The sequence below is a fragment of the Hemitrygon akajei genome, chromosome 7 (assembly GCF_048418815.1).
Source record: "Hemitrygon akajei chromosome 7, sHemAka1.3, whole genome shotgun sequence".
Classification (NCBI taxonomy): domain Eukaryota; kingdom Metazoa; phylum Chordata; class Chondrichthyes; order Myliobatiformes; family Dasyatidae; genus Hemitrygon; species Hemitrygon akajei.
Genome location: NC_133130.1, coordinates 43,160,333 through 43,232,421, shown reverse-complemented (window position 1 = coordinate 43,232,421; position 72,089 = coordinate 43,160,333). Strand labels below are relative to the sequence as shown.

General features: G+C 41.8%; 1 protein-coding gene and 1 pseudogene across 1 annotated transcript; both read right to left on the bottom strand.

The window, feature by feature from the left end:
• The window catches only part of LOC140730123 (3-hydroxyanthranilate 3,4-dioxygenase-like), a 39,967-nt pseudogene extending 13,423 nt beyond the window's left edge, over window positions 1-26,544 (bottom strand).
• A 7,834-nt stretch (window positions 26,545-34,378) lies between these two features.
• On the bottom strand, window positions 34,379-69,336 carry haao (3-hydroxyanthranilate 3,4-dioxygenase). The gene is made up of 10 exons (XM_073050705.1): window positions 69,123-69,336; window positions 68,556-68,634; window positions 62,705-62,788; window positions 56,183-56,289; window positions 53,462-53,551; window positions 52,553-52,596; window positions 52,143-52,291; window positions 51,956-52,021; window positions 41,896-41,978; window positions 34,379-35,742 (listed from the first exon to the last, which is right to left on the bottom strand). Exons 1-10 carry the CDS (start codon window positions 69,200-69,202, stop codon window positions 35,661-35,663), a joined length of 864 nt encoding a protein of 287 aa, XP_072906806.1. The 5' UTR covers window positions 69,203-69,336; the 3' UTR covers window positions 34,379-35,660.
• Between the last annotated feature and the right edge of the window lie 2,753 nt (window positions 69,337-72,089).

Genomic DNA, 72,089 nt, shown 5'->3' with positions numbered 1-72,089 from the left:
AAGAGCAACTTTCTCCACACAGATGTTGGCCATTGTATGGAAAGAAGTGATGGAGGCATTTAGAAGACTAGTTAGATGAGTACATGACAGAGGGATATGGGCCAAATGCAGGCAAGGAGGACTAGCTCATGCAGGCATCTTGGTTGGCATGGGTGAGATGGGCTGAACAGCCTGTTTCTGGACTATTTAATTCTATTGCTTCATACTTGTCAGGACCAGCTCCTTCTGCCATTTCCTGAGCCCTATTCCCAGCATATCTATATCCTCTCGGTTACAGAGATCTCTATCAAAACCATAATCTCCCCTCTTGCTTCCTTCAATAATCTGGGATCGCTTCCATTAGTCCCTGGGGACTTCTCAACCCCACTGTTATTCAAGAGACCCAAACTGTCGCTTCTTGATATCAAAATTCCTCAGTATATCAGCATACCGTTCCCTCACAATCCCTCGTGTCCTTTTCCTTTGTGAACATTGATGAATATGTGGGGTCGGGGTTGGGGACTGGCTACACGGGAAAAAGGAAAATGCATTGAAGATGTAACCATGATTAAACACTACATTGCTAGGCCATCCTTGTACACTTATGGAGAAAGAATGGGTGATGGGTAAGATAGCCGGATAGTTTTTACACAGAGTCAGTCGGAACTCACAGGGCACAGGGTCTCCTTTCACACTGTAATACACTTACTTCATCTTTACTGGCACAAGAAGGCTGTCTCCTGCTGTTAGGTTGGTAGTTTTGCCATCCATTACCACCACGGATGTACCCTCCTGAAAGAGAATGAAAGAGAAAAGAATAAAACAGAGGCCAGGATTATCGACAGTAGTAATCGCAACAAGACGCTGATTAACTCCAGCCAGTGTTTATAAATGCAACAGATTTTTTACTCATAAATAAACCTTAATAAATAAATTTTATCCTGAAAACAAGCAATTTGGAATTAATTGAAATCATGTCACTTGACAAATAAACTCTTCTCAAGCTTCCATCCGGGCACAGGTATCAATTTTAGCTGACGTTTTGATGACAAACTCTGCCATCTTCATCAGGGACGATGCATGGGCATGAACTGGAATTCAATTGTAAACTAGGTGGGACTACACAACCTGGTTGGATGAAGACTAACCAGTAAGGAGGGACAGATGATGGGAGTATAAATCACCTCTGCTGAGGTCAAAGATTGTCATTGGAATATTGGTTAAAATTGATACCTGTACCCTGAAGGAAGCCCAAGAGTTTATTTGTCATATACACAGGGAAAGCACTAGATCCTTTATCATGATATCTTGCTTTAGCAAATTCTACTAGAATTGCCCAATCTCTTTAGAAATTCTTGAGACTGTAAAACAGCGAGGGAGAGCCCCCATGTGGTCAAGTAAAGAATTACAGCCCAGTTATATTGGCTGGCTTTAACCAAAGAAATCCCATCCATCATTGGATGTCTTAGCTGCTGAGTCCAGTGATGGGCCCCAGTCTTGCTGGGATTCCTCATTTTCAAGTGCTGAGCCAGATCTAACCTGGTGGAAAATACAAAGGACCATTAATTTCAATAGAGTCCATGTGAGTAACCAGCTCGGACAAAGTCTGTCAGGGGGAGTGGATGGCATCTGGTAATGTGTTATGGGAGAATCGTAAAGTAGACACAGGCAGGTGGCAAGGGTGGTGGGAGAGGTGGCAGGGAGCTTTCAGGGATAGAAAGAGGTGAAGGCATTAACACTAACCAAACAGGTTAAAAAACAGAATCAGTCAAATTCTGTCTCATTAATAAAAATTAATTGATTGGCATTTCCTCATTGGTTTGTATCTCTATTGCATTAAGTGAAATATATTTACTGAATGATGGGTCAAAACAGACACTTTCCTCCTTCACAATGGCCTCTTGCAAGTCTAATCCAGCTCACTGTGAGCCTTACCCGATAGTCATGGAAATACTTCCATTTCTGGTCCTTAACCAACTCCCTGCTGAATGTGCATCTACCATAGGCTCCAGCAATGCATTCCAAACCACTGCTGAAGGAAAAAGAAAATGGTTTTCCTCTGGTCACTTTGGAGCTTTTGCTATTTATCATCAGTTGTTAATCCTCTGCCACTGGAAACAGTTCCTCTGTGGCTGTCAGATTTTCTCACACCACTTCTGTCAGGTGGGAGAACAACCTTCCTTTCACAAGTCTATCCACATAATGGAAGTCCTTGCAGAGTCACAGAACAGTACAGCAAAGAAACAGGCCCTTAGGCCCATCTAGTGCCCAATCCCATCAACCTGCACCTGGATGATAGCCCTCCAAAACCCACCTATTAATGCATTTATCCAAACATTTCTTTAACATTGAAATCAAACCCATATCCACTCTTTCCACTGGCAGCTCATTCCACACACTCACTACCCTCTGAGCGAATAAATACACCCTCACATTCCTCTTAAATATTTTACTTTCCACCCTTAACCTATTATCTTGGGTTCTAGGCTCACTAACACAATGGAAAATGCCTGATTATATCTGTCTACACCCATTAAATTTTTTATACCTCTATCAAATCTTCCCTCCTTCTCCTGCACTCCAGGGAATCAATTATTACTGCAGATCTACTTCCTCTCTTTTTTAAATTGGATAGGTATATGGACAGGAAAGGAATGGTAGGTTATGGGCTGAGTGCAGGTTGTGTGGGACTAGGTGAGAGTAAGTGTTCGGCACGGACTAGAAGGGCCGAGATGGCCTGTTTCCATGATGTAATTGTTATATGGTTATCTGGTTATAAATCATACCTCACCCTCACATTGTTCAATTTTCACCTCACGTTCTTTTCCATAGACCATAAGACTAAGACATAGGAGCAGAATTAGGCCATCTGGCCCATTAAGTCTGCTCTGCCATTCAATCATGGCTGATCCTTTATTTCTATCTCCTTCTCAACCCCAGTTCCTGGCCTTCTCCCCATAACCTTTGATGCCATGTCCAATCAAGAACCTATCAATCTCAGCCTTAAATACACCCAGTAACACAGCTGCAAATTCCACAACTTCATCACCCTGTGGCTAAAGAAATTTCTCCACATCTGTTTTGAAAGGGCACCCCTCTATCCTGAGGCTGTGCCCTCTTGTCCTAGACTCTCCCACCATGGGGAACATCCTTTCCACATCTACTGTCTTGGCCTTTCAATATTCAAAAGATTTCAATGAGATCCCCCCCACCCCCATCCTTCTGAATTCCAGCAAGTACAGACGCAGAGCCATTAAACGTTCCTCCTATGATAACCCTTTCATTCCTGGAATCATCCTTGTGAACGTCCTCTGGACCCTCTCCAAAGTCAGCGCATTTTTTCTATGATGAGGGGCTCATAATCATTCACAATACTCAAGGTGAGGCGTCACCAGTGCCTTATAAAGCCTCAGCATCACATCCTTGCTCTTGTTTTTTACACCTTTAGAAATGAATGCTAACATTGCATTTGCCTTCCTCATCACCAACTCAACCTGCAAGTTAACCTTCAGGGTGTTCTGCACAAGGACTCCCAAGTCCATACGTATCTCAGCCTTTTTGATTTTCTCCCCATTTAGAAAATAGTCTACACATTTATTTCTACTACCGAAGTGCATGACCATGTATTTTCCAAAATTGTATTTCATTTGCAACTTCCTTGCCCATTCTCCTAACTTTTCTAAGTCCTTCTGCAACCTACCTGTTTCCTCAACACTATCTGCCCCTCTAACAATCTTCATGTCATCTGCAAACTTGGCAACAAAACCATCTATTCCATCATCTAAATCATTGATATACAGCATATAAAAGTGGTCCCAACTCAACCCCTATGGAACACCACTAGTCACTGGCAGCCAACCAGAAAAGGATCCTTTTATTCCCACTCGCTGCCTCCTACCAATCAGCCAATGCTGTAAACCTGTTAGTAACTTCCCTGTAATACTATGGACTCTTAACTAGGTAAGCAGCATCATGTGGCTTTCTGAAAGTCTGAATATACATCTGCTGCATCCCCTTCATCTATCCTACTTGTATTCTCCACAAAAAATTCCAACAGGTTCATCAGGCAGGATGACTTTGTACTATCTTGTCCTGTGTCACCAAGTACTCCATCACCTCATACTTAACAATTGTCTCTAACATCTTCCCAGCCACTGAGGTCAGGCTAACTGGTCTATAACTTCCTTACTGCCACCTTCCTACTTCCTTAAAGAGTGGAGCAACATTTGTAATTTTCCAGTCCTCTGGCACCATGCCAGAGTCCAATGATTTCTGGAAGATCATTTCTAATGCTACCACAATCTCCAACACTACCTCTTTCAGAACTCTAGGTTGCAGTTCCTCTGGTCCGGATGATTGTACCATCCACTGGGTGATTTTCCCATTCCACTGAACTCCTGTCCAATTTTCCTTCCATATACATTCACCAAACTAGCTCTAGTCCTTCTCCATTCCCCATTCCATTCTTGTGATCCATTTGGATCTGTTTATAGTCCTTACACACACATTTCATTTAAGGACAGGATGATTTTTGTTGTTATGAAATAAACAAGTAAAACGCATCACTTGAGTTTCATTTCACTGCACTCAGTTAATGAGTCCAATGGGTAATGAATGGTGAACATATACACAAGAGATTGTGTAGATTCTGGAATAACACACACACAAAATGCTGGAGGAAAAAAAGCAGGTCAGGTAACATCTACGGAAGGAATAAAGAGTTGATATTGAATGCTGACCATCCAGCAAGCCTTCAAAATGATGAGAGACTGTGGGCACTGGAAACCCAACAAGAGCATACCTCAGGATTCCTCAGTCAGTTTTTCCATCCCTGTCTCAGAGGTGTTGAAGAGCAGAGACAGAATTTGACCTTGGCTTTAAAGAGAAAATGTTTTTACAGAATGGAAATGTTATTGTGTCTGGACCACCTGCTACCAGCAAACAGTTTATTCCATCAATATCTGCACAGTAGAGACAGGCCCTTTGGCCGATCTAGTCCACAATAAAATCATTAAAAATGCCTACTCTCATCAACCTGCACCAGAACCAAAGCCCTCCATACCTGACTATACATGTACCAATCCAAACTTCACTTAAACATCGAAATTGAACTCGTGCACAACTTGTGCTGGCTGCTCATTCCACACTCTCACGACCCTCTGAGCAAGGAAGTTTCCCCTTGTTCCCCTTAAACTCACAGGGAAACTTTGCTTTTGGTGCAGTCATTTTATCTGCCATAAACTGTACTTTAAGAATACAAAAATACTAAAATTTGATTAAGATTACATACATTGGCAAAACATTAGAGGTAACAGTAATTACTCACCAACTGCCATATTCAAGAGTCTGTAGTTCCCTTGTCTTCACTTTGTCCAGAACCAAATACCACTGTCTGTCAGAACAACACAAAAAGAAATTTGGTAAATTAACACATTTACATTTGTTATGAAGGTATGTACACTTCAAGAAATAAATACAGGCAGTCCCCGAGTTATGAATGAGTTCCGTTCCTGATTCCGTCTTTAAGTCGGAACAAGTACATCTGGTATTATTTAGCGTCAGGTAGTCAAATGTTTGTCTTAGTATATAGTATATATTTTACCTTTCTATGCATATAAAACACTTAAGAAACGTATGTATTCCAATAATTAAACCACAGCGTTGCTTAGTAATAATCGTAGCTTTCATCGGGGCAGGGCCTTTCGCATGCTCCATTATTTTCACTTTCTCCTTTAAAATTGTTCCCATCGTTGACTGACTGTAGCCTAGCGCTTTTCCAATGACTGATGGCATTTCACCTCTTTTCAAACACTTTATTATTTCCACTTTATTTTTAATCGCGATCGCTTCCCGTCAACGGAACAGAAACACTGCGGGCGGCAGGTCCCGAGCTCCACTGGGTCCTAAGGACCACAGCACTGAATTCCCCGGGTTCGAAAGTCCACCACACTGAGACAGGTTAAATGGGACAAGTGGGGGCTGTGCTGGGTTTGGGTATTTGATCCTCCACAATATTCCACGTGGGAATTTAAACTGGAGGTGGCAGTGTTTTTTTTTACGAAGTCAAGTTGCAAGCTCGAAATCAACCCGGCACAGATGGTACGGGAGTCACTTGATCAACATCAACCCAGCACAGGAGAGGTCTGTCACTGGATCGAACTCGGGAAACTCTGTTCTCGAGCCCGGTGCTGATCTCACTGCGCCACCAGCCGACTGAAACTGGTGCGGGGGGGGGGGGGGGGGTCAGGGTGCTAAGAAAAATTTAAGCCAAATACAAAGTTACACACTCAATACAGTGTCAACGGCAATGATTTAAAATGGTGGACGGTGTCGCGATACGACTTAAAATGGCAGACGGCGTTCTCCTTCCTCGGTTCGTAAGTACGAGTTGTTCATAAGTCAGACATTTGTAACTCGGGGACTACCTCTAGTAAAAAATGTTAATTAGAAACAAGTTCAATTCAATTCTTTCACCTGAGTTTCAAAGTAGTCACCAAACATGTCCACAACCTGCTTCATTTTAATATCCTGACGGTGGCTGCTGATCCAGTTATTTAACGAGAAGGGCTCCATCACAGTACTGACAGTATTTATACAAAAAGGAAGTTCTTTCCGTAAATTGTTTGAAATAAGTGAAACATGAACACAGGATAGATAACATTTATTCTATTGTCACGTATAACTGAACTATCATCTCAGAGTACGGGAAATTTGAGGCCAGTGTTAACACGCAGCACTTAGCAGCATTAACTAGGCAAAGTGTGTATAGATGTTTGGCTTCCTTTAATGACTGAATGCTAAGCATAATTTTTAACAAACTTCAAGTTATTAACAAACACAATGTCATTAGCAGCTTCAATTTGAATCATGCATGCTTTCCAAACCTGGATTTGGCCTTCCAGTTCTGTATTCTTCAGAGTTCAAAAATCTGAAATGGAAAAATCACTTTTAAGTTGTTTTGTAGCAAAATTAACCTTGCTAGTTAATACGACCCAGAACCTTTTGCTTTACACTGCAGAATAGCATGAAGCAATCAAAGGCTGGAGAACGTGTGTGGGACACTTCACCTATCGAGTCCCATCATTCAAGCTGATACATTCCAAGGTCAAGGACAACATGCCAAAGAGACACTAAAGCTTGAAGCAGACACTACAAAGGTTACAGGGAAAGATCGTATCACCACTAGACACACAAACTACAACCTGTCTTGGACTTACCACTCTTGGAATGTATGCAACAGAAAAATTAATCTCATGATGATTAGACAAACTGTGGAAAAAATGGAATAATATTTCTCATACTATGAATAGCCACATGAATTTATACTACTGTGTTTGTTAAATTGCTGAATAGTAATTGGAAAAATAAATACCAGCTAGGTATCCATTGGGTCTACTTGCCCATTCCTAAAATGCGTAAACAACAAAATGCATCATCTTAGAGAGAATTTGCTCCAATTTAAAAGAAAAATAGCCAACTGAATATGGGCAATGACAACAGATATGCTGCAGCTGAATTACTGCTGTTATCAGCAAACAAAAAAGTTCACAGTGGGAAGGGTCCACTTGAATAAGTTCACGCTCTCTCATTCAGTGATATCCGTAAAGTTGAGATAAATCAGTATTCACATTTTGAAGATTAAAAAAATCTGTTAAATGAAGTTTTAGGCTTTAAATAAAAGAGCAATAGTTACATGCTAACTCAGCAAACGTTTCATCGTTAAGAGTAGTAACAGAAAATACCAGCAGTACATTTCACTCCTAAATCCGAAAAACAAAAATCATAGAACTCTTACTCTCTTATTATCGGCGGCAGCTGGGTACCCAGATCCTTACAGTAGAACCATTTCTCAAACAGGACATCAGTAGAATTCTCTACATAATATCTGTCAAAAAGAAGTATCTTTATTAACCATAAGATATAGCAGCAGAATTAGGCCATTCAGCCCACTGAGTCTGCTCCACCATTCCATCATGGCTGATCCTGGATCCCACTCAACCCCATATACCTGCCTTCTCGTCATATCCACTTATGCCCTAACCAAGAAGGAAACTATCAACTTCCACCTTAAATGTGCCCACGGACAAGTCCTCCACCGCAGTCTGTGGTATAGTATTCAGGGATACACTACTCTTTGGCTAAAAAATGTTCTCCTTATCTCATTCTAACAGGTCACCCCTCAATTTTGATGCTCTGCGCTCTAGTCTGGATACCCCCTCCACAGGAAACATCCTTTCCACATCCACCCTATTTAGTCCTTTCAACAGTTGGTAGGTTTCAATGAGATCCCCTTATATTCTTCTAAATTACAGTGAATACAGGCCCAAAGCTACCAAACTCTCCTCATATGTTAACCCCTTCATTCCCAGAGTCATCCTCGTGAAACTTTACCACAGACTCAACATGAAAATTAACCTTCTGGGAATCTTACACGAGGGCTCCTAAGTCCCTCTGAACCTCTGATGTTTGAACTTTCTCCCCATTTAGATGATAGCCCACACTATTGTTCCTTTTACCAAAATGCACAATCATACATTTCCCAACACTGTATTCCATCTACTTTTTTTTTACTCATTCTTCCAATTTGTCTAAGTTCTGCTGCAATCACATTGTTCTCTCAGCACTACCTACCCCTCCTCGTATCATCCACAAACTTTGCCAAAAAGCCATCAATTCCTTTATCTAAATCACTGACAATGAAAAGCAGCTGAATCAATACTGACCCCTGAGGAACACCACTAGTCATCGGCAGCCAACCAAAAACGGCCTTTTAATCCCACTAGCCTTCTGAAAATCCAAATAAATGACATCCACTGCCTCTTGTTTGTCTATCCTGCTTGTTAAAGAACTCAAGCAACAGATTTGTCAAGCAAGTTTTCCCTTTACAGAAACCATGCTGACTTTGACTTATTTTATCATTAGCCTCCAAGTACCTTGAAACCTCATCCTTAATAATAGACTCCAACACTTTCCCCAATCACGGAAGTTATGCTAACTGGCCTATAAATTTCCTTTATAACCATATAACAATCACAGCACGGAAAACAGGCCATTCCGGCCCTCCTAGTCCGTGCCAAACTCTTAATCTCACCTAGTCCCACCTACCCGCACTCAGCCCATAACCCTCCACTCCTTTCCTGTCCATATACCTATCCAATTTTACCTTAAATGACACAACTGAACTGGCCTCTACTACTTCTACAGGAAGCTCATTCCACACAGCTATCACTCTCTGAGTAAAGAAATACCCCCTCGTGTTTCCCTTAAACTTTTGCCCCCTAACTCTCAAATCATGTCCTCTCATTTGAATCTCCCCTACTCTCAATGGAAACAGCCTATTCACGTCAACTCTATCTATCCCTCTCAACATTTTAAATACCTCGATCAAATCCCCCCTCAACCTTCTACGCTCCAATGAATAGAGACCTAACTTGTTCAACCTTTCTCTGTAACTTAAGTGCTGAAACCCAGGTAACATCCTAGTAAATCGGCTCTGCACTCTCTCTAATTTATTGATATCTTTCCTATAATTCGGTGACCAGAACTGTACACAATAATTTCTTTTGCCTTCCTCCCAGGAGTAACATTTGCAATCTTCCAGTCCTCCGGGACCATGCCAGAATCAAGTGATTCATAAATGGTCATGACCAATGCACCCATGATCTCTTCAGCAAACTCTCTCAGGACTCTGGGATGTAGTCCATCTGGCCCCAGTAACTTATCCACCACAAGACCTTTGAGTTTGCCCAGCACTTTTTTCATTTGTCACTCAATCCTGCTCCCTGACACTCATACACCTCTGGCACACTGCTAACGTCTTCCACAGTGAAGACAGCTGCAAAGTACCCATTAAGTTCATCTGCCATTTCTTTGTTTCTTCGTTTGTACTTTTCCACAAACAAATTAAAACTGCATCAGCATTGATGCCCTAAGCCCACCCACATCACAGCAGATGATTCTTAACCACTAGAATGGGGGATGAACCAGGAACACGACTTATCTCCAGACTGACTCAAAGCTGGCATACGTACAACTTCTCAATGCTACTGAGCTGCTAAATGCTGCTCAGAAGCAAATGATGACTTAGCTGTGGTGTGAACTGTTGGGAGTTTCTAATTATTAGAACCATGTCTTTCGTTGCCAGACATCAAAGATGAAAGTTCATCAGTGTCTGAGATTTATAAAGAGTAAAAACAAACATAGTTCTCACAATCGATCAAACTTACTGCATGGTAGCTTGCTCAATTTTCTTATATTGTGACTTGATTTCACAGGAAAAACTGAATAAAGTTGTAGTATTTCAACTCTATCTTGGCAAGAGGCTGGACAAGATACACCCTCCAGTCAAAGTTATTTATTTATTTAGCAACATAGCATGGAAGAGGCCATTCTGGCCCTTCAAGCCATGTCGCCCTGGAAACCCACAACCCTGATCAACTCTGATCTAATCATGGGAGAACGTACAATGACCAATTAACCTAACCGGCACATCTTTGGACCGTGATAAGATATGGGAGCACCCGGGAAAAACCCGTGCATTTCATGGGATGGATGTACAGAATTCCTTACAGAATGGTGCTGGGAACTGAATTCTGGAACGCCCGAGCTGTAATAGCGTTGCGCAAATCGCTACACTACCATGGCGCCCAAGTCACTTCCAACTATTTGACTAATTGGAAGCAGAATGGATTTGAAGATACAGGAGCAACACCTCCACCCTCTACTTGTGTATGGAATTAATGTTGAAAGCCCCACAACTGAATGTATATTCCACCATCACCCCCCATCCCTACCTGTCTCCTTTTTTGTTTCCTTTCACTTGCAGCTTTTTTTCTCCTTCCCACTCCCTAGTCTCTTTCAGTTTTCAGCTGATTAAAATCAGGAGATACACCTTGTCCATCTCCCTTGAACTTCAAACCCATGCTCTGCAAGGTTGAATGACTGTTGACTGCGTGGTACATAGAGGTTCTTTCAAGCTAGAAAAAGATGGAAAATTTATGGACATGTAACAGCTTTGATACTTTAGATACAACACCGAGTCATGTCACCTGCAGAAATTCTTTGATGACTCAGCAACAGTTGTGTGTATGAAGGGAGGATGAATACAGGGCCCTGGTGGAGGGCTTTGTCAAATGGTGCAAGCTGAATCATCTGCAGCTCAACATCAGTAAGACAAAGGAGATGGTGATGGGTTTTAGGAAGACTAAGCCTGCACTGCTCACTGTTCCTATTGATGGTGAGGGTGGGGATGTGGTGAGGACCTCCAAGTACCTGGGGGTGCACCAGGATGACAGATTTGAGTGGAGCACCAACACACAGGTTGTGTACAAGAAGGGCCAGAGTTGTCTTTACTTCCTGAGGGGACTGAGATCCTTTGGACTATGCAGGCCTCTCCTTCACATGTTCCACCAGTCTGCTGTCACCAGTACAACCTTCTATGTGGTGGTGTGCTGGAGCAATGGCATCAACATGGGTAATGCCAACAGGCTCAATAAACTGATTAGAAAGGCTGGCTCTATTACAGGAGTCAAACTGGACACAGAGGCTGACGTAGAACAAAGGACCCTACAGAAAATCTTGGTAACTTTGGACAATGTTTCTCACCCTCTGCATGCCAATGTGGCTGAACAGAGGAGCACTTCAAGTGATAGACTAAGACAACTGCACTGCTCCAAACAGCACTGTATGAGGTTATTCTCACCTTCAGCCACTCAGCTCTAGAATGAGTCAACCAGTAGCCAGGGAAGTGATGACTCCCTCCTGTTAGACTGTTTGAGGCAAGTTTTTTTAATTCTTTCTTACATCTCTTCTCATATTTGTATATCTGTGCACTTGTAATGCTACGGTGACACTGGGATCAATGAAGTATCTATCTATATTTTATTATCGCCAATTTAGTGGCCGGGAGTAATAACATTGAGCCGTGCTCAAATCTCAAGACAGTGGTTTAAAAACTAGAAATCATTTCAAATAAATTGAAATAAAACTGTTACCAGTATATGAAAAGATTTTGTGAAATTTAGTCAATTTTCATAACAGGCAATGTCTGTTATTTAGCATAACCTCTGCAGTCACTCTTACCTTAGGTTAGGGGTTCCCAACCATTTTTATGCCATGGGCCAATACCATTAAGTATGGGGTCTATGGACCTCAGTTTGGGGACACCCACCTTAGATAAGACAAAAAGCTGAGACACAAAGCATTTTGAATCTTGCAGTTCCTACTTTACCTGAGGGCATCCAGTTTTGTTTTCAGTCAAGTCCTTTCAAAAACCAGCCCAACGGTGTTTGCCTGACGCTGTGGAGAATGGGGAATTCTTGCTGGCAACAAAAACATCTGAATTGGATAATGGGTTTGGAGGGATAGGGAATAAAGAAAACTTATTTGACATTCTGGATTTAAGAGCTCAATGATCAAAGCATTTTTTCATTTAATCTCCTGGCCTCCCTTGGTCCTTCCATTGAGATATTTTACTGGATTGATAAAGTTCCAGCATATCTTTTACCATCCACCTCCCTCTAACCTTCTGCCTATGTAATACATATAAACTGCTGATGTATCATGTCATAAATTGGAAATGAGAACAACATTTTCCGCAAAGCAAATTATAAAATGTCAGTAACACACAAAATGTTGGAGGAACTCAGCAGGCCAGGCAGCATCTCTGGAAAAGAGTAAACAGTCGACGTTTTGGACCAAGACACTTCATCAAAATGTCATCTACAGATGAAAGATCTTTCTTTGAAGTTCATAATTATTCCAGAAACTTACAAAATAAAGAAACAAAACCATGCACGTAACATCTAGTGTGTTGCAACTTCCTTCACTGTCCAGCCTCATCAATTTGTCTTTAGTACCAGTAACTACGTTACTTCTTACACCCCGTCAGTCAGTTTCAATGAAATTGAATAAAAATTTTTGCACTCATTGGCAGATTATATCAATCTAATACCTTGATTCTACAATCCAATGCAGCCTCAGCTGAGTGCTGTATGTACCTTCAGCTCTTTTCCACAGATGTTTTCAGTACAAAAGCACAAGTAGTAAAAGTGTAGGCCATTTGGTTTTGTGCCTGTCATACTATTCTATCCCAATCATGTATCACACCATCACACTGTGCACAGGGGCCGATGACACGATCGTGGTGGGTCTCATCAGCAAGAACGATGAGTCAGCTTACAGGGAGGAGGTGCAGGGGCTAATGGACTGGTGCAGAGCCAACAACCTGTCTCTTAATGTGAACAAAACAAAAGAGATGGTTGTTGACTTCAGGAGGGCATGGAGCGACCACTCCCCGCTGAACATCGATGGCTCCTCGGTAGAGACCGTTAAGAGCACCAAATTTCTTGGTGTTCACCTGGCAGAGAATCTCACCTGGTCCCTCAGCACCAGCTCCATAGCAAAGAAAGCCCAGCAGCGTCTCTACTTTCTGCAAAGGCTAATGGAAGTCCATCTCCCACCCCCCATCCTCAGCACGTTCTACAGGGGTTGTACTGAGAGCGTCCTGTGCAGCTGCATCACTGCCTGGTTTGGAAATTGCACCATCTCGGATCGCAAGACCCTGCAGCGGATAGTGAGGTCAGCTGAGAAGATCATCAGGGTCTCTCTTCCCGCCATCACGGACATTTACACCACACGCTGCATCCACAAAGGAAACAGCATTATGAAGGACCCCATGCACCCCTCAAGCAATCTCTTCTCCCCCCTGCCATCTGGGAAAAGGGCTCTCACGACCAGACAATGTAAAAAGTTTCTTCCCCCAAGCTATCAGACTCCTCAATACCCAGAGCCTGGACTGACACCTTGCCCTATTGTCCTGTTTGTTATTTATTGTAATGCATGCACTGTTTTGTGCACTTTACGCAGTCCTGTGTAGGTCTGTAGTCTAGTGTAGCTTTCTCTGTGTTGTTTTTTTTACATAGTTCAGTCTAGTTTTTGTACTGTGTCATGTAACACCATGGTCCTGAAAAACGCTGTCTCATTTTTACTATGTACTGTACCAGCAGTTATGGTCGAAATGACAATAAAAGTGACTTGACTTGATAATCTTTCACCACAGCATAACTTCCTTATGTGAAATTGATATTCCTCAATTTTCTTTAATATATGAAAATACACTAAACTGGAGCTACTATGTGCACAATTTGGCTATAACAGCAGGGCAGTGAATAGGAATCCTGCAGTGAGTAATTCATCTCCAAATCCTGCCGATCATCTACAAGGCTCACGTCAGCAAGGTGAGGAGCAGATCTTCAGTAACACTCAGGAAGCTCAACATCATAGCAGCTCACTTGAGACATCATCCTCACAAGCATACACTTACTCCACTACCGATGCACAGCAATAGCTGTCTATACTACCTACAGGATGGACTGCAAGCACTCACCAAGAATGCTTATCAAACCTATTACCTCTACCAGCTAGAAGGGCAAGGGCAGCAAGAGCTGCCCTCCAGAAATCTATTGCTATCCTTCACCATTGCTGGGTAAATGCTGAACTCGGCCCTTTGCAACCCTTGAGCGGTGGGTTTACCAACAATGCTGTAACAGCTCATGAACATCACTCACCATCACCTTCTCAAGGGCAACTGTGGATGGGCAATTAAGTCATGGCTCAGCCTGCAAAGCCCACATCCCTTGAATAGAAAAATCTATTGATCATCATCTCAGGTGTACTCAGCAACTGAGGCCCCAGAGTATTGAGAATACAAGATTCGTTACCACCTAAATAAACAAAAAAACATCTGTCATAGTGGTCCCAAATGCACGATGCAATGTAATGAATACTTTGAGACTGCAATATCTGGTTCCTCGTTCCCCAAGCCAGAGGATATATCGACCCAAAATCTAATGGAGGGAGGAACAGAGTTATAATCAAGCTAGCTGACTTTTTAATTAGAAGAATTCAGGAAATGGGAATGTTTTAAGCTGCAGAAAGTAGGAAGGAGTTGGAGAGAATAAAGGTGGTGCCAAGAGAGATGGAATGACAGAAGGAGTGGTGGTGTTGGCTGGGAGTGGACAGTGCAAGTGTGTTCATTACAGTTAATCTGACTGCAGATAGGAACAGGGAGATTCCCACCCCAACCTTTGTTCTGAACAATGGAAACAGATATCAAATATAGATGTTACTGGAAGTGCCAAGTTTTTAAAAAATCTCTGCTGCAAATTTCATTAAATATACTTGAGAGTTTTGTTAACTCTGACATCTTTAAGACTCCACTGACCTCTCCTTCTCGAATGTGTACATCTTTATGCTTTCCTTTTTCTATAATCTTCAGGCACATGTCACCTTTCCACTGGTAAAACAACTAGAAAGCAAAGAAAAAAAAAGGATCATGACCTTGCAAGAGAAAAGAATTTTAGTTTCATGAAAGCCTACTTGTTTATCTCAATAGTGTAGATTCAAGATAAAAGTGGACAAACTAACTGTAAGAAAAAGTATTTTGAAGAGGAATTCATGTTTACTGAACAAAGTATTTGGAGGATTATCTTATGGGTCAGAATTGAGCCATGTCTTTCTTTTTTAGGCAACTAGTTTTGCCTCAAAAACTTTGCAGAACGAAATATTGGCAGAATGGAAGCTCAAAGAATGATAGAATAAGTTGCACAAATCAACAGCAGATGAAAAAATAATTACGGGTCAATATAAATTAATGGACATGGGAAAGGAATGGATAACACTTCTCTACAGGTGTATTGGAAAATATGAAATAACTCCAGAATATACAAAACTTACAAAGTTCCTCCATGCTCGTTATTTATTGCTACTTAGTTATATTTGCTTTTGTACAATTTGTTGTTATTGATCTTGTTTACAGTTACTGTTCTATATATTTGCTAAGTCTGCCCACAGGAAAAAGAATCTCAGGGTTGTATGTGGTGACAAGGATGGACTCTGATAATAAATTTTACCTTGGACTTTGAACTTTGGAATAGCAAGTCACATGTCTAACAGAACATTGAACTTCAAATAAAGGTAGAAACAGTAAAATTTGTGTAAAAATTGTCTAACATTCTGCAAAAAACACCTTTAATACGACATTCAAAAGTGGTCAACAAGGCACATAGGAAATATTTAAGCACTGAATGGTTTGGGAAAGAGCTGTTAATTTGATTGTGTCGAGATTTACATTATAAAACAAGTTTCTGAGATTATCTCTCATAACATTACAATCTTCATGGGAATTCACTACAGTATGTGCTTTCAGAAATGAAAATGTAAATGAAGACTTTTTTTTAGAAATGGCAAAAAAGGGTTCAAACTCAAATCTACCAAAAGCTTTAGACATGAATTAAAAAAAAGTTAAGAATAGTGAAAATTTGAAATAAAACAGGACGTCAAACACTCAGGGAGGCAAAATCTGATGAACTGATAAATCACTCTAAGAATATCTTTAAGACTGATATCAGAATGTACCATGTCTCCATACACATACTAACCAATATAATAGGAGAAAATCATGAAATTATTTAATAAATGGATGCCAAGAGTATTTTGGCACAGATAAAGATAGGCTGAACATATTTTCCTCAATGACTGGAATTCCTTTCATAATTTTATGTTGATCAGTAACTAGAATACCCTTTGGCAATAAGTACATTGTCCTTTGCACAGTAGAGGAAGGTTGGCAGTTTAATCATTAGTTTGTGTAAATGTTGATCTGAGCTCAGAAACTTCTTACATATAACACAGTGAATTATGTAAACAATAATGCTTAATCAAACAATATATTTACAATATTACTGAAATATTGAATACACACTACTCCCTACTTAGCTATAAACTTCAACTCAATATATAACATATCTCAACTCAAACTTAACATAGTGCTCTCAGGTTTCATATGCCTTACTCTTGTGGGGTGTCTTTCCTGATGGGTGTGGGGGTGCGCCAGAGTCATTCTGCTTGGCAGGTGAGACTAGTGGCTGTGAAACAATCTCAGATTCTGAGGCCTCCTCCAAGGTGCTTATAAGAGTTAACTCTGAGATTCCAAGAAGTGATTCTGGCAGCTCTGAGCACCTATCTTCCCCTTTCTTCTTCAAAATGCTCTTGATAGCTTCTGGACATGTTGACATCCCGAATAGTGCATGGTGAGTTGCACAATCAGCTGATCTGTCCCAGGCCTCAGACAAAGCTTCAAGCCAACACTTCCATTTTGACAACGCAAAGATGACCACCATGTAGCTGCTCTAGGACTTCAGCTCTTAGCTTGGATGGTACAACAACTCTCAATCCCACACAAGGCAAACCCCATCAAGGGCAAGTTCATCTCTGCACTGGAAAAGATGGGGGAACTGGAGATTCTACTTAACATTACAGCCATTTTGAGTGGCTGTGCAGACCAAGCCCAATTGATTCAAAGACTTTTATATCTGGTCCCTTAGAATACGCTCCAATAACTTACACTACTGATGTCAGGCTCACTGGTCTATAATTTCCTGGTTTATTCTTAGAGCCTTTGTTAAACAACGGAACATCAGCATAGCATCCTCCAATTCTCTGGGAACTCACCTGTAGCCAAGGATGTTTTAAATACCTCTGACCTCACTGCTGTTTTGCCTTAGTTCTCTATTCTCTGTCTGAGCCTCAGTAAATACAGATACATTAAATCCATTTAAGATCACACCCATTTCTTTTGGGTTCCATGCAAAAATAATCATGCAGACCTTTAATTGGTCCAATTTACACACACGTCTGTCACCTGCTCTGTCTTGTACCCTAATAGGAGATCCAGTATCACATTCCCTCCATTTGGGATCTCTATATACAGATTACGGAATCTTTTCTGAACACACTTGACAAACACTACCCCATCCAGCTTTTGACAGAATGGAAATCCTAATCAATACGTGGAAAGTTAAAATCACCTATCATAACCTTATTTTTCTATCTCAACAAATTTGTTTCTCTAAATCCCACTAACTTTTGGGTGGTCAAATATAGTCACATTAACATGCTCATCCCTTTCTTATTCCTCTATCAACCCTCAGTAGATAAGGCCTCCAGTCAGTCCCGTCTGAGTACCACTGTGACATTTTCTCTGACTAGTAATTCCACCTTTCCCCCTTTTAATCCCTCCTGATCTATCTTGTCTAAGACAACACAATCCTGGAACATTGTTCAGAAGGCTCTGCCTCGCCTGCAACCAAGTCTCACTAACAGCTACAATGCCATAATTCCTGTGCTGATTCATGCCCTAAATTCATCAACCTTACCGACAATACTCCTTGCTGTGAAATACACACAACTTAGTGAACATAATTCACACCATGCTCAACTTTTTGATTTTTGACTTTGTAAGTAGGCTTGATGACATTTTCCCTCAAGTACCATTATAGGACAGAGTGTATTATGAATTCTCTCTCTGGGGCTGCTGCCAAAATTACAACAGCTGTGCTCAGCACCCGTAGCTACAAGAACTCTGAAGGAAGTAGTTGGAGAGATTGCAAAGGCATTACTGATGATCGCTCTGCCATTGTAACATTTGACTGGAAAATCACAAATGTTACTCTGCTATTTAAGAAGGGTGGGAGGCAGCAGAAAGGAAACTATAGACCTGTTAGTCTGATATCAGTAGTTGGGAAGTTCTTGGAATCGATTGTTAGGGATGAGATTACGGAGTACCTGGAGGCACATGACAAGATAGGCCAAAGACAGCATGGTTTCCTGAAAGGAAAATCCTGTCTAACAAACCTACTGCAATTCTTTGAGGAAATTACATGCAGGGTAGACAAAAGGAGATGCAGTAGACGTGGTGTACTTGGATTTTCAGAAGGCCTTTGACAACATGCCGTACATGAGGCTGCTTAGCAAGATGGGAGCCTAAGAAATTACAAGCAAGTTACTAGCGTGGGTGGAGAATTGGCAGGTAGGCAGAAAACAGAGAGTGGGAATAAAGGGATCCTATTCTGGCTGGCTGCAGGTTACTAGTGGAGATAGAACATAAAAAATAGGAGCAGGAGTAGGCCATCCGGCCCATCGAGCCTGACCCGCCATTCAATAAGATCATGGCCAATCTGTCTGTAAACTCAGCTCCATCTACCTGTCTTTCCTCATAACCCTTAATTCCCCTACGATGCAAAGATCTAACTAACTGTATCTTGAATATATTTAGTGAAGAAGCCTCAACTGCTTCCCTGGGCAGAGAATTCCACAGATTCACCACTCTCTGGAAAAAACAGTTTCTCTTCATCTCCATCCTAAATCTTCTCCCCTGAATCTTGAGGCAATGTCCCCTAGTTCTAGTCTCACCTATGAATGGAAACAAGTTTCCTAATTCTATCTTATCTATCCCTTTCAAAATTTTGTATGTTTGTATAAGATCCCCTCTCATTCTTCTGAATTCCAGAGAGTATAGACCCAGGCAACTCAATCTCTCCTCACAGGTTAACCCCTTCATCCCTGGAATCAACCTGGTGAACCTCCTCTGCACTGCTTCCAAAGCCAGTCCATCCTTGCTCAAGTACGGAGACCAGAACTGCACACAGTACTCCAGGTGCGGCCTCACCAGTAACCTGTATAGTTGCAGCATGACCTCTCTGCTCTTGAATTCAATCCCTCTAGCAATGAAGGCAAATATTCCATTTGGCTTCTTAATAACCTGTTGCACCTGCAAGCCAACTTTTTGCGATTCATGCACCAGCACTCCTAGGTCCCTCCACAACAGCATGCTGCAATCTTTCACCATTTAAATAATAGTCTGCTCTTCTATTATTCCTTCCAAAGTGAATGATCTTGCATTTACTAATGTTGTATTCCATCTGCCAGACCTTGGCCCACTCACTTAACCTATCTATATCCCTCTGAAGACTCTCCACATCCTCTGTACAATTTGCTTTTCCACTCAATTTTGTGTCATCAGCAAACTTTGCTATGCTACACTCAGTCCCTTCTTCTAAATCATCAATGTAAATGGTAAACAGCTGCGGACCCAGTACCGACCCCTGTGACACCCCACTCACCACAGACTGCCAACCAGAGAAACACCCACTTATACCAACTCTCTGTCTTCTATTGGTTAACCAACCCACTATCCATGCCAATACACTTCTTCCGACTCCGTGCATCCGTATCTTATTTATAAGTCTCTTTAGCGGCACCTTATTGAATGCCTTCTGGAAATTCAAGTATATGACATCCACCTATTCCCAGTGATCCACTGAATTCATTATATTCCACAGGGGTTGGTGTTGGGACCGTGCTTTTTACGACATACGTCAATGATTTGGTCTATGGTGTTAATGGATTTGTGGGTAAATTTGCCGATGATACAAAGATAGGTGGAGGAGCAGGTAGTGTTGAGGAAACAGCCTACAGACAGACTTAGATAGTTTAAGGGAATGGGCAAAGAAATGACAAATGAAATACAATGTTGGAAAGTGTATGGTCATGCAGTTTGGTGGAAGAAATAAACGGGCAGACTATTATTTAGATGGGGAGAGAATTCAAAATGCAGAGATGCAAAGGGACTTGGGAGACCTGGTGCAAGATACCCTAAAGGTTAACCTCCAGGTTGAGTCTGTTGTGAAGAAAGCAAATGCAATTTTAGCATTCATTTTTAGAGGAATAGAATATAAGAGCAGGGATGTGATGTTGAGGCTCTATAAGGCACTCATGAGAGCACAAGGAGTATTGTGTGTAGTTTTGGGCTCCTTATTTTAGAAAGGATATACTCACATTGGAGAGGGTTCAGAGAAGATTCACAGGAATGAAAGGGTTACCATATGAGGAACATCTGGCAGCTCTTGGACTGTATTCCCTGGAGTTCAGGAGAATGAGGGGGGATCTCATAGAAACATTCCGAATGTTAAAAGGCCTGAACAGATTAGATATGGCAAAGTTATTTCCCATGGTAGGGGATTCTAGGACAAGAGGACACGACTTCAGGATTGAAGGACGTCCTTTTAGAACAGAGGTGAGGAGAAAGTACTTTAGTCAGAGGGTGGTAAATCTGTGGAATTTGTTGCCACGAGCAGCTGTGGAGGCCAAGTCATTGGGTGTATTTAAGGCAGAGATAGATAGGTTCTTGATTAGCCAGGGCATCAAAGGGTATGGGGAGAAGGCAGGGGAGTGGGGATGACTGGAAGAATTGGATCAACCCATGATTGAATGGCAGAGCAGACTCAATGGGCCGAATGGCATACGTCTGCTTCAATATCTTATGGTCTTAATTTTGCTGTTGATCAATCAAACACTGCTGTCCAAAAGGCTCTACAAATCACGATTGAAATGTTTAAGAAGGTTTTACAAAAGATTTTTAAAAAGTAATACACAATGCTGCTTTAAACACCCTAAAACGTGTACAATTTAACTTCGACCTATAGAATCAGAATAAGGTTAATATCACCAGCATACGTGGTGAAATTTGTTAAGTTTTGCCGCAGCAGTACATGCTAAACATAGAAAAAAAACTGAATTACAGTAAATATATGCATATATTAAATAGTTAAAATGAAATAAACTATATTATTATATATTTGAATGTCTACTTAAACTATTAATTATGTACTCTCAAACACTTTGTATTCATGTTTCATTTATGTTTGTTTAAAAAATTAATAAAAAGATTTAAAAAGAAAGAAATAGTGTAAAAACAGAAATAAAAAGTAGTGAGGTAGTGTTCATAGATTCAGCATCCATTTTTAAGTCTTGTGGCAGAGGGTAAGCTGTTCCTGAGGCTGAGTAAGTGCTGTTTTACCTAGAATTAAACTACTTACAACGGGAGTTGATGTTATCAGTTGCTTTGCTTTCAAAAGAAAATAGTATCCCATGGCTGGAGGCATAGCATGATACACAGAATGGCTTTGATGCGGTAAATACAAAAGGACGATGGTTGTCTACAACACAAACATGAGCAAAACCCTTTGGGCCAAATGGTCCGGTTACATTAAAGATATTTCCGAATATATACACACCACCAAGTAGTTACATTTTACCTCTTCTCCTTCTTCAATATGATAATCTTTCCTTTCATTGGGTCCTCCAACAAACATGACCAACAGCTGACCAAAGTGCCTGTATAAAATTATTTTGGAATAAAGTATTAACAACGCCTTGAACAATTTTGAAGAGGTGATTCACAGTTAAAAACCTTATAGTTCAAAATCATTGCCTTTAAGATTGCTAGATCAGTTCTAGAACTTGGTGCATTTGCTTTAAAAAAACATCAATTTAACAATCTTGATGAATTTCACTGGGGCGGGACCAATATCGCCAGTAGTAGCCTGGAACTGCAAAGTACAAAGGAATCTGTTTCAAAGAAAGTTATGTTGGAATTTTACTATCGACGCCGGGATGCATGGTTCGAGACCAGCCATTCAAAATTTATCAAACCATATTTGCGTCGTCTTTACTGGATTTTTTCGGAGAGGCTTTAGCCTCCGCTGTATGAAGACTTAACTGCAAAGCTTACATGAGTTTGTTGCAAACAGGAAGACTAAAATGTGGCTTGTTCGCCTCAATCCAGGTGTCCACGTTATAGAACAACGCCACATCTTTGCCCTGCTCAAACCAGTTTAGAAATTACAAAGCTCAGAGCAGAGCACTAAGCGCTGCAAATTAATACCTGAATAATGTTTTGACTATCTCAGATCGATTTCAATGACGCTGTGAATTGGGGAACTCAGAGCAAAACGCGATTGGGTATTGGTGGTGGGAGGAGATTGTTCCGCTTGCAATACTGGAACGTGTTGGGATGTCCCAAAAGGTGCTTCTGGTATAGTTCTCCCTACACTTGCCTTCCTAAAGAGTTAAACAACGGTCTGTAAAAACATGTATAGTGCTGTGGAAACGTCTGAGGCTATATATAGCTAGGTCAAAGAATTTTGCAGTCGTACTGTATTTGTTCAGCGGAGAGAGAGTTTGTAAATCTTTCGGGAACGAAGCATATGGGGTAGGGCAAGGGTGGGGTGCCAGAGATGGAATGAGAGGGACGACGACGGTCGTGAGATTCCGACACACACAACCCAGAGACACCAGGCAAGGTCGTTTGAATCCAAACAAGTGGATTATTCATCATTACAGAATGTCATGAAATGTGAATTTTTCTGTAGTAGTACAGTACAGAATATAAAATTAATACAGTACTGTGTTGTCATAGGCACCTTAGCTGTATTTCTGCGCCGAAGACATTGGCACAGTATTGTAACCCCACCAACACTACTTTATCATTTCCCCTCAGTCACCTTGTGACTTCCTTGAAATTTTATACATTGATTTTTTTTTAACTGGTTAGTGTGTCTAACATTTCTAATGTTATTGGCGAGGAAGGTTTAAGATCATTATTATTCATTGTTCTGTTGTCATTCAGAACTGAAAATGTAAATGAGCCTTCTTTGAAATTAAAGTAAAAGGCAAAAGAAGTATCTGTCAAATCTACCAGAAGCCTTAGACATGACTAAAAAACAAAAGAAAAAAGTCAGAGTCATAGAGAAGTACATTACAGAAACAGCCCCTTAGTCCATGCCGAAACCAATTAAACTGCCTACTCCCATCGACCTGCACCAATATCCCTACTATCCATGTACCTACCGAAAACGCTCTTAAATGTTGAAATTGAGCTCGTATGTACTACTTGCACTGGCAGCTCATTCCACACTCTCACAACTCTCTGAGTGAAGAAGTTTCACCTCATGTTCCCCTTAAACTTCTCACATTTCACCCTTAACCCATGACCTTTGGTTGTAGCCCCACCCAAACCCAATGGAAAAAGCCGGATTGCATTTAGCCTATCTATACCCCTCATAATTTTATATACCTCCGTAATATCTCCTCTCACAGTGGAAATCCAAAATAAAACAGGAGCTCAACCACTCAGTAGGAGGCAAAACCTGTGGAGATAAATGGATCTATCACTATAAAGTTCCTTCTCATGCTTAGTGGTAACAATGATGTCATCCAGGTAACACTGAGTGCCTGGGCAACATTACATCACCAGGTCCGTAGCTTTCCGCCGGAGTTCAGGTGCAGATGCTACTCCAAAAATAAGCCTATTATAGCGACAAAGCCCTTTGTAAGTGTTTATGGTAAGAAACACCTTGGACTCTTCTTCCATATCCATCTGTAGGGAGGCCTCAGCTGAGATTCAAAGTTCATATACATCACCATGTTCAGCCCTGAGTTTCATTTTCCTGTGGGTGCTCTCAGTAAATCTATAGAATAATAACTATGACAGGATCAATGAAAAATTAACTAGAATGCAGAAAACAACAAACTGTGCAAATGCAAATGTAAAGAAATAATGAGGACATGAGGTGACAAGATAAAGAGTTCTTGACATTACATCATTGGTTGTGGGAATGACTCAATGGATGGGCAAGTGAGTGTAGTTATCCCCTTTTGTTCAAGGTTGCAGGGTAGTAAATGCTCTTGAACCCGGTGTTGTGAGTCCTGAGGCTTTGCTACCTTCTACCTGATGTCAACAGTGAGAAAAGAGCATGTCCTGGGTGGTGGGGATCTCAGAAGATGGATGCTGCTTTCCTACGACAGTGTTCCATATAAACACATTCAATAGTTGAGAAGGTTTTACGCATGATGTACTGGGCAGAATCCAGTATCTTTTGTAGGATTTTCCATTCAAAGGCATGACGTTTCCATAGCAGGAAGTGATGCAGCCAGTCAATACAGTCTCCACTAAACATCAAAGTTTTAGATGTCATGATGAATCGCCATAGACTCCGAGTAGAGGCACTTCTGTGCTTTCTGTCCATTTACACTTACATGCTGGGTCGTGGACAGATCCTCTGAAATTATAACTCCCAGGAATTTAAAGTTGCCTCCACCTCTAATGCTCTGAAGATGATTGGCTCATGGACCTCTGGTTTCTCTCTCCTGAAGTCTACAATCAGCTCCTTGGCCTTGCCGACATTGAGTGAGAGGTTGTTGATATGACACCAGTGAGCCAAGTTTTCAATCTCCCTCTTGTATTCTGATTCATCACCACCTTTGATTCGGCCTACAACAGTGGTATCATCAGCAAACTTGAATATGGTTTTGGAGCTGAGTTTAGCCACACAGTCATAAGTGTAAAGCAAGTAGAGCTGGGGGCTAAGCACACAGCCTTGTGGTCCACCTACGCCGATGGAGATTGTGGAGAAGATGGCTTTGCCAATCCAAACAGACTGGGTCTACATGTGAGGAAATCCAGGATTGCACAAGGAGTTACTGAGGCCAAATTCTTGAAGCATATTGATTAATTTTGAGGGGATGATGCTATTGAATGCTGAGCTGTAAGTCAATAAAGAGCATCTTGAAGTACACACCTTTGCAGTTCAGATGTTCCAGGATTGAGCGAGGAGCAAATTAGAATGCATCTGCTGTGGACCTGTTGCTCTTGTAGGCAAACTGGAGCTGATCCAAGTTGCTTCTCAAGTAGGAGCCGATATGCTTCATCACCAACCTCTCAAAACACTGCATCACTGTGGATGTAAGTGCAACTGGACAATAGTCATTGATGCAGGTCACCATGCTCTTCTTGGGGATGGGTGTAGTTGAAGCCTGCTGTCTCCCATGTTGCCTGATTTCACTTTGGAAGAGGTTCAAGCCCTGCCACAGCTATTGAGCATCCCTCGTTGATTCAAGTTTGGTCCATCATCTACTTCACCTGTGAGATGGCTTTCCAGAGATCATACCTGCACCTCTTGTAGCTTTCTTGGTCTCCAGACTTGAATTCTTCTGATCTGGCCCTTAGCAAATTTCTGAATTCATGGTTCATCCCGGGTTTCTCATTCGGATGACTCTAAATGATTTAATGGAGACACAGTCTATTTAATAAAGTTTGTTACAACCATGGTGTATTCATTCAGATCTCTAGATGAGTGTGTGAACACATCCCAGTTCACTGACTCGAAGCAATTCCTCTGCCTCCCACGATCTTTTCTTAGTAGTCTGAATTCTAGAGCCTTGCCCTTTAGGCTCCGCCCTTATGCAGGTAGGAAGGTGGCAGCCAAGTGATCTAATTTCCCAAAATGTGGTCTGGGCATTCCTTATCTTAGTGTAATAGTGGTCTAGTGTGTTGGGACCTCTAGTGCTACAGGCTATATGCTGATGATAATTGGGCCGGGTTTTCTTTAAACAAGCCTGTTTGGTCTCCAGGTCTTTTTTGAAAAGTGTCTGCATGGGCTGTTTCTTGTGTTCAGACAACATCATGCTGTGTTGCGAGTGCTTGATTATCCTCGGCCACTGGTGGTATATAAACTGCCATCAGACCATGTTTGCTAACTCCAGAGGCAAATAGAATGGTCAGCTTTTGAGCCCAAGGTATTCCAAGTCCAGGGAACACAAACTCGACAGAACCACAATGTTGAAGCACTGAGAATTGACCATTAAACTCACACCTTCTCCCTTTGAATGACCTGAGTCCACAGGTGTATCCATTCTATAAATTGTAAATCTATCAGGTCTGACCGCAGCATCCAGTGTGTTCATAAATAACCACGCTTCAATACAGCAGACAACTGAGCAGAATTTCATCTATGTCTGATACAGCAGTCTTGTCCTCAGATCCTCAGTCTTATTCTCCAGCTACTACACACTCACCAACAAGATGCTGGGTAGAGGAGGCCTCATTCCTCAGCGTTTCAGCCTGGCTTAGATTCCCACCCTGTCGCTAACCTTTCAGCCTAGCTATGAGCCTTAAAGTCACTGCGCCTGATTGGTCCAGGTAACAGCCTGAGATATGAAGATCACTGATGTAATTTAAAAAAAAATATTTAGGGGAAATATTGGAACAATTTTCTGCAGTCCACAGTTTGGAGCCATTTTTGACTGCTTGTAAGATTCCACAAACTAAACGGTCAATGTGCATCTTTGAACTGACGATCTCTTCAATTCAGCCACGTAAGCTGAAATGGACTCCCCTTCCTTTTGATTCCACTTATGAAATCTTAATGTTCTGCAATCAACAATGATTTTAGTTTTAAATGTTCCGGCATTACTTTCACGATATCAGCAAAGCTTACTTCAGGAAGTTTGGTTGGAGCAGTTAAACTTCTAAGCAAACTGTATGCTCTTCCACCAATTACACTCAGAAAAACTGGCACTTGTTTCTCATTGGCTATTCCATATGCTTCAAAATACTGTTCAATTGCCCAGTATACATAACCCAGTCATCTTTTGTGCAATCAAATCTGTCTGTCTTCCCAATGCAGCCAGCCATTTCAGCTCTTCTATGTGGAACATCATTAGTCACTGGCAGCCATCCAGAAAAGGCCCCCTTTATTCCCATTTGCTGGCTCCTGCCTGTAAGCCAAATCTCTATCCATGCCAGTATCTTTCCTGTAACAGCATAGGATTTTATCTTGTTAAGCAGCCTCATGTGTGGCACCTTATCAAATGTATTCTCAAAATCCTAGTGAATGGCATCTTTTGTCCACCCTGCTTGTTAATTCCCTGAAGAACTCTAACAGATTTGTCAGGCAAGATTTCCCATTACAGAAACCATGTTGACTTTGACTTATGTCTCTCACTTCCTTCCCTCTCCATGGCCCCTTGCCTCTCTCAGTCCTAAGTAGATACCCATATCAGAATCAGAATATCACTCACATATGTCATGAAATGTGTTTCTTGCAGCAGCAGTACAGTGCAATAAATAAAATTAATATGGCACTGTATTAAAGTACCTTAGCTGTATATATGCACCTAAGATGTTTGCACAGGTCTGTAACCCCTCCAACACTACCTTATCATTTCCCATCAGTCACCTTGTGTACAGCCACTCCTGTACCTTGGGTCATTTTACAAACATATAATCACATAAAATGTATAGAAGTTATCTTGTGTATTTATACACATTGTGTTTTTTGTGCTGCCTTGGATCCAGATTAATAATTATTTTGTTCTCCATTACCCTTTTGCACCCGAAATGACACTAAACAATCTTGAGAAAGACAAAAAACAGAACAGAAAAAGCCCAGCATAGTTCAGGCGTTAATTTTAGCTGGAAAATATCTGAAAAATATTTTACGTATGTAAGGCTTCATTGACATTGGCTCCTTTCAATTTCATATCTTATAGTGGAGATGGCATAGGTGCCAGTGCTAACCCCTGTGGAACACCACCAAGTGGAAAAGGTTCATCAGAACTGTCTCACTTTTGTACACTTTGCCCCAGTTTATGAAGCCCAGTATATTGTGTTATTTTGCAAAAGTCACTTTTTCAAATTACCCCATCTTCAAAGCCTTGAGCACACATACACCAAGTTCTGCATTCTCTTTAGAGATGTGGCTTCTACATTATACTGCCTCTCCTTGTTCTTCCAACCATTTTCTTCCTACGATTTTGGATGAGTATGTAGGTGGGTTGCTTAGTAATTTTGCAGGTGACACATAAATTGGCAGAATTGTGAATAGTGAGAAAGGTTGTTAGCAGATATGGATCAGTGGGATATCTGGACAGAAAATTGCAGATGGAGTTTAGTCCGGACAAGTGGAGGCGTGGCACTTTTGGAAGTCAGCTGCAAGAGGAAATTATACGGTAAATGGCAGGATTTGTATGAGCATTGATGTACACATGGATCTTGGGGTCCCTGAAAATGGTAATGCTAGTGGATAGGATGGTAAAGAAAATATATGGCGTGTTTGTCTTTATTGTTAGGGCTGTTACTAAATCCACCATGATCTCTTCACTCACCTCTTTCATAACCCTGGGGTGTAAATTCTGTGTATAAGAAATAATATTAAATCATTAGAAAGAGGTGACATAGGATTGGAAGATGTAGAGTCTCTATGGGTTGAGTTAAGAAATGGCAAGAGTAAAAGGACCCTAATGGCAGTTGCACACAGCCATCCAAACAGCAGGCAGTTTTGGATTACAAATTACAGCAGGAGATAGAAAAGACATGTCAGAAAGGCAATGTCATGATAATCGTTGGGGATTTTAACATTAAAGTGTATTGGAAAAACCAGGTCAGTACTGGACCTCAGGGGAGATAATTTGTATTTTGGAACAGCTTGTTGTTGAGCTGACTAGGGGATCCGTTGTGCTGGATTGAGTGTTGTGCAATAATCTGGAGGTGATAAGCCAGCTTAAGGTTAAGGAACCCTTAAGGAACAGTGATCACAATATGATCAAAATTACAGATAAAGGAAATTACAATGGTATGAGAGGGGATCTGGCCAAAGTTGACTGGAAAGGGACATTTTCAGGAAGGACAGCAAAGCAGCAATGGCTGGAGATTCTGCAAAACAATAAGGGAAGTGCAAGACAGATATATTCCAAATAAGAAGAAATTTTCAAAGGGAAGAAGGACAATACCGTGGCTAACAAGTGAAGTCAGAGCCAAAGTAAAAGCAAAAGAGTGTGCATACAAGGAAGCCAGAGATAGTAGGAAGATAGAGGATTGGGAAGCTTTTAAAAACTTGCAGAAGGAAACTAAGAAGGTCATTAGGAAGGAAAAGATTAATTATGAAAAGAAGCTGGCGACTAATATCAAAGAAGATAATAAAATAATTTTTAAGTATATAAAGGGTAAATAGATAAAGAGAGTAGATAAAGGATGAACACAAAATGATGCTGGAGATATTGTATTGAGAGATGCAGAGATGGCAGAGGAACTGAATGTGTATTTTGCAGCAGTCTTCACAGAGGAAGATGTCTGAAGTATACAGGACATTCAAGAGTGTCAGGGAAGTGAAGTTTGTGCAGTGAAAATTATGACTGTGAAGGTACTCAGGAAGCTTAATGGTCTGAGAGTGGATAAATCTCCTGGACCTGATAGAATGCACCCTTGGGTTCTGAAGGAAATAGCTGGAGAGATTGAGGAGGCATTAACAATGATCTTTCAAGGATTGATAGATTCTGGCACTGTACCGGATGACTGGAAATTTGCAAATGTTATTCTGCTATTTAAAAGGGTGGGAGGCAGCAGAAAGGAAACTACAGACCTGTTAGCCTGATATCAGTGGTTGGGAAGTTGTTGGAATCGATTGTTAGGAATGAGATTACAGAGTACATGGAGGCACATGACAAGATAGGCCAAACCCAGCATGGTTTCCTGAAAGGAAAATCCTACCTGACAAACCTACTGCAATTCTTTCAGTAGATTATAAACTTGGATGTACTTGTATTTTCAGAAGGCCTTTGACAAGGTGTTGCACATGAGGCTGCTTAGCAAGTTAAGAGGCCATGGAATTACAGGGATGTTACTAGCATGGGTGGAACATTGGCTGGCTGGCAGAAAACAAGAGAGTGGGAATAGAGGGATCCTATTCTGACTGGCTACCAGTCACCAGTGGAGTTCCACAGGGGTCGGTGTTGGGACTGCTGCTTTTTACGATGTATGTCAATGATATGGATTACGGTATTAATGGATTTGTGGCTAAATTTGCCAATGATACAAAGATAGGTGGAGGAGTGGGTAGTGTTTAGGAAACAGAGAGCCTTAGATAGTTTAGGAAAATGGGCAAAGAAGTGGCAAATTAAATACAATGTTAGAAAGTGCATGGTCATGCGCTTTGGTGAAAGAAATAAAGGGGCAGACTATTATTTAGATGGGAGAGAATTCAAAATGCAGAGATGCAAAGGGACTTGGGAGTCCTTGTGAAAGATACCCTAAAGGTTAACCTCCAAGTTGAATCGGTTGTGAAGAAGGTGAATACAATTTTGGCATCATTTCTAGAGGTATAGAATACAAGAGCAGGGAAGTGACGCTCTGTAAGGCACTCATGAAACCACACTTGGAGTATTGTGTGCAGTTTTGGGCTCCTAATTTTAGGAAGGATATACTGCTATAGGGGAGGGTTCAGAGAAGATTCACAAGAATGATTCCAGGAATGAAAGGGTTACCGTATGAGGAACATCTGGCAGCTCTTGGGCTGTATTCCCTGGAGTTCAGGAGCATGAGGGGGATCTCAGAGAAACATTCCGAACGTTAGAAGGCCTTAACAGATGAGATATGGCTAAGTTATTTCCTATGGTAGGGGAGTCCAGGACAAGAGGGCATGACTTCAGGATTGAAGGACATCCATTTAGAATAGAAATGCGGAGAAATTACTTTAGTCAGAGGGTGGTAAATCTGTGGAACTTGTTGAACTTGGAGGCCAAGTCATTGGGTGTATTTAAGGCAGAGATAAATAGTTTCTTGCTTAGCCAGGGCATCAAAGGGTATGGGGTGAAGGCAGTGGGGTGGGGATGACTGGAAGAATTGGATCAGCCCATGATTGAATGGTGAGCAGACTCGATGGGCCGAATGGCCTACTTCTGCTCCTATATCTTATGGTCATATATGGTCTAAACCATCTGATCCAAGTGACTTATCTAGCTTCAGATCTTTCAGTTTCCAAAGAACCTTCTCTCTATTCATGTCCCCTGACACTTGGAACTTCCACTGTTCTGCTAGTGTCTTTCACAGTGAAGACAGATGAAAAATTCTTATTCAGCTCCTCTGCTATTTCATTGTCCCCCTTTACTCCTTCTCCAGCATAATTTTCTAGTGGTCCGATATCCACACTCGCCTCTGTCTTATTTGGTATCCCCTTTAATATTATTGGCCATCTTTACCTTCTTAAATGACTTCTTAATTGCTTTCTGTTGATTATTATGTTTCCCAAATGTCACCTGTGCTCTTTTCCATAGATGCTGTCTGGCCTGCTTATTTCGCACTATGCTGTAATAAAAAAAACTTCATATTTTCTAATGTATTATAATGGGGACCTGCAAGGATCCTAGCACCAATTCCTTCAGTTTACCACAAAAATTCTCTACCATTTTCCAATTTATTTCAGAATTCCAGATCTACTTTTTTTCCCGCTCCCATCATTAACCACTGCCTTCTATTAACAAGCACTTTGTGAAATGGGCTCAAACCTTGTCTCTTATATGAGACCTTATCAAAGACCTTACTGAAGTCTATTTAGGCTCTATCAACCTCACTGCCCGCAATAACGTCTTCTTCCTCTTTGAGAAATTCCCTTAACTTGGTTAGCCAGAATCTCTTCCAAACAAAACCAAACTGCTGATTATCTTCAGTTAATTCCTGCCTTTCTAAGTGATGCTTTATTCCCACTTTATTTTCGAATAACTTCCTTACCACTGATGCATTTTGTTTCTGGTCATGTTTTCCCTCCTTTGCTGCAAATGAGCAGCCTGGCTGCTGTCACTGGGTAGGTGTTGTACAGAAGCTGCAGGCTGAGTGCTTCCTGCTTGACTGGAACAAGTGTGACCATCGGTTTGGAGAGCTGCAGTCTCCTCCCACAAGGAAGCCTAGTCTACAGACTATCTCTTCCGCTCTGAGACACCACACCAAACTTCCATTTTTGATACTAACCAGGCACATTTCACCACAATTTTCCTAAAAACACTGTGGAACATGCTGCAGCACAATTCTCCCAACCCTATATAAATTCTAACCATCCCACAAAGGATAGAGGATGCGAGAGGATCCCTTTAAATAGTGTGGCTGGTAGGGTACCGGTGGAAAAGTTTTCTCCTGCTGTTTGGACCAGCTATTAGTAGGTGAGGTGAATGGCTGAGGACATAGCAGATGGAATATGTGGAAATACAAAAAGCCTTAGTATTTCATTTGAAAAGTGAGATATCAAAATGTGCTGGTGTTCAGGACCTCGTATAAAATGGTAAACTATTCACACGTGTGAAAAATTTGTTCATGGTAAAACAGTAAATGTGCAGAATAAAGTGTTACAGTGCATGTAGAGTGCAGATAAAAAGTAATGTGCAAGATCACATTAAGGTAGATTGTAAGGTCAAGAGTCCATCTTAAGGTACTAGGAAACATTCAATAGTCTTCCAACAGCAGGTTAGAAGCTTCACTTAAGCCTTGTGGTATATGCTTTCAGGCTTTTGTATTTCTTCCCAATGGAATGGGGCGAAAAGAGCACTTCCTGGGTGGATGCCTGCTTTACTGATGCAGCGAGAAGTACAGACAAGAGTCGATAGAGGGGAGGCTGGTGTCTGTGATGTGCTGAGTTGTGCCCACAATAAAGGCTCAACAGCCTTTATTGCAAGAGTCCTGACATCTTGTTCCATTTACACTGACCCTGATGTGTCTACATCTTAAATACTGTGTACAGGATTTTTTCTCTATTAAGGCCATGTTGGTGATAAAGAGAATACAGAAAAGTTTCACTTGTCTGACTCCTTGGGTAAAGGGTGTGTCATGAGATTTTTGACACTAGTCAAAAATAATTATCCTACTGGATCAAATGAAAATCCATCTGCCTAACACAATTCATTGTCAACTGGCAGAGGTAACTGGAGTGCTTGATACATCAACAAGATAAATTTCAAGAAGACTGGGCATTACATGAGCATAGGAACCATGCAACTGCTCTCTATCTGCATGGTATTCTGCGTTGTGTGTTTATTGTGGTAACTGGTCACATGAGAAGGAATGAGGTAAAGCGAAGGGAATAAGCTACGTATTCATGCTTTGTCATTGCAGTTTGCTGCTGGCAATTGACGGATGTCATATCTTTTGTTGACAGCTTGGTTACGCTTAAGCTTCATCGCTTTGAGATGGGACTTTTGCTAATTGCTAAAAAAGGATGCCAGGGCAGTTCTTCAATTTTTGAAGCAATTATTATTGGAGTGATGGGAGGGTGCATCGTACAAATATAACATATCCGTGTGGGTCACCAGCAGCAGCAATTGTTGTTAGAATTGGCTGCTGCAGTGAGATACAACAAGGAACATCCCAAAAATGAAAGCTATGTTGAAGAGCTTTCCATTGTAAATGGATGAGATGTGCATGTCCGTGGACCAATGTTAAAAAAGATGACACATCTGAACTTCAGCTAGTGACTACACAGGATGGCAATTCAAAAACTTGAAAGCACCCTACACCAGGTTCAAGGACGGCTTCTATTCCAATGTTAACAATACTGAGCAAACCCCTAATACAATTAGCTGGACTCTGAACCAGTCGATCTTATCTCATTATGACCTTGTACCTTATTGTCTGCTTGCAGTGAATGCAGTAAACATTTTCTGTAATTGTAACGAATTATTCTACATTCCCTTGGTTTCCCTTGTACTACCTTGATGTACTAATGTGGTTAAATGATATACTTTGTATGGAAGGAATAAAAAACAAAATTTATCATCGTACATCAGTATGTGAGAATGATAAATCAATTTACCAATTTGATGAAGGACCATCTGGGCCTTAAGAACTTACTGACCACAGGATCTTTTCCTTGCTAGGAGCTGATGAAAGACCATCAAACTGATGTGTTATGTAACTCTTGTTTTGTCCATTACAGATTTTGCCTTTTGAGTATTCCTTAAGCATTTCCTGTTTTTTTTCAGCTTTTTCATAGTTGCAGTGTTGTTTTGTTTTTCAGACTTTATTTTACAATTGAGAGAATTTTACTTGCATAATTTGCATATGATGCAATTAGCTGTAACAAATTACATACTACAGTATTACATCAACAATGACCCGCAATTAAGATATTTGATTGGAAATTTATTTAGATCTAACTTGTTTGAAACATTTTAAATTCTGTTCACAACATGATTGATAGTATCATGTAATTGTTTCTCTTCCTTTTCATGATTTTAAACCCTTAGTATTAATGGATCTGTTGGCCAGAATCTTCAAATCAGTGAATTCAAATGAATCAAGGACAGTGGAAGCGGTCTTTGTTCTTGCTGTGTGGTTGGGGGATGGAGGCTGCCATTTTGTGAAGACACTCTATTCTCCATTTTGTGTGTTTGACATGCTGGACTTGACTAGTTTTTTAAAGAAGGCACAAAGACTCTTCAGGTAATCTGCTGGACTGGAGGTCATTTCCAAATAAGAAGTTATTTGTGAGGTTGTGGTGAACTACATATACCTGTCTGGACACGCCCCCCCCCCCACTGACCACTCCTATGGCACCTCCCACAGACCCCTGTATAAAGGAGATTGGAGGCACTGCTCCTCCCTCAGTCTCCAGGATGTGGTGTGATGGTCTCTTGCTGCTGATAGTACTCTCTCTTCCAGATAATAAAAGCCTATCTCTCGCCTCACGTCTCTTAGAGTTATTGATGGTGCATCAGAGGTGTTCCTTGGTTGGCTATAACATGCAGGATTGTGAATGCCTGAGATGATTCGAGCTCATTGCTGACTGAGAACAAAGAGCCATGAGTCAGCAATTGTCCCTTGATGGGAAGTGGACAATAGATGGATGCTGCTTTGGACCAGAGCCAATAACCAGGTGTTAAAGGCCAGACACATGACCTGCGGCCAATGACACGGGAATGTGACATTTGAATTGATAAAAATGGATATAAAAGTGGATGCTTTGTGGGTGCTGGTGGCGGTAACTTTGAAGAATAACCATCGCAGATACAAGTGAGAAGAACCCTGCATGAAGCAGGTGGAGAGTGAATCGGGACCACGAGGAACAAGGAACGCCTGGCGAGCGTAAATTTCTCCGCCCGGGTAATACCTTTGCTATTCTTTGACTATCCAGGAAAGTCAGGGATACTTAGCAGGTGTGCGCACAAGGTATTTAGTGTATGAATTCATGTACTTGTTAGTTTGAACAATAAAGGTAATTGTCAGTAAATACAGATCTCTCTGTGCCTCACTCAGAATCGTTGGAAGAGGTAGAAGCTGTATCTCTCTCTCTCTCTCCTCTTTTTCCAACAGATCTATCCGAAATTTGTATTTGCAATCTTAAATATTAATTTCCAATTATTCAAGTAAACTAGATAAAGATTATTCTGTGCTGTGAGGTATCTTATTTAGTATAGGGTCTCTTCCTTGCTGGGTCCTGAATGACACGAAGGGCAACAGTTCCTTCAGCCCTTTTCCAAGTGTACCTGGAAATATAAACAAAATGTTAGCAGGCTTAAACTGAATATGCATGCGTTCTCTTTCCCCAGCAGCATTATGGGCGTGGAGCAGGAATAGAATCTTGAAAACCTCCTAATCCCTCTGAGTTAATGGTCTTCAGCCAAGGTGACGGCAGGCTGGTAATAATTTACCTGCCTGAGGGAAGGGAGGAAAAATAATCAAGTGGGTTTTCTGCATCTAATTTTTGCACATTGACACCCGGCTGGAAAGAAATTATTTTTGCTTAAATTCTTTCACGGGGTGCAGGTAGTGCCAGCAATATAAGAATTTGTTAACTGTCCATAATTTTTATTCCAGTATTGGTCTTCATAACTTATAATACATGTTCATAGATCATAATCTGCTACAAAAAAACAGATTGAAGTACAAAACCTATTTGGAACAGTGTTGCATCAAAACTTTTTTCCCCCATTGTTAGCTGGGGTGGGGATGGTAGACCTCTGCAGTCTGGGCTCATACCTGAGCAAATTCCTTTGCTGACAACAGCCTTATTCACAAGAGGTGGAATTACTGCTGGTGCATAGATGATTTGCTTCCATGAACAAAACTGCTTCAGAGCTGTCACACATCAGGACTAAAAAATTCCTAGTGAGCTCTCGTTTCACATGCCCGTCAACCTGTGTGTGGAAAAACTTGCCTCTCAGGTCACCTTTAAATAATTTCTCCTCTCAAAATAAATCAATGCCCTCCAGTAGTGGGGTGACAGAAGTCCACTTTGAGCCTGGGACTGTTGTAGAATAGCAAAACAACTCTGAAAGTGGTAAAAAAAAACAAAATGCTGGCAGAACTCAGCAGGCCAGACAGCATCTATGGGAGGAGGTAATAACGACATTTCGGGCCGAAACCCTTCAACAGGAGTCACTCTGAAGGTGGCCACCCACCACTAAACTGCATACAGTGCTCCATGATAACCTCTCAACCTTTATACCCAGTGCCCCAACCTATGAAGGGCAAGTATGCGATACGCCCTCTTTGCCAGTCTATTTACAAGTGTTGCCTACTCCAGGAAGTAATGGATGCACCACAAGAGCCTCCAATGCATCAGTGATCTTGCAAATTCTGTCATTTACTCTATACTTTCCACTTACATGATGTCCCAAATGAATCTGGTGAGGGCTGTAGGAGTAAAGGGATGTAGGAGTAAACTTAAGAGGGTAATCACGAGGGCAAAAGAAGTGCAGATTGATTATATCAGAAGAGAATCCTATCAGAGTCTAAAAAATATATTGTGAGTAAAAAAATAACTGGAGAAGGAATAGGTCCCCTTAAGGATCAACATGGTTGTTAATGTATGAGCCATGGGACAGGCAAGAAAATAAAATAAAATTAATATTTATCATCTGAATCTGAAGATCCTGCAAGCTAGGGAATTTAGGTGAGAGAATAATAATGCATTGTAACATGACAGTAGAAAAGATGTGCTGAAGGTCTTAAAAGTGCATAAAGGCAACTAAATCTCTGAGGCCCTGACCAAGTGCATCCTCGAACATTGTGGAAAGTAAGGGAAGAAAATGCTGAAGCCCTGGCAGAGATACTTGTATCTATGTTGATATATTGTGCATTCAATTAGCTTCCATTAGTCCCCGAGTACTTTTCAACCCCACTGTTCAAGAGACCTAAACTTGGTATCAAAATTCCTTAGAATATCAGCACACCGTTCCTTCAAAATCCCTCTTGTCCTTTTCCTTTGTAAGCATTGATGAATATGTGGGGTCTGGGGACTGTCTACATGGGATAAAGGAAAATGCATTGAGGATGTTATCATGATTAAACACTGCATTGCTAGTGTTAGAGTGATTTTTGGGTTTAGGTCATTTACATTTAGCAAATGGCTTTGGCTACCAGTCTGCTGTTCCTTGAAAATGTATTGTGGATTTAACTTGGAACAATGCATTAATAGAAGCTGTGAATCCCCGTTCACAGACCTGCTGGTGTCTGTGGGATGGATGCGAATCAGAAGGTGTGAAGTTTGTATGTAGCTTCAAAAGAAAGCATTGTCTATACTTTGTAAATATGGAATTGTCCTTTGAGTTTAGCACATAAATATCGAGCCCCACGATGGGCCAACAGACCTTTCCACTGAAAGCGTCTCCATATGATACCTGCTGTTCCTTGTTTTGTCAAATAAAGAAGCTGCTTCGTACCTACCAGTAACTCTCTCCGGTGATTTCACTCATGCAACAACAGCTAGGGCAAGCCAAAAACAATGGCTGACTGCAGAGTTTTGTACACTGCTTAGGGATTGGGATGCTGCCTTCAGATTGGGGGACAGGACGACTCTAAGGTCAGCAGGAGCTGTGCTCTCCTGTGCCTCAGAAAAGCAAAGCATGTGTACTCACAGCAAATTCACAGACACCTTTGTGACACCACGGACATGTGGCGCATGTGGCAAAGAATAAAAAAACATAACTGATTACAAGTCCACCCTGCATGCCAACAATAGCAACGTCTCCCCTTCCAGAAAGGGCGAATCCCTTCTGTGCATGATTTATTGCACTGAATGATGTGACATTGAGGAAAGCCTCCTTTCTCCCCGAGGAGCAGTCACCCTTTCTGCCTGCAGCCAAGGTGAGGAAGATCCATTCAAAACTACATGACCAGAATACATACTTGGTCAGGTGCTGGGGGTCTGTGCATCCACCTAACAGAGGTCCTAAAGGACATCTTTCATACCTCTCTGAAACAGTTCACTGTCCCCGTAGGCTTCAGGGCAACAACCATAATTCCGGTGCCTAAGAGAGTGACAGTAACTGGCCTAAACAATTACTGCCAGCGACAGATTTCAACAATCATGAGGTACTCTGAGAGCAGCTAGTGATGTTTTGTGTAAAACCCCATCTTCAAGCTACATTAGAACCTTTCCAGTTCGCCTACCCCTCAAACATCCACTAATGATGTCATAGCCTCAGCCCTCCACTTCCTCCTATGTTGGAGTATGATGCCTCATACATTAGGATGTTGTTCACCGACTTCAGCTCAAGTGTTTAGCACGACCAGCCTTCAGAGGCTGATGGGTAAACTATCCTCGGTGGGACACAACACCCCTCTCTGTGACTGGATCTTGGACTTTCTGATGAAGGACCTCAGTCAATCCAAGTTGACAGCAACATCTCAAGCTCCATCATGCTGAGCACTGGTGCCCCCCCAGGACTTACTGTTCAGTCCGCTGCTGACTGACGACTGCACTACAGTGGTTAGCCTCATGAACAACAATGGTGAGTCAACATTCAGAGAAGAGAAAGAGAGGCTCATTAAATGGCGCAAGAATAACAATCCGAGTCTGAACAGGAACAAGGCAAGAAATTATTGTGACTTCAGGAAGGCAAAGGTCGATGACTCTCCATTGCACATCAATGCTTCTTCCATGGAGAGAGTGAAGTTCCTTGGTCTCTCCTGGATCCACAATGACACCTTATGAGTCAAGAGGTCATTGAGGAAACTGAGGTGTGCAAGCCTCCCTATCCCCACTCTAAACACTTTCTACAGGAGCACCATTGAGATTGTCCCTTCTGACTGCATCATGATGTGGTACGGATGCAGCAAGGCATTGGACCGCGAGACCCTACAGAGAACAGTAAAAACTGCTGAGAAGATCATCTGGGTCTCCCTCTTCCCTATTTGTGATATTTACTAGAGAAATGCAGATGAAAGGCCCAAAGCATTTTTGGGGTTCCCGCCCATCCACCCCACAATCTCTTTGATCCACTGCCGTCAGGAAGGAAGTACAGAAGCATCAGGACTAGGACTGCCAGACTGAGTAACAGCTTCTTCCCTCAGGCTGTGAGACAATGAGTACCCTGCCACCACTGAGGTCTCCTCACTAGGACAGGGAGCTGTTTACTGTTTATTCTTTATCAGTACTTTATCATACATTAATAAAATATAATTCAAAATGCATTTATGGTAATATTTTGGTTTAAGGTGTGTAATATGTTGGGGGGGGGGGCACCATGGTCCAGATGAACGTTGTTTCATTTGGGTGTGTGTCTGTGTTCTTATTCTATCCTATCCCCTGTCCATACAGTATAACGTTCTACATAATATCTTGTATAAAATAACTCAGGGTTCTCCTTAATCCTATTGACACTTCATGGGATATTTAATTCCCTTATTAGCAGTCCTGATTCTCTATTTAAATTCTTTCCTGCTTCTATTATATTCCTCCAGGGCCCTGTCTGATTTCAGCATCCCAAATGTTATATACTTTCCCTTTGTAACTAAATTTGTATTATTTATCATCATCCCATATTCCTATACCTTACAATCCTTGCCTCTATTCCTTACAGGAACAAGTTGGTCCTGAATTCTGAATTCACAACACCATGTGCCAGATGTGGAGCAACCCAATAACGGCTGCTCCCAATCTACTCTCCCCAGCTCATCCCAAGGAATGTTGTAATTAAGACTTTCCTGGTTTAGCACTTTCCTCTGAGGTCCTGTCTGATCCTTATCCATAACTATCTTAATACTTACGGAATTTACTATCACATTTCCCAAACTGCTCATCCACTGAAACTGTGATCATCTGGCCAGGCTTATTTTCCAAAACAATTAGACCCGTTGATCTGTTAGTCCTCTGTGGTTGGACTATCTATGTGCTATGTGAGGAAACCTTCCAGGATGCAGCTAACAAATTCTACCCCATCTGAGCCTCTGGCACTAAGGAAGAACAGACAATATTGGGAGATTGCAGTTACCCTCTTGTTGCTTTTTACATCTTTCAGTGAACAACTTGTGTATCTCTTCCTCTATCTCCTCCTGGCCATTGGGAAGTCAATAGTACTGTCAACATGTTGGCAGAGGACTGGAGATAAATGCAGTCAGTTAGATGAGTTGAAAGATGCTTACTTTAACGCAAGTAGTATTAAGAAGGGTGTTGAACTTGGAGTATGGATCACCACATGGAATTATGAATTATGATGATTACTGAATCTTGGTTTGTCACACAGGTAGGACTGACTGCTTGACACTCTGTGGTTTAAATGTTTCAAAAGGGACAAGGTAAAAGGGGTGGGGGGGCTAGAGGCATCACAGCTGCAGAAAGGGAGTACATTGTAGAAGCATTATCTACTGAGTCTGTGTGGGTGGAAGTCAGAAACAGGAAGGAAGCAATTACTGTTTTCGGAGTATTCCAAAGGCCCCTAATACCCATGGGACACTGGAAAGGTACGTAATAACAGGGTTGTCATGGATGACTTCTACTTCTCTATTATGAATTGGTACATCCTTAATGCTAAAAGTTTAGATGGGGCAGAATTTGTTAAGAGTCCTGACACAGTATGTCGGCAAGCTGACTAGAGGAGGGACAATCCTGGGTCTGGTAAAATGACTAGTTTGGGTCAGATGACAGACCTCTTGGTGGGCAAGCATTTCAGAGATAGTGACCACAACTCCCTGACCTTTAAACACAGCCATGGACAAGGATAGGAACACATGATATGGGAAAGTATTTAATGTGGGGAGAGTGGTATTGTGATGGAACTTAGTGCAGATTCGGAACAGATGTTCTCAGCGAATTGCACAGTAGAAATGTGGAAGTTGGAATAAGACAACTAAGATTAAAAACTGGCACACCCACAGAAGGCAGGAAGTGATTGTAGGTGGAACGAACTTTGCCTGGAGGCTGGTGACCACTGGTGTTTGGTAGGGACCTGTCCTAGGGCCCCTACTCTTTATCATTTATAAAAATCACTTGGACGAGGAAGTGGAGGGGTGGATTAACAATTTTGCAGATGGCACAAAGGTTGTTTGTATTGTGGATAATGTAAGAAGTGTATTGTAGATTACAGTGGGTTATAGGCAGGATGCAGAGTTAGGTGGAGAAGTGACTGATGGAGGATAAATGATACAAGTAAATGACAAAAAGTTATATAAAGGAATTTTTTTTTAAAAAAAAGTAAAGAGGTAAAGAGCAAACAGAGTTTGGAATGCATAACTAAAGTTAGTAGTAAAGGCAGATTCATATAGCATTCAAAAGGAACTAGATTGTTACCTGCAAGGAAAGCACTTATAGGCTTATGGAGAAAGAATGGGTACGGGTAAGATAGCCGGATAGTTTTTACAGAGTCAGTCGGAACTCACAGGGCACAGGGTCTCCTTTCACACTGTAATACACTTACTTCGTCTTTACTGGCACAAGAAGGCTGTCTCCTGCTGTTAGGTTGGTAGTTTTGCCATCCATTACCACCACGGATGTACCCTCCTGAAAGAGAATGAAAGAGAAAAGAATAAAACAGAGGCCAGGATTATGGACAGTGGTAATCCTAATAAGATACTGATTAATCAGCAGCCATCAATAGCTTTTCCAGCCACAGTTCATGAATGCAATAGGTTGTTTATTCATTTAAAAAATTGAAAATAAATTAATTTCATCCAGAAAACAAGCAATCTACAATTAAATGAAATCATGTCCCTTGACGAATAAACTCTTCTCAGGCTGCCATCCGGGCCCAGGTATCGATTCTTTGCAGACGTTTCAATGATAAACTCTTGCCATCTTCATCAGGAGTGATGTCTGGGCATATCTAGTCTGGTGGTATTAATACCCCTATCATCCATCCCTCTTTTTCACCCGGGATTTGGGACCGTCTGGAGAAGGCGGCCAGTGTAATAAAACTAGAGGAAAAGAATTTTAACTGGAATTCCACTGTATACAAGCTGGGACTGTGGAACCTGGTTGGATGAGGACTAACTAATCAGGAGGGACAGATGACGGGGGGCATAAATACCAACAGACCAGTCATGACAAGGCATCACCTCTGGTGAAGGTGGCAGAATTTGTCAATGAAATGTTGGTTAAAATTGATACCTGTACCCTGAAGGAAGCCTGAGAAGAATTTACTTGTCATATACCAGGGAAAGCACTAGATCCTTTTCCATGATATCTTGCTTTACCAAATTCTACTAGAATTGCCATCTCTTTAAAAATTCTTGAGACTGCAGAACAGCAAGGGATAGCCCTCACGTGGCCAAGTAAAGAATTACAGCCCAGTTATATTGGCTGTCTGTAACCAAAGAAATCCCATCTTAGCTGCTGAGTCCAGTGATGGGTCCCAGTCTCGCTAGGATTCCCCATCCTCAGACTTTGAGCCAGATCTAACCTGGTGGAAAATATAAAGGACCATTAATTTCAATAGAGTCCGTGTGAGCAACCACCCCAGACAAAGTCTGTCAGTGGGAGTGGATGGCATCTGGTAATGTGTTATTGGAGAATCGCAATGTGGCCACTGGCAGGTGGTAAGGGTGATGGGAGAGATGGCAGAGAGCTTTCAGGGATAGAAAGAAGTGAAGGCATTAACACTAACCAAACAGGTTAAAAAACAAAATCAGTTAAATTCTGTCTCATTAATAAAAATTGATTGTCATTTCCCTCATTGGTTTACATCTCTATTGCATTAAGCGAAATATAGTTACTGAATGATGGGCCAAAACAGACACTTTCCTTCTTCACAATGGCCTCTTGCAAGTTTAATCCAGCTCACTGTGAGCCTTACCCGATAGTTATGCAAATACTTCCATTTCTGGTCCTTAACCAACTCCCTGCTGAATTTTACTGCTGAATGTGCATCTACCACAGGCCCCAGCAATACATTGCTGGAGAAAAAGGGTTTTCCTCAGGTTACTTTGGAGCTTTTGCCATTTATCATCAGTTGTTAATCCTCTGCCACTGGAAACAGTTCCTCTGTGGCTGTCAGATTTTCTCACACCACTTCTGTCAGGTGGGAGAACAACCTTCCTTTCACCCGTCTATCCACATAGAAACATAGGAAAGCACAATACAGGCCCTTCAGCCCACAAAGTTGTGCCGAACATGTCCCTATCTTAGAAATTACTAGGCTTACCTATAGCCCTCTATTTTACTAAGCTCCTTGTACCTATCCAAAAGTCTCTTAAAAGACCCTATCGTATCCGCCTCCACCACCGTTGCCAGCAGCCCATTACAGGCACTCACCGAGTTAAAAAACTTACCCCGACATCTCCTCTGTACCTACTCCCCAGCAATTTAAACCTGTGTCCTCTTGTGGCAACCATTTCAGCCCTGGGGAAAAAGCCTCTGACTATCCACACGATCAATGTCTCTCATCATCTTACACAACTCTATCAGGTCACCTCTCATCCTTTGTTGCTCCAAGGAGAAAAGGCCGAGTTCACTCAACCATAATGGAAGTCCCTTGTAGAGTGACAGAACAGTGCAGTAAAGAAACAGGCCCTTAGGCCCATCTGGTCCATGCTGAACTATTATTCTGCCCAATCCCATCAACCTGCATCTGGATGATAGCCCTCCAAAACCCACCGATTAATGTACTTATCCAAACTTTTCTTTGGCATTGAAATTGAACCCACATCCATTCCTTCCGCTGGCAGCTCATTCCACACACTCACTACCCTCTGAGCGAATAAGCACCCCCTCACGTTCCTCTTAAATATTTCACTTTCCACCCTTAACCTATTATCTCTAGTTCTAGTCTCACCCAACCACAGTGGAAAAAGCCTGCTGATATCTGTGTACACCCCTCATAATTTTGTATACCTCTATCAAATCTCCCCTCATTGTCCTGCACTCCAGGGAATCAATTGTTACTGCAGATCTACTTCCTCTCTTTATGCTTATGTGAGAATGCTGTTCTTGGATTACTGTTCAGCATTTAACACCATAATTCCATCCAGGCTCAATAGGAAACTCTGAGAGCTTGGCCTTGATCCTGCCTTGTGCAGATGGATCCTGGACTTCCTGTCAGATTGCCGATAGGTGGTAAGAATGGGCTCCCTTGCCTCCACCCCTCTGAATCTCAGCATGGGAGACCCTCAGGGCTGTGTACTAAGTGCCCTCCTTTACTCCCTGTATACCCATGACTGTGTCACCACCCACAGCTCCAATCTACTAATTAAATTTGCTGGTGACACATTGATTGGCCTAATCTCAAATAATAACGAGGTAGCCTACAGGGAAGAAGTCATCTCTCTGACACAGTGGTGTCAAGAAAACAACCTCTCCCTCATTGTCACAAAAACAAAGGAGCTGGTTGTGGATTACAGGGGGAATGGAGATGGGCTATTGACATCAATGGATCTGGAGTTGAGAGGGTAAACAGCTTTAATTTCCTCGGCATCCACATCACCGAGGACCTTACGTGGCCTGTACACACCAGCTCTGGGGTGAAAAAGACACAACATGCCTCTTTCACCTCAGACGGTTGGGTAAGGACTTTCTACAGGGGCACAACTGAGAGCATCACTGCCTGTATGGGAACTGTATCTCCCTTAAATCGCAGTTAATGAGATAAATGGCCCACCGAACTCATGGAAAGTCCAATGAAAAATGGGAAATGAATGGTGAACAGATACACAAGAGATTGTGCAGATTCCGGAATAACACACAAAATGCTGGAGGCAAACAGCAGGTCAGGTAACATCTACGGAAGGAATAAAGAGTTGATATTGAATGCTGGCTATCTGTCAAGTCTTCAAAATGATGAGAGACTGTGGGCACTGGAAACCCAACAAGAGCATACCTCAGGATTCCTCAGTCAGTTTTTCCATCCCTGTCTCAGAGGTGTTGAAGAGCAGAGACAGAATTTGACCTTGACTTTAAAGAGAAAATGTTTTTACAGAATGGCAATTTTGTGGTGTCTGGACCACCTGCTACCAGCAAACAGTTTATTCCATCAATATCTGCACAGTAGAGACAGGCCCTTTGGCCGATCTAGTCCATAATAAAACCATTAAAAGTGCCTACTCCTATCAACCTGCACCAGAACCATAGCCCTCCATACCCGACCATACACGTACCAAACTTCATATATGTACCAAACGATTTCCGGTCAAGATGGCGATGGTTTAGTCGCTTAAAACTATCGCTCTATTTTATTTCTTATCTCCACACTTCTCTCTCCTTTTTTTTACTCCAGATTATTGAATTTTTTATTCTTCTTCCTGCCTGCATATACACCTGTCTTATAATGGCTTCAAAGCTCACCAAATCGGGGGAAAAAGAAGTTTCTGTGACTGCTGAGATTGTCTCCATTTTGGAACAGCATCGACATGAATATCGACATAATATCTGAACTTAAGTCTTCTTTCAATTCGTTGGAGTCTAAATTGGATCAAATTTATTCAAAAGTGGAGGCTCATGCCGAATGGCTTTCTCATCTTGAGTTCACTACCGATGACTTAGAACATCCTTTTCAGGATTTGAAAGCTGTTTGTTCCAGCTTGAAAGAACGTAACAGCAAGTTAACATCCAAAGTCACTGAATTCTTTCTACTGTACTCTGTGAGATTTTTGGGAAAGACATTCTTCCGACCCCACCTGCGTTAGACAGAGCTCACCACACCTTCATGCCGAAGCTGGAGTTGGGCCACAGGCCACGTCCAGTAATTCTGTGTTTTCATTGTTATAAGGCAAAAGACCTTTTGATTACGGAAGCACGTCGGAGAGGAAAGTTGGATTACAAGGATCATTCTATTCGTATTGTTGAGGATTACGCTCCCCAAGTTCTGAGCCTTCGTGCCGAGTATAAAAGAGTTATGAAAGAGTTTTATAATCGCGGATTCAGGCCCTCCCTGCGTTTTCCAGCTCGTCTCCGAATAACTCTTAGTACTGGAGACATAAAGTGGTTTAATTCAGTTACAGAAGCTCAGAAATTTATCGGAAGTCTTCCTGTCACTTCGACTTCCTCTGACTCGGTCTGATTAATTAAAATGGCGCATAAGTACTTTTTAGTCTGTTTTTTTTCTTGATCACTCTTTTTTAAGTCAGTGAATTTTTTTCATAGTTTTTCGCAGATGGATTATTACTTCGAGTTAAGTCTAATACTTTTTTGTGGAATCGTTTTTCTTGTAAAATTTTAATTCGTAGTGCGCTAGAAACTGGAAGATGGCTTTTGGGGTGGTTATTTTTCTGAAGAGCTTGCTGCTGATTTTTGATAGCTTTCTTGTCCTGGGATTTGAGGGGGGGGGGGGGGGGGGAGGGAACTCTATTGCAAATAGCATTTATAAAACCTTTAGTTATTTAGGACATATCTATGTCCTGATTCTCTTGTTTTACACTTTTGCCCCAAAGCTGTTGTTTGAAAGTTTGATTTTGTTTACGCCTATTACACTCTATGTTTTTTTAAATGATAATGGTTAGTCCATTGAATTTTATAAGCTGGAATGTTAAGGGATTGAACCATCCTGTTAAAAGGAGGAAGGTGTTTTCACATCTTAAGCAGCTTAAAGCTGCAATTGCATTTTTGCAAAAACAAATATTTGTAGTTCTGATAATTCTCGTCTCATGTAAAGGTGGGTTGGGCAGCACTTCCATTCTACCTTTCCGGCGAAAGCCAGGGGGGTTACAATCCTTTTGAGTCAATATGTTCCCTTTGAGCTTCACAACAAATATTTGATACAAATGTTCATTTTATTATTGTCTCTGGGAAATTGTACAATACTAGATTAGTCTTGGCTAACCTGTATGTTCCCAATTCGGATGATGTGGAGTTTTTTGATCTTTTTTTCTCTCTTTATTGCCTGATCCGAGTTTATATTCTCTTATATTGGGCAATGATTTTAATTGTTGGTTAGATCCAGTTTTGGATCAATCGTCCTCTGTTCCTAGACTACCAAGTAAATCTGCTTTATCAATTCAGTCCTTCTTTTCTAACTATGGTATCTCTGACGTGTGGTGTTTTTTCCATCCAAGTGAGAAAAATAATTCTTTTTTTTCCACGTCCATCATACTTTTACCAGAATTGATTATTTTTTAATTGATAACCTGCTGATTCCATCTGTTCGCTCCTGTGATTATCAGAGTATATTGATTTTGGATCATGCCCCAGTTACCCTGTCTACAATTTTTGCTCAATGAATCAATCCTCAAATGAATAAACATTGGCGTTTTAATCCGACCTTGTTGTCGGATAATGATTTTGTAAAATTTATGAAGGACCAGATAACTTTTTTTTTTAATTCCTAATACGTCATCTGAAATCTCTGGTTGTCTGGGATGCCATGAAAGCATATCTGAGGGGTCAAATTATTTCATATACTGTGAATCTGAAAAGGAAGCCCTATTCAGAGCAATTAGATTTGGTCAGTCAGATTAAAGCAACAGATCAACTATATGCCCAGACCAAAAATCCCAAACCGTACAAGAAGCAAGTGGAACTTCAAACTAAATTTGACCTTATTTCCATTCACCCAGTTGAATGCCAACTTCTTGAAAGTAAGAGCCAGTTTTATATTCATAGTGATAAATCCAGTAAATTTTTAGTCAACCAATTAGGACACTCTAAAGCTAAACAACAAATTACAAAAATTCGAATGGGAAATGGAACATCACTTTGAATCTGAAATTTATAACCATATAACAATTACAGCACGGAAACAGGTCATCTTGGCCCTTCTAGTCCATGCTGAATGCTTACTCTCACCTAGTCCCACTGACCCGCACTCAGCCCATAACCCTCCATTCCTTTCCTGTCCATATACCTAACCAATTTTACTTTAAGTGACAATACTGAACCTGCCTCTACCACTACTACTGGAAGCTCGTTCCACACAGCTACCACTCTTTGAGTAAAGAAATTCCCCCTTGAGTTACCCTTAAACTTTATAAACTCTTGCTTTCTTCACCACCCTATCTACATGAGATTCCACCTTCAGGGAACTATGCACCATTATTCCTAGATCACTCTGTTCTACTGCATTCTTCAATGCCCTACCATTTACCATATATGTCCTATTTGGATTATTCCTACCAAAATGTAACATGTCACATTTATCAGCATTAAACTCCATCTGCCATTCTTCAGCCTGCTCTTCTAACTGGCCTAAATCTCTCTGCAAACTTTGAAAACCTACTTCATTATCTACAACGCCACCTACCTTAGTATCATCTGCATACTTACTAATCCAATTTACCACCACATCATCCAGATCATTCAATTCAGCACAGCTACAAAACGCAATCGCCAGTGGCTCTATGGCCAGATTAGAAACATTCAAGAATTCTTATTCTCGACTCTATACCTTTAAATGATGGTATTTCTGTTGAGCATTTCTTAAATATTTTAAATATTTCTTTGCTTTCTTCTGATCTTAAAGCAAAACTCAATGAGCCATTATCACTAGAGGAAATATCTTCAGCCATTTCGGCACTGCAGTTGGGTAAATCTCTCGGACCTGACGGGTTTTCTGCAAAATTTTATAAATCATTTTCCTCATTGCTTTCGCCTCAATTATTCTTAGTTTTATCTGATTCATTTAAACATGGAAAATTGCCAGCATCATTTAATGAGGCAAACATCATTCTTTTAGCGAGAAAAGGTAAAGATCCAACAAAGTGCTCTTCGTATAGGACGATTTCTTTGTTAAATGTTAATATTAAAATTTTGGCTAAAGTTTTAGCTTGCAGATTGGAGAACATTGTACCCTCAATTAATTTCTGAAGATCAAACTTGTTTTATTAAAAATTGCCTCCCTTTTTTAAAAAATATATGGCGTCTATTTAATATCTTATATTCACTCTCAACTGGGATTCCTGAATGTGTCATTTCCCTTGATGTGGAGAAAGCATTTGATTGTGCAGAGTGGAATTATCTTTTTGTGGTTTTAGAACAATTTGATTTTGGACAAAGTTTTATTACATGGATCAAATTGCTATATTCATGTCCCACCGCTTCTGTTTTGACTAACTCTCAGCAATCCCAGCCCTTTGGTCTCAAACGTGGCACCTGGCAAGGGTGCCCCTTAAGTCCCTTACTTTCTAATCTGGCCATAGAGCCACTGGTGATTGCGTTTCGTAGCGGTGCTGAATTGATGGGGATTTGGGGGGGGGGGGTGTTGAACATAAAGTTTCTCTTTATGCCGATGATCTTTTACTCTTTATATCAAATCCGACTACTTCCTTACCCCCAATGTTTTTACTTCTTATTAAATTTAGCCAGCTTTCCTGATACAAACTTAACTTACATAAGAGAAAACTCTTTCCAATCAATAGAGAAACAGAAATATTAGAATTTCATGACCTCCCTTTTAAAGTAGTAAATAGTAAATTTACTTACCTTGACATTACAGTAACAAGGAACTTCAAGAGTCTTTTTCGAGAAAATTTTACCAATCTTTTAAATTCTACAAAACAGAGTTTGGCACAGTGGTCACCCTGTCCATGCCTCTGGTACGTCGAATTAATGTTGTTAAAATGTATATCCTTCCTAAATTTTTATACTTATTTCAATCTTTACCAATTTTTATTTCTAAAGCTTTTTTTGATTAGTTTGATTCTATTATTTCATCCTATCTATGGAAGGGCAAACGTTCCAGTCTTAAAGTTCACCTTCAAAAACCTAAAAGTGGAGGTGGCATGGCCTTGCCCAATTTTTGTTTATATTACTGGGCAGCCAATATTCGTTGTCTTACTTTTTGGTCTTTCTTTCATAATCAGCCTGATGGCCCAAAATGGTGGCAATGGAGTTGAACTCTAGCAAGGATTTTTCCATTTCTGTACTTCTTGGATCCGCACTTACTTGTCATTTGCCTAGACTATTTGTTAATCCTCTTATTAGACATACTTTGAGAATATGGGTTCAGTTCAGAAAATATAATGGTCGTCACGGTTTCTCTCTTTCTAGTCCTATTTTACATAACCATCTTTTTCGACCTTCTATGCAAGACTTAACTTTTCATGATTGGTACAGAAAGGGCATTAGGCGCTTTGAAGATCATTTCATTGATAATCGTTTTGCAACTTTTGAACAACTGTCTGCAAAGTTTAACCTACCTAACACTCATTTCTTTAGATATCTTCAAATTAGACATTTTATTAACCCTTTAATATCAAACTTTACTGTGATGCCCTAGAAAAAAAGTTGTGGACTTGTTTTTTTTGTATAAACCCATTGGGCAAAGGTTTAATATCTACTATTTGTGACAAGTTAGTGACCTTGAAGTGTGCCCCCTTTGATAAAATCAGAACTGCCTGGGAGCATGATTTAAATATTCCTCTGATGAGGTTTGGGATTCAATTCTTAACTCAGTTAATCAACCTCTTTATGTGCTCGCCACAGCCTTTTTCAGTTCAAGGATGAACATAGCGCTCACATGTCTAAAACTAAATTATCGTGGTTCTACCCTGATATTAGTCCCTTTTGTGATAAAGTGTAAAGGGGGCAAGGCTTCCCTTATTCATATGTATTGGGCCCGTCCTGGTTTGGAGAAATTTTGGAGAGATTTTTTTTACTTTATCCCATATTCTTAATTGCCATTTAGAACAACCTAACCCTCTGATTGCTCTTTTTGTCAGCTTGGGTGAAGCAGATATGCATTTGAGTCTGACTAAGTGTCAAACACTATCTTTTGCCTCTCTTTTGGCCAGACACTTAGTTCTTCTCAGGTGGAGAGATGTTGCCCCACCCACTCATGCTCAATGTCTTAGTGATATTATGTCCTGTTTAGACTTTGAAAAGATTCATTATTCACTTCTCAATTCAGACAAAGTTTCATAAGGTGTGAGGACCTTTTTTTAAATACTTTTATAACTTCTCTTTAGATTAAGTTTATTCTTTTTTTCTGTACCATAATCCCTTACTTTCAGCTTTTGTTTTCCTGTAAGCTTTATGGTTTTTTATGATGGGAATTTCATTACAGTTTTGGTAGTAGGCATTATACTTTTTTAATATTTACAGCTCTGTGGAGATGAAAGCTTTGATTAACTTTTCTTTACATTGTAATGGTTGGCTTGGAGTTTTGTAGTGGGAGGGTCAGGAGGATACTAACTATATATGATTTCATTTTGAGTGCTTTTTCTGTATTGTTATGAATTGTATATTAGACATGTTTGTTTTGCACTGTATAAATCTCCATTTTCTTGGGTTTTTTCTGTTGTAGTGTAGAAACTTATAAAAAAAATACATGTACCAAACTTCACTTAAACATTGAAATTGAACTCGCATGCACCACTTGTGCTGGCTGCTCATTCCACACTCTCACAACCCTCTGAGTAAAAAGATTCCCCTCGTTACCCTTAAACTTTTCATCTTTCACCCTTAACCCATGACCTCTAGTTCACAGGGAAACATTACTTTTGGAGCAGTCATTTTACCTGCCATAAACTGTACTTTAAGAAAGAATACAAAGATAGTAAAATTTGATTAAAATTACATACATTGGCAAAATATTAGAGGTAACAGTGATTACTCACCAACTGCCATATCCAAGACTCTGCAGTTTCCTTGTCTTCACTTTGTCCAGAACCAAATACCACTGTCTGTCAGAACAACACATTTGGTAAATTAACATATTGTAGTTTAGTTATGAAAGTATGTACCCTTCAACAAATAAATAGTACAGAATGTTAATTAGAAACAAGTTCAATTCAACTCTTTCACCTGAGTTTCAAAGTAGTCGCCAAACATGTCCACAACCTGCTTCATTTTAATATCCTGACGGTGGCTGCTGATCCAGTCATTTAATGAGAAGGGCTCCATCACAGTACTGACAGTATTTATACAAAACGGAAGTTCTTTCCGTAAATTGTCTGAAATAAGTGAAACATGAACACAGGATAGATAACATTTATTCTATTGTCACATATAACTGAACTATCATCTCAGAGTACGGGAAATTTGAGGCCAGTGTTAACACACAGCACTTAGCAGCATTAACTAGGCAAAGTGTGTATAGATGTTTGGCTTCCTTTAATGACTGAATGCTAAGCATAATTTTTAACAAACTTCAAGTCATTAACAAACACAATGTCATTAGCAGCTTCAATTTGAATCATGCATGCTTTCCAAACCTGGATTTGGCTTTCCAGTTCTGTATTCTTCAGAGTTGAAAAATCTGAAATGGAAAGATCACTTTTAAATTGTTTTGTAGCAAAATTAACCTTGCTAGTTAATACGACCCAGAACCTTTTGCTTTACACTGCAGAATAGCATGAAGCAATGAAAGGCTGGAGAATGTGTGTGGGGCACTTCACCTATCGAGTCCCATCATGCAAGCTGATACATTCCAATGTCAAGGACAACATGCCAAAGAGACACTAAAGCTTGAAGCAGACACTACAAAGGTTACAGGGAAAGATCGCATCACCACTAGACGCACAAGCTACAACCTGTCTTGGACTTGCCACTCTTGGAATGTATGCAACAGAAAAATTAATCTCATGATGATTAGACAAACTGTGGAAAAAATGGAATAATATTTCTCATACTATGAATAGCCACATGAATTTATACTACTGTGTTTGTTAAATTGCTGAATAGTAATTGGCAGCTAGGTATCCAGCTAGTTATCCATTGGGTCTACTTGCCCATTTCTCAAATGCGTGAACAACAAAATGCATCATCTTAGAGAGAATTTGCTCCAATTTCAAAGACTAATAACCAACTGTATATGGGCAATGACAACAGATATGCTGCAGCTGAATTACTGCTGTTATCAGCAAACAAAAAAGTTCACAGTGGGAAGGGTCCACTTGAATAAATTCAAGCACTCTTATTCAGTGATATCTGTAAAGTTGAGACAAATCAGTATTCACATTTTGAAATTAAAAAATGTGTTAAATAAAATGTTAGGTTTTAAAGAAAAAGGCGATAGTTACATGCCAACTCAGCAAAAGTTTCATCATTAAGAGTAGTAACAGAAAATACCAGCAGTACATTTCACTCCTAAATCCGAAAAACAAAAATCATAGAACTCTTACTCTCTTATTATCGGTGCCAGTTGGGTACCCAGATCATTACAGTAGAACCATTTCTCAAACAGGACATCAGTAGAATTTCCTACATAATATCTGTCAAAAGAATTATCATTATTAGACATTCTTCATTTGTACTTTTCCACAAACAAGTTAAAACTGCATCAGCATTGATGCCCTAAGCCCACCCACATCACAGCAGATGATTCTTAACCACTAGAATGGGGGATGAACCAGGAACACAACTTATCTCCAGGCTGACTCAAAGCTGGCATACGTACAACTTCTCAATGCTACTGAGCTGGTAAATGCTGCTCAGAAGCAAATGTTGGCTTATCTGTGGTGTGAATTGTTCAGAGTTTCTAATTATTAGAACCATGTCTTTCATTGCCAGACATCAAAAATGGAAGTTTTTCAGTGTCCGAAATTTATAAAGAGTAAAAACAAACATAGTTCTCACAATCGATCAAACTTACTTCATGGTAGTTTGCTCAATTTTCTTATATTGTGACTTGATTTCACAGGAAAAACTGAATAAAGTTGTAGTATTTCAACTCTATCTTGGCAAGAGGCTGGACAAGATACACCCTCCAGTCAAAGTTATTTATTTATTTAGCAACACAGCATGGAGGAGGCCATTCTGGCCCTTCCAAGCCATGTCGCCCTGGAAACCCACAACCCTGATTCGTCCTAATCTAATCATAGGACCACATGCAATGACCAATTAACCTACCCGGCACATCTTTGGACTGTGGGAAGATACAGGAGCACCTGGGGAAAATCCATGTATTCCATGGGGAGGACGTACAGAGACTCCTTACAGAACGGCACTGGCAAATGAGTTTTGGAATTTCCTGAGTTGTAACAGTGTTGCGCAAATCGCTACACTACCATAGTGCCCAAATCATTTCCAACTTGTTGGAAGCAGAATGGAATTGAAGACCCCCACCCCCGCCTGTCTCCTTTTTTAGCTTCCTTTCACTTGCAAACTTTTTTTTTCCTCCTTCCCACTGTCTAGCCTCTTTCAGTTTTTCAAATGATTAAAATCAGGAGATAAATCTTGTCCATCTCCCTCTGAACTTCGAACTCATGCTCTGGAAGGTTCAATGACTGGTGACTGGGTGGTACACAGAGGTTCTTCCAATTACAACAAGATGGAAAATTTATGGACATGTAACAGTTTTGATACTTCAGATACAACACCGAGTCACGTCATCGGCAGAAATTCTCTGATGACTTAGCGACAGTTGGGTGCATAAAGGGAGAATGTGATGATGAACACAGGGCTCTGGCGGTGTACTTTGTCAAATGGTGCAAACTGAATCATCTGCAGCGTAACATCAGTAAGACAAAGGAGATGGTGATTGATTTTAGCAAGACTAAGCCTGCACTGCTCACTGTTTCCATTGATGGTGAGGACATGGATGTGGTGAGGACCTCTAAGCACCTGGGGATGCACCTGGATGAAAGATTTGAGAGGCCGTGTACAAGAAGGGCCAGAGTTGCCTCTACTTCCTGAGGGAACTGCGTTCCTTTGGAGTGTGCAGGCCTCTCCTTCACATGTTCTCCAGTCTGTTGTCACCAGTACAATCTGCAATGCGGTAGTGTGCTGGGGCAAAGGCATTATCAACACGGGTGATGCCAACAGGCTCAGTAAACTGATTTGAAAGGATGTTTTTTTTTAAAAATGGAAGCTTGTATGATGTATAGCTCCGGTGTTGTTCTCAATGGGTTTTTTAGTAGGGGCTTTTTTTTTTAAAGTTAGTAGTGGTTCTTTTTTCCCCTTCTTTTTCATTAAAAAATTATTCTTAACACTTTATTTTTTTCTTCTTATTATTGATATATCGCTTAGCTTTGTTAATCAGTTATTTGTTAATTTAATTCCTTATTGTACATAATGACATATTGACTTAATGTATCTTTTTTTGTTAATATTCAATAATAATTAATAAAAAGATTTTAAAATGAAATGAAAGGCTGGCTCTGTTATAGGAGTCAAACTGGACACACTGGAGGCTGTGGGAAAACAAAGGACTCTACGGAAAATCCTGATAATTCTGGAACACAATTCCCCCGCTCTGCATGCCACTGTGGTTGAATAGAGGAGTACTTTTAGTAATAGACTAAGATAACTGTGCTGCTCCAAAGAGCGCTATACAAGGTCATTCTCATCCTCGGCAATTAAGCTCTATAATGAGTCAACCTATAGCCAGAGAAGTGATGACCCCCCCCCCCCACCCCCGTCAAACTGTTTGACATATCTTTTTTTAAAATTCTTTCTTACTTCTTTTCTCATATTTGTATATCTGTGCACTTTTAATGCTACTGTGATACTGTAATTTCCTTTGAGATCAATTAAGTAGATATCTATCTATATTTTATTATCGCCAATCTAGTGGCCGGGAGTAATAACATTGAGTCGTGCTTAAATCTCAAGACAATGGTTCAAAAATTAGAAATCATTTCAAATAAATTGACATAAAACTCTTTTAACAGTATATGAAAAGATCTTGGGAAATTAGTCAATTTTCATAAGAGGCAATGTCGGTTATTTAGCATAACCTCTACAGTCACTCTTACCTTAGGTAAGGGGTTCCCAACTGTTTTTATGCCATGGACCAATACCATTAAGCATGGGGTCTATGGACCCCAGTTTGGGGACCCCGCCTTAGCTAAAACAAAAAGCTGAGACACAAAGCATTTTGAATTTTGCAGTTCCTACTTTACCTGAGGGCATCCAGTTCTGTTTCAAGTCTAGTCCTTTCAAAAACCAGCCCAACTGTGTTTGCCTGACGCTGTGGAGAATGGGGAATTCTTGCTGGCAACAAAAACATCTGAATTGGATAATGGGTTTGGAGGGATAGGGAATAAAGAAAACTTATTTGACATTCTGGATTTAAGAGCTCAATGATCAAAGCATTTTTTCAATTAATCTCCTGGCCTCCCTTGGTCCTTCCATTGGGATATTTCACTGGATTGATAAAGTTCCAGCATATCTTTTACCATCCACCTCCCTCTAACCTTCTGCCTATGTAATACATATAAACTGTTAAGCATGATGTTCTCATTTCCAATTTATGACATTATTTTCTGCAAAGCAAATTATAAAATGTCAGTAACACACAAAATGCTGAAGGAACTCAGCAGGCCAGGCAAATTCTCTGGACAAGAGTAAACAGTCAACGCTTTGGATCGAGACCCTTCATCAAAATGTCATCTACAGATGAAAGTTCTTTGTTTGAAGTTCATAATTATTCCAGAAACTTACAAAAAAAAGAAACAAAACCATGCACGTAACATCTAGTGTGTTGCAACTTCCTTCACTGTCCAGCCTCATCAATTTGTCTTTAGTACCAGTAACTACGTTACTTCTTACACCCAGTCAGTCAGTTTCAATGAAATTGAATAAAACATGTTTGCACTCACTGGCAGATTATATCAAACTAATACCTTGACTCTACAATCCAATGCAGCCTCAGCTGAGTGCTGTATGTACCTTTGATGCACCATCAATAACTCACGCCGAGACTTAGGAAGTGAGATATCGGCTTTTATTGACTGAAGAACAACACTACATCCTGGGGAAATGAGGGAGAGCAGCAGGCCACAGTCGCCTTTATACAGGGGTCTGTGGGAGGAGCCACAGGGGTAGTCAGCAGGGTCTTGGGAGGAGCCACAGGAGCAGTCAGACAGGTATATCTAGTTCACCACATTCACCCCTCCTTTGTTTAAAAAAAATTCCCAAGTATATTTACAGGTTAAGTCGATCAGGTGGTCGAATCGTTCGCTGCGATCTACGGAGCTCCGGCTGCAATTGCACAGGAGCCGGAGGTGATGACGGCACAGGTGCCGGAGGTGGTGTGTGCTCCGAAGGCGGAGAGTGGGTTAATTCTGTCCCAACAGGAGGTGTCAGGGATCCCTCGCATGTGAGCGAGGGCCCTGGAACAGACGCATACGGAGTCTGTGTGGGGCACGGTGCGCGCGGAGTCACTTCGGGTACAGGGTGCAAAGTTACCGTGGAGTGCTCGGGGTAGTGGTCTGCTGCTCCGGCGGGCGCCAGGTCGCGGACAGAGACCGTGTCCTCCCGCCCATCAGGCAAGACCACGTAGGCATACTGGGGATTAGCATGCAGGAGGTGAACCTTCTCGACCAGTGGTGAGTACTTATTACTCCTCGCATGTTTACGCAGCAGCACTGGCCCCGGGGACGTCAGCCAAACTGGCAGGGTGGTCCCAGTGACAGACTTCCTGGGAAAAGAGAATAAGCGTTCGTGAGGGGTGGCATTAGTGGACGTACACAACAGGGAGCGGATAGAGTGGAGTGCCTCAGGGAGGACCTCCTGCCATCGGGAGACCGGCAACCCTTGTGACTTAAGGGCTAAAAGTATGGCCTTCCACACCGTGGCATTCTCCCTCTCCACCTGGCCATTCCCCCGGGGATTATAACTCGTGGTGCGACTAGTAGCTATGCCCCTAGCAAGCAGGAACCGGCGCAACTCGTCACTCATAAAGGAGGACCCTCTATCACTGTGGACATAGCAGGGATATCCGAACAGTGTGAAGAGCTGGCGCAGGACTTTTATGACCGACGTGGTAGTAGTGTCGGGGCAGGGAACGGCAAAGGGGAATCGCGAGTACTCGTCAATAATACTGAGAAAGTAGACATTGCGGTCGGTGGAGGGAAGGGGGCCCTTAAAGTCAATACTCAGTCGCTCAAAAGGGCGGGTGGCCTTGACAAGCTGCGCAGTGTCAGGACGGTAGAAGTGCGGTTTGCACTCAGCGCAGATCTGGCAGTCCCTGGTCATCGTCCTGATGTCCTCCAGGGAGTACGGCAGGTTCCGGGCTTTAATGAAGTGATAAAACCGGGTGACCCCCGGGTGGCAAAGTTGGGCATGAAGGGCATACAGCTGGTCGAGCTGGGCACTAGCACACGGTCCCCGGGATAGGGCATCAGACGGTTCATTGAGCCTGCCAGGCCGGTACAGGATATCGTAAGTATAGGTGGAGAGTTCTATTCTCCATCGCAAAATTTTATCATTTTTGATTTTGCCCCGCTGTTGGCTGCTGAACATGAACGCAACCGAGCGCTGGTCGGTCAGCAAGGTGAACCTTCTGCCGGCGAGATAGTGCCTCCAGTGCCGAATAGCTTCCACTATGGCTTGGGCTTCTTTCTCCACCGTGGAGTGCCGAAGTTCAGAGCCTTGAAGGGTACGGGAAAAAAACGCCACTGGCCTGCCTTCCTGATTGAGGGTAGCAGCCAGCGCGACGTCAGAGGCGTCACTCTCTACTTGGAAGGGAATGGTCTCGTCTACCGCATGCATCGTTGCTTTGGCAATATCCCCTTTAATGCAGCTGAAGGCCGCGCGGGCCTCGGCAGAGAGGGGAAAGATGGTAGACTTGACCAGGGGGCGGGCCTTGTCTGCGTAATGGGGAACCCATTGGGCGTAATAGGAAAAAAAACCCAGGCACCGCCGGAGGGCCTTGAGAGTAGTGGGAAGAGGGAGTTCTAACAGGGGGCGCATACGGTCGGGGTCAGGGCCAATGACCCCGTTCTCCACGACATACCCAAGGATAGCGAGTCGTGTGGTTCTGAACACACACTTGTCCTTGTTATAAGTCAGGTTCAAAGCATCGGCCACCTGGAAAAAACGTTGGAGGTTGGCGTCATGGTCCGACCAGTCGCGACCACAGATGGTGATGTTATCTAGATAGGGAAATGTGGCCGTCAGTTTGTACTGGTCCACCATCCGGTCCATCTCCCTCTGGAAGACCGAGACCCCATTTGTGACACCAAACGGGACGCGCAGAAAGTGATAGAGCCTGCCACCCGCCTCGAAGGCGGTGTAGGGGCGGTCCTCTGGGCGGATGGGGAGCTGGTGATAAGCGGATTTCAGATCAATTGTCGAGTACACCTTGTACTGAGCTATCTGGTTGACCATATCCGCGATGCGGGGTAGGGGGTACGCGTCAAGCTGCGTGAATCTATTGATGGTCTGGCTGTAGTCCACAACCATCCTATTTTTCTGCCCAGTCCGAACAACGACCACCTGGGACCGCCATGGGCTTGTGCTTGGCTCAATGATCCCCTCCCTGAGCAGCCGCTGCACCTCTGAATGAATAAAGGCCCTGTCCCCCGCACTGTACCTCCTACTTTTAGTTGCCACAGGTTTACAGTCGGGGGTCAGGTTGGTGAACAGCGATGGGGGAGGGATCTTGAGGGTGGAGAGGTTGCAAATAGTGTCAGCAGCACAGCTATCGACATGGTGCTGGGCGGGATGTGGGGTTCGGGGTGTATGTGCGTGTGGTAACGGAGTATATGGCGAAGTCCCACCAAACTGAGGATTCCTGACAGTGAGTGGTGGGTGGGGCCCGTCATATGCCATAGTCACACTTTCGAGATGGCTCTGGAAGTCCAGCCCCAATAGCACAGGTGCGCACAGTTGAGGCATGACCAGGAACGCAAAGTTCCGATATTCTGTGCCCTACACCACCAATGTCGCTACACAACCCCCCCCCCCCCCGATGTCTGTGGAATGCGACCCTGAAGCCAAGGTGATCTTCTGACGGACCGGCCGTGTCACGAGTCCGCAGCGTTTCACTGTGGCCGGGTCAATAAAACTCTCAGTGCTGCCCGTGTCAAACAGGCAGCTAGTCCTGTGCCCCTCCACCAGGATGTCCATCATCGACCTTGCGAGCTGGTGCGGAGCGCTTTGATCGAGGGTCACGGAAGCCAGCGTTGAACGGGGCGTGTCGGGGGCGGGGCCTGGTGACGCCGGCAAAGATGGCCGCTCACATCCGGGCATGCAAGATGGCGGCTCCCAGGTCGCACACGGGTAGGTAGGGGCGGGGCCTGGTGACGCCGGCAAAGATGGTTGTCCACATCCGGTCATGCAAGATGGCGAGTCGGGGGCGGGGCCTGGTGACGTCGGCAAAGATGGTTGTCCACATCCGGTCATGCAAAATGGCGGCCCCCAGGTCTCAGACGCGGCGCTGCTCGACCCCGGGCGCGGTTTAGATTTACAGACCTTGGCGAAATGGCCCTTCTTCCCACAGCTGGAACACGTCGCTTCGCGCGCCGGACAGCTTACCCGGGCATGTTTCCGAAGCCCACAAAAGTAACAGAGTTTCGTACCTGGCGAATTCGTGGGGTTTGAGATACCGCGACTGGCAGCGGCGTTGGTGAATTCGCTCGGAACCGGGGAATGGCTCGGTTGGACTTCTTCGGCGTACAGTTGCGCAGCCTCTATCGAATCGGCCGTCTCTATCGCGGAGCGTAAGGTAAGATCAGCTTTTTCCAGCAGCCGCTGGCGGATACACACTGACCGAACCCCAGTCACAAAAGCGTCTCGGACCAAGAGTTCCTTATGCTGTTCCGCTGTGAGCGCTTTGCAGTCACAGTCCCGCGCTAGGGTCAGTAACTCGCGGAAAAATTCAGCAGTCGACTCCGTAGGCCGCTGTTTTCGCGTTGCCAAGCGGTGCCGTGCATAAACTGGATTTACTGGCCGCAGGTACTGTCTTTGGAGGGCGGCAAGCGCCTTCTCGTAGGTGGATATGTCCCTGATGAACGAATAAACTTTTGGGGCGACCCTCGAGAAGAGAAGTTTGTGCCTTACAGCCGAGTCGGTGGCACGAACCTCCTCTAAGTACGATTGGAAGCACACCAGCCAGTGTTCAAAAGCAAGAGCTGCTCCAGGGTCTCGGGGGTCCAAGTCTAGGCGTTCTGGGCGTAAAGCGGTTTCCATGTTGTAACTTTCAGTCAATAAAATTGATGCACCATCAATAACTCACGCCGAGACTTAGGAAGTGAGATATCGGCTTTTATTGACTGAAGAACAACACTACATCCTGGGGAAATGAGGGAGAGCAGCAGGCCACAGTCGCCTTTATACAGGGGTCTGTGGGAGGAGCCACAGGGGTAGTCAGCAGGGTCTTGGGAGGAGCCACAGGAGCAGTCAGACAGGTATATCTAGTTCACCACAACCTTCAACTCTTTTCCAGATGTTTTCAGTACAAAAGCACAAGTAGTAAAAGAGTAAGCCATTCGGTCTTGTGCCTGTCATACTATTCTATACCAATCTTTAATAATCTTTCACCACAGCATAACTTCCTTACGTAAAATTAATATTCCTCAATTTTCTTTAATATATGAAAATACACTAAACTGGAGCTACTATGTGCACAATTTGGCTATAAGAGCAGGGCAGTGAATAGGAATCCTGCAGTGAGTAATTCATCTCCAAATCCTGCCGATCATCTACAAGGCTCACGTCAGCAAGGTGATTCACTGGGAGGAGCAGAGCTTCAGTAACACTCAGGAAGCTCAACATCATAGCAGCTCACTTGAGACATCATCCTCACAAGCATACACTTACTCCACCACTGATGCACAGCAATAGCTGTCTATACTACCTACAGGATGGACTGCAAGCACTCACCAAGAATGCTTATCAAACCTATTACCTCTACCAGCTAGAAGGGCAAGGGCAGCAAGAGCTGCCCTCCAGAAATCTATTGCTATCCTTCACCATTGCTGGGTAAATGCTGAACTCGGCCCTTTGCAACCCTTGAGCGGTGGGTTTACCAACAATGCTGTAACAGTTCATGAACATCACTCACCATTACCTTCTCAAGGGCAACTGTGGATGGGCAATTAAGTCATGGCTCAGCCTGCAAAGCTCACGTCCCTTGAATAAATAAATCTATTGATCATCATCTCAGATCTACGCAGTAACTGAGATCCCAGAACATTGGGTATATAAGATTGCCTACAACCTAAATGAACAAAAAAAATCTGTCATAGTGGTCCCGAAAGCACGATGCAATGTAATGAATACTTTGAGACTGCAATATCTGGTTCCTCATTCCCCAAGCCATAAGATATATCGACCCAAAATCTAATGGAGGGTGGAACAGAGTTATAATTAAGCTAGCTGACTTTTTAATTAGAAGAATTCAGGAAATGGGAATGTTTTAAGCTGCAGAAAGTAGCAAGGAGTTGGAGAGAATAAATGTGGTGCCAAGAGAGACGGAATGACAGAAGCAGTGGTGGTGCTGGCTGGGAGTGGACAGTGCAAGTGTGTTCATTACAGTTAATATCGAACCCCCCTACCTTTGTTCAGAACAACAGGAAATGAGATACCAAATATAGATGTTACCGTAAGTGCCAAGTTTAAAAAAAATCTCTGCTGGAAATTTCAATAAATATACTTGAGAGTTTTGTTAACTCTGACATCTTTAAGGCTCCACTGACCTCTCCTTCTCGAATGTGTACATCTTTATGCTTTCCTTTTTCTATAATCTTCAGGCACATGTCACCTTTCCACTGGTAAAACAACTAGAAAACAAAGGAAAACAGACTGGATCATGAACTTGCAAGAGAAAAGAATCTTAGTTTCATGAAAGGCTACTTGTTTATCTCAATAGTGTAGATTCAAGATAAAAGTGGACAAGGATAACAAACTAACTGGAAGAAAAAGTACTTTGAGGAGGAATTCATGTTAACTGAGCAAAGTACTTCAAGGATTATCTTACGGCTCAGAGTTGAGCCACGTCTTTCTTTTTAGACGACTAGTTATGCCTCAGAAACTTTTCAGAACAAAATATTGGCAGAATGGAAGCTCAAAGTATGATAGAATAAATTGCACAAATCAACAGCAGATGAAAAAATAATTACAGGTCAATATAAATTAATGGACATGGGAAAGGAATGGATAACACTTCTCTACAGGTGTATCGGAAAATATGAAAGAACTCCAGAAGATACAAAACTTACAAAGCTCCTCCATGCTAGTTATTTATTGCTACTTAGTTATATTTGCTTTTGTACAATTTGTTGTTATTGATCTTGTTTACAGTTACTGTTCTATATATTTGCTAAGTCTGCCCACAGGAAAAAGAATCTCAGGGTTGTATGTGGTGACAAGGATGGACTCTGATAATAAATTTTACCTTGGACTTTGAACTTTGGAATAGCAAGTCACATGTCTAATGGAACACTGAACTTCAAATAAAGACAGAAACAGTAAAATTTGTGTAAAATTTGTCTACCATTCTGCAAAAAAACACCTTTAACACAACATTCAAAAGTGGTCAACAAGGCACATGGGAGATATTGAAGCATTGAATGGTTTGAAAAAGAGCTATTAATTTGATTGTGTTAAGAGATTTACATTGTAAAACATAGGTTTCTGAGATTATCTCTCATAACATTTCAATCTTTACAGGAATTCAATGAATACTTTCAGAAGTGAAAATGTAAATGAACATTTTTTAAAAATTAAAGTAAAATGGCAAAGGGTTCAAACTCAAATCTACCAAAAGCCTTGGATGGTGCAATAACTCTCAATCTCCACATAAGGCAACCCTGTCAAGGGAAAGATCATCCCAGCACTGGGAAAAATGGGGGAACAGGAGTCTTTTTTCTAGAAATCTACAGCATATTACAGGCCCTTTGGCCCACAATGTTTTGTCGACCATGTTTTGGGACTCTAGAAACTCCCTACTGCATAGCCCTCTATTTTTCTAAGCTCCATGCAACTATCTAAGAGTCTTTTAAATGACCTTATTGTATCCACCTCCACCACTGTCACCGGCAGTGCATTCCACACACCCACCACTCTCAGTGTGAAAAACTTACCCCTGACATCCACTCTGTACCTACTTCCAAGCACCTTAAAACTATGCCCCCTCGTGTTAGGTATTTCAGCCCTGGGAAAAAAGCCTCTGGCTATCCACACGATCGATGCCTCTCATCTTATACACCTCTATCAGGTCCTTGGATCTTATGCCTCCTTACACTCTGAATGAGCCTTGCCTGGGGAAGTTTATCAAATGCCTTACTGAAATCTATACACACTACATCCACTGCTCTATCTTCATAGGTGTGTTTTGTTACATCCTCAAAGAATTCAATGAGGTTTGTAAGGCATGACCTGCCCTTTACAAAGCCATGCTGACTATCCCTAATCAGATTATGTCTCTCCAAATGCTCCTAAATCCTGCCACTCAGAACCTTCTCCAACAACTTGCCCACCACTGAAATAAGACTCACTGGTCTAGAATTTACTGGGTTATCTCTACTCCCTTTCTTGAGCAAGGATACAACATTTGCAAACCTCCAATCCTCTGGTACTTCTCCCATCCCTATTGATGATCCAAAGGTCATCACCAGAGGCTCTGCAATTTTCTCCCTTGGCCTGGGGTATATATCATTCGGGCCCAGCGACTTATCTAAATTGCAAACATGAGGAAATCTGCAGATGCTGGAAATTCAAACAACACACACAAAATTCTGGTGGAACACAGCAGGCCAGGCAGCATCTATAAGGAGAAGCACTGTCAACGTTTCGGGCCGAGACCCTTCGTCAGGACTAACTGAAAGGAGAGATGCTAAGAGATTTGAAAGTAGTGGGAGGGAGGGGAAAATGTGAAATGATAGAAGACCGGAGGGGGTGGGATGAAGCTAAGAGCTGGAAAGGTGATTGGCGAAAGTGATACAGAGCTGGAGAAGGGAAAGGATCATGGGACGGGAGGCCTCAGGAGAAAGAAAGAAAGAAAGAAAGGGGGAGGGGGGAGCACCAGAGGGAGATGGAGAACAGGCAGGGTGATGGGCAGAGAGAGAGAAAAAAACAAACAACTAAATATGTCAGGGATGGGTTAAGAAGGGGAGGAAGGGCATTAACAGAAGTTAGAGAAGTCAATGTTCATGCCATCAGGTTGGAGGCTACCCAGCTGGTATATCAGGTGTTGTTTCTCCAACCTGAGTGTGGATTCATCTTGACAGTAGAGGAGGCCATGGATAGACATATCAGAATGGGAATGGGACGTGGAATTAAAATATGTGGCCACTGGGAGATCCTGCTTTCTCTGGCGGACTGAGCGTAGGTGTTAAGCGAAATGGTCTCCCAGTCTGCGTTGGGTCTCACCAATATATAAAAGGCCATACCGGGAGCACTGGACACAGTATATCACACCAGCCGACTCACATGTGAAGTGTTGCCTCACCTGGAAGGACTGTCTGGGGCCCTGAATGGTGGTGAGGGAGGAAGTGTGAGGGCAGGTGTAGCACTTGTTTCGCTTACAAGGATAAGTGCCAGGAGGGAGATCGGTGGGAAGGGATGGAGGGGGAATGAGTGGACAAGGGAGTCGCGTAGGGAGCGATCCCTGCAGAAAGAGGCAGGGAGGGAAAAATGTGCTTGGTAGTGGGATCCCGTTGGAGGTGACGGAAGTTACGGAGAATTATACGTTGGACCTGGAGGCTGGTGGGGTGGTAGGTAAGGACAAGGGGAACCCTATCCCGAGTGGGGTGGTGGGCGGATGGGGAGAGGGCAGATGTGCGGGAAATGGGAGAGATACGTTTGAGAGCACAATTGATGGTGGAAGAAGGGAAGCCCCTTTATTTATCTACTATAAGCCTACAGACTCTCTCAGCTACCTGGACTATTCATCTTCCCACCCTGTCTCTTGCAAAAATGCTATCCCTTTCTCTCAATTCCTCCGTCTCCTCTGCATCTGCTCTCAGGATGAAACTTTTCATTCCAGGACAAAGGAGATGTCTTCCTTTTTTAAACAAAGGGGCTTCCCTTCTTCCACCATCGATTTCTTGCAATTTCTGCACTAGTCTCCTACAAGGTCTGAGGGGATCTTGTTATACCTTGGACACTTATCTATCCTCATTTGCCTCAAGACAGCAATCACCTCCTCTTCTGTAATCCATACATGGTCGATGACCTCACTGCTGTTTTGCCTTAGTTCTCTAAACTCTGCCTCTTCAGTAAACACAGATACATTAAATCTGTTTAAGATCACACCCATTTCTTTTGAGCTCCATGCAAAAGTAATCACACAGGCCTTTAAGAGGTCCAGTTTTATCCCTTGTCATCCTTTTGCTCTTAATATATCTGTAGAAACCCTGGAGATTCTCCTTCAACCTGTCTGCGAGCAACCTCATGTCTTCTTTCAGCCCTCCCGATTTCCCTCTTAAATACTTTCTTGCATTTCATACACTCAAGTACTTCATTTGTTTCTTGTTGCCTGTACCTGCTATGCACCTCCTTTTTCTTCTTGACCAGGGCCTCAATATAGTCCTTTAACATGTTTGGACTATTTTTACTGTGCCCATAGTCTGTTTTTTATCAATTATGCTATTGTTTGCACTGTTGTAACTATGTGGCTTTGTGCAGGTCTTGTAGCTTTAGTTTTTGGTCTTGTTTTTGTCTGGTGGATTTGGAGCTCCTTTCTGGGAAACGCATTAAGACGGTAGCGCGATATTAATACGCAGCAGCCTCTCCGGACTCTGGATTAGGGATTGCCAACCGTTATGTGGATTTTCTAGTGTAGTCTGTTTTGTCATATGCTTTTGTGATATCATTCTGGAGGAACGTTGTCTCATTTTTTAACTGCATTGCATTTGTGGTTTCTAAATGACAATAAACTGAATCTGAATATTCCTTGAAAGCTAAACTCATCAGCCTTGCTTTTTATTCTATCAGGAACATACAAACTCTACTCTCAAAATGTTACTTTTGAATGCTTTGTGATTAGCAAGGAAACTCTGCCGTCAGCAAACAACCTACGCCAATCCACACTTGCCCGATCCTTCCTCATATCATCAAAATGGATCGTTCTACAATTTTGAATCTCTATCCAAGCACCAGACCTATCCTTCTCCATAGAAGAAGGATTTCTTCTCTCCTTCAAGAAAGGATAGTTTCAAGATAATTATGTTCACTAGATCCAAAGTGTTCTCTTACACACACTTCTGTCACCTGCCCTGTCTTGTACCCTAATAGGAGTTCCAGCATCACACTCTATCTGGGATCTCTATTAACAGATTAAGAAATCTTTTCTGAACATGCTTGACAAACTCTATCTCATCCAGCTTTTGACAATATGTGGAAAGTTAAAATCACTTACCATAACCTTATTTTTTGTTACAACTGCCGCTATCTCTACAAATTTGCTCCTCTAAATCCCACTAACTTTTGGGTGGTCAAATATAGTTACATTAACATGCTCATCCTTTTCTTATTCCTCCGTTCCTCTATACACCCTCAGTAGATAAGGCCTCCAGTCTATCCCGTCTGAGTACTGCTGTGACATTTTCCCTAACAAGTAATTCCACCTTTCCCCCTTTTAATCCCTCCTGATCTATCTTGTCTAAGACAACACAATCCTGGAACATTGTTCAGAAGGTTCTGCCTCGCCTGCAACCAAGTCTCACTAACAGCTACAATGCCATAATTTCTGTGCTGATTCATGCCCTAAACTCATCAACCTTACCGACAATACTCCTTGCAGTGAAATACACACAACTTAGTGAACATTATTCACACCATGCTCAACCTTTTGACTCTTGACTTTGTAAGTAGGCTTGATGACATTTTTCTCAAGTACCATTATAGGACAGAGAGTATTATGAATTCTCTTTTGGGTTGCTGCCAAAATTACAACAGCTATGCTTAGCACCTGTAGCTACAGGAATTTTGCTGTTGATCAAACAGCGCAGTCCAAAATGCTCTACAAATCACGGTTGTAATGTTTAAGAAGTTCTTAGAAAAGATAAATACACAATGCTGCTTCAGACACCCTAAATAATAAATACATTCAACATACAGTTCTCAGATCCAGAATCACCAGCATATTTCTCAAAATTTATTAACTTTGTAGCAGCAATACAATGCAATACATGACAAACATTGAGAAAAACTGAATTACACTAAATATGTGTATTAGTTAAATTAATAGTGCAAAAACAGAAATAAAAAGTTAGTGAGGTAGTGTTCATGGCTTCAGCATCCATTCAGAAATCTTGTGGCAGAGTTCCTGATGCTGAGTAAGTGTTGTTTTACCTAGAATTAAACTACTTACAAGAGCTGATGTAATCGCAAGCACGAGGAAATCGGTTGCTTTGCCTTTAAAAGAAAATAGTATCCCATGGCTGGAGGCATAGCATGATACACAGAATGGCTTTGATGCGGTAAATACAAAAGGACGATGGTTGTCTACAACACAAACATGAGCAAAACCCTTTGGGCCAAATGGTCCGGTTACATTAAAGATATTTCCGAATATATACACACCACCAAGTAGTTACATTTTACCTCTTCTCCTTCTTCAATATGATAATCTTTCCTTTCATTGGGTCCTCCAACAAACATGACTTTCAGCTGACCAAAGTGCCTGTTAATATTATTTTGGAGTAAAGTATTAACAAAAACTTGAACAATTTTGAAGACGTGATTCACAGTTAGTAACATTTCAAAACTTTAGTCTGCGATAAGAGAAAATCGAGTTTGTAAAACAAAGGATCGGCAAAACAGAAATAAGCCAAGGCTGAGAACAAGAATAGTTTCACTTATAACAAATGTCATTACTTTAAATACTGTTAGATCAGTTCTAGAACTTAGTGTATTTGCTTAAAAAAAATCAACTTAACAATTCTGACGAATTTCACTTGAAAAAAGAAGCAATATCACCAGTGGCCTGGAACTGTAACGTAGACAGGAATCAGTTCCAGACGAAATTATTTTCGATTTTTAGAATCGGTTGACAAGCATGGTTCGGAACCAACCGTTCAAAAATTATGAAACCGTGTTTGCATCGTCTTTACTGCATTTTTCGGAGGGACTTTAGTCTTTGCTCTATGAAGATTTAACTGCAGAACTTACATGAGTTTGTTGCAAACAGGAGGATTAAAATTTGATTTGTTCTCCTCAATCCATCTGTCCACATTATAGAACAGCGCCATGTCTTTCCTTACTATCTTAAAAACCGGATTAGAAATTACAAAGCCCAGAGCAGAGCATTAAGCGCCGCAAATTAATACGTGAATAGCATTCTATCTCAGATCGATTTCAATGACGCCTGTGAACTCGGGAACTCAGAGCAAAACGCGATTGGGTATTGGTGGTGGGAGGAGACTGTTCCGCTTGCAATACTGGAACATGTTGGGATGTCCTAATCGATGCCTATAATGTAGTTAAAGGCACAGTTCTCCTTCTGCTTGCCTTCCTTTAAGAATTAGGGAAGGTCTTTACAAGGATGCCCAGTACTGTGGAAACGTCTTGTGTGTGTATATATATAACGGGGTGCAAAGACTTTTGCACCATACTGTATTTTGTCAACGTGGAGCGAAGGCTGTTGGGAACGGCGAGGGTGGAGTGCCGCGGGAGGGGTGTGGGACGAGCGGCACAGAACGGGAGCTAGGGACGGGGGTCCTTAGATGCAGGCACACCTAACCCCGAGATACCAAGCAAGGTCCAAACAGATGGTTTATTGATCATTACATAATATCTCTCACTTCCTCCCCTCTCCGATTCCCCTTCCCACTGTCATCCCACAGGCGACCCATATCAGAATCTGGCTTATCATCACTCACGTATGTCATGAAATTTGTGTTTTGCAGCAGTACAGTGCAAAACATAAAATTAAAGCAGTACTGCGTTAAAGTCTTAGGTACCTTAGCTGCATATATGTGCACAGTACGGTAACCCCATCTTTTATCATTTCCCGTCAGGCACCTTGTGTAACCGGCGTCACTTTATAAACATACAATCAGCTCAGATTGTATAGCAACTATCTTATCTATTTGTATCCATGGTGGGGGGGGGGGGGGGGGGGTTGCGCTGTCTCGGATCCGGATTAATAATTATTTTGTTCTCCGTCACCCTTTTATACTAGAAATGACACTAAACAATCTTGAGAAAAATTAGGGGGAAAAAAACCCAGAAAAAGCCCAGCATAGTTCTGGCATAATTTTACCCATAAAATATCTGTAAAGTATTTTGTAAGACATCATTGATACTGGCTCCTTTCAATACGAAATTTTATACTTTGATTTTTTAAAAGGTTAGTGTGTAACTTTTCTAATATTATTGTGAAGGAAGGTTTAAGATCACTATTAAGCATTGTTCTGTTGTTATTCGATTATTCAATTGCATGCTTTCTGAACTGAAAATGTAAATGATTTTTTTAAAATTAAAGTAAAATGGCAAAAAGGGATCAAACTCAAATCTACCAAAAGCCTTAGACATGAATTTTAAAAAATAAAATAGGAGACTAGTCAAAGTCACAGAGAAATGCAGCATGGAAACATGCCCTTCAGCCCATCTAGTCCATGACATAGACAATTTAAACTGCCTACTCCCATCGACCTGCACCAGAACAATAGCCCTCCACATCCCGGCAGGTGGTAAGAGTGCTTCTTCACCTCTGCCCCTCTGCCTCTCAACATTGGTGCCCCTCAGGGTTGTGCACTAAGCTCCCTCCTTTACTCTTTGTATACCCATGACTGTGTCGCCACCCACAGCTCCAATCTGCTAATCAAATTTGCCGATGATACTACATTGATTGGCCTAATCTCAAATAATAATGAGGCAGCCTACAGAGAAGAGGTTATCACCCTGACACAGTGGTGTCAAGAAAACAACCTCTCCCTCAGTCACAAAAACAAAGGAGCTGGTTGTGGACTACAGGAGGAATGGAGACAGGCTAGTCCCTATTGACATCAATGGATCTGGGGTTGAGAGAGTGAACAGCTTTAAGTTCTTCGGCATAAACATCACCGAGGATCTCACGTGGTCGGTACATACCGGTTGTGTGGTGAAAAAAGCACAACAGCGCCTCTTTCACCTCAGATGGTTGAAGAAGTTTGGGATGCCCCCCCACCCCAAGATCTAAGAACTTTCTATAGGGGCACGATTGAGAGCATCCTGACTGGCTGCATCATTGCCTGCTATGGGAACTGTACCTCCCTTAATCACAGGACTCTGCAGAGAGTGGTGCGGACAGCCCAGCGCATCTGTAGATGTGAACTTCCCACTATTCAGAACATTTACAAAGACAGGTGTGTGAAAAGGGCCCGAAGGATCATTGGAGATCTGAGTCACTGCAACCACAAACTGTCCCAGCTGCTACCGTCTGAGAAACAGTACTGCAGCATAAAAGCCAGGACCAACAGGCTCAGGGACAGCCTCTTCCACCAGGCCATCAGACTGCTTAATTCATGCGGACAATACTGTATTTCTATGTTATATTGACTATCCTGTTGTACATAATATTTACTATAAATTACGATAATTGCACATTTGATGGAGACGTAACGTAAAGATTTTTACTCCTCGTAAATGAAGAATGTAATTAATAAAGTCAATTCAATTCAAGATCAATATACCTATGCAAACTTCTCTTAAATGTTGAAATCGAGTTTACTTGCTGGCAGCTCATTCCACACTCTCATGACACTCTAAGCGAAGAAGTTTTCCCTCATGTTCCCCTGAAATTCTCACCTTTCACCCTTAACCCATGATCTTCAGTTGTAATCCCACTGAAACCCTCAGTGGAAAAAGCCTGCTTGCATTTACCCTATCTATAACCCTTATAATTTTGTATACCTGTATCAAATCTCCTCTCATGGTGGAAATCCAAAATAAAACAGGACCTCAAATACTCAGTAGGGAGACAAAATCTGTGGAGATAAATTGATCTATTACTATCAGAATGTACTATTTATCCACACAATTCAATAGATTATAATTCAAAAGAAAAGTCATGCAACCAAGAATCCCAGCAACATAACTGAACATGGCAGAGCCCATGTGGCAGGAGGTCCAGGATATCATTAAGAGAACAAAGTC

Coding starts and splice junctions, on each gene's coding strand:
- haao (XM_073050705.1), bottom strand. CDS start 69,202: ATGGCGCTGTTCTATAATGTGGACAGATGGATTGAGGAGAACAAATCA. Junction 62,789..68,555: donor ATATTGAAGAAGGAGAAGAG/GTAAAATGTAAC, acceptor TTTGTTTTCTAG/TTGTTTTACCAGTGGAAAGG. Junction 52,292..52,552: donor AACTGGAAAGCCAAATCCAG/GTTTGGAAAGCA, acceptor CACTTATTTCAG/ACAATTTACGGAAAGAACTT.